Source organism: Phascolarctos cinereus, unplaced genomic scaffold, assembly GCF_003287225.1.
Source record: "Phascolarctos cinereus isolate Bilbo 61053 unplaced genomic scaffold, phaCin_HiC Scaffold_4;HRSCAF=312, whole genome shotgun sequence".
NCBI lineage: Eukaryota > Metazoa > Chordata > Mammalia > Diprotodontia > Phascolarctidae > Phascolarctos > Phascolarctos cinereus.
Window position 1 is genome coordinate 145,085,653 of NW_027555847.1, and position 72,089 is coordinate 145,157,741.

Consider the following 72,089-nt stretch of genomic DNA (forward strand, 5'->3'; position numbering starts at 1 on the left):
AGTAAAATGAATGGAACCAGGAGAACATTGTACACAGTAACAGCAATATTGTAGGATGATCAATTGTGAATGACTTCGCTATTCTCAGCAATACAATGATCCAAGACAACTCTCAATGACTTATAAAAATGCTATCCACCCCCAAAGAAAGAACTGATGGAGTCTGAACACAGATCAAAGCACACTTTTTTAAATTTTATTTTTCTTCCTTTACAATATGCAAATATGTTTTGCATGACTGCACACATATAACCTATATCAAATTGCGTGCCTTCTCAATGAGGGGGTTGGAGAAGGAGGGAGAGAATTTGGAACTCAAAAATTTGAAAACAAATGTTGATAATTGTTTTTACATGGAATTGGTGAAAAATCAAATGCTAAATAAAGAAATGAAAATACAAAAAAAAAGTGAAAAAGTATCTGAGGCCAACTTTGAACTCAGGAACGTGAGCCTTACTAACTTCAGGGCTGGTATTCTGTCCACCACACCATCTAGCTGCCCCAGTACTTAGAGTTACAAAATTCTAAAAAGCACACATCCTTAATAATCATAAACTCATAAAAGCCACAAACCAGATACTATGAAGGGAATCGTGGTGATCATAGCTTAGGAACCCCTATACTAATTTCTAAGTCAAAGATTAAGGGCCAAGTGGGACAATGTTCTATATTAACCAGATTAATAATAAAGAACATGGTTTGTGAGCAATAAGACCTGACCACAAAGGGCAGCTAGGTGGCCCAGTAGATAAAGCACAGGCCCTAGAGTCAGGAGGACCTGAGTTCAAATCCAGCCTCAGACACTTGACACTAGCTGTGTGACCCTGGGCAAGTCACTTAACCCCGTTGCCCAGCCAAAAAAAAAAAAAGACCTGACCATAAGCAGAATTTTGAAGCAAAATCTCTGATAAACACAGAGATAAGCAAACTAAGGCCTAAAAGGCAAGTGAAAAGATCATGTCTTAGGTCCCACAACTCTATCAAACACATTCTTCCTAGGAATTCATGATTATGATATCAAAACCAGTGGCCAAAAAACCAAATCCTACTTAGACAAGATGTTAATTTCCTATTTCTTCAATTCAGCAAATATTTCCTATATGCCAGGCACATAAGAAAGATATGGGGAGCACAGAAAAAAAATGAACCCTGAATCAATCTCTGCTCTCAAGAAGCTTGCATTTGCCGAGCCTGGTGATGCGTCCCTGCTACTGGAGGAGGCCTGGATTGGTTTAGGAGTTCTGAGCTGTAGTAGGGTTCAAGTGAATTGAGCATCCACATTAAGTCCAGCACAAATATATTGAGTCCCTGGGAGCAGAGAGCTACCAGGATTCCTAGCCAGATAGGCTCAAACTTGTCCAAGTTGGAAAAATGGAGGAGGTTAAAGCATCCATGCCAATCAGTACTAGGATTAGGCCCATGAGTGGCCATTGTACTTTAGCCTGGACAAGATAGGGAGACACAGTCTTTAAAAAAAATAATAATAATAAAATTGTAATCTACTGAAGAAAAACAATATCTACACAGATAAGTATACAAAATATAAACAGGATAAAAACAAAGTAATTTCACAAAAGGTGCATCTGGGGAGACCAAAGATGACTTCCTGGAGGAGGTAGCACATAAGCTGTGCTTTCAAGGAGGGTAAACATTCTAAAAGGTGGAGATAAGGAGAAAGAGCATTCTAGGCTTTGGGGGAGAGACAGAGAGAGAGAGAGAGAGAGAGAGAGAGAGAGAGAGAGAGAGAGAGAGAGAGAGAGAGAGAGAGAGACAGAGAGAGAGACAGAGAGACAGAGAGACAGAGACAGAGAGACAGAGAGTGAGAGACAGAGACAGAGACAGAGAGTGAGAGAGAGCACTACGTATGAGAACTATGTAAGCACTATGTAAGAAAACCAATTTGTCTGGATTATAGGATACATAAGGTCAGGAATGTACAATATTAGAAAGGTAGATTGGAGCCAAGTTGTGAAGACCTGCTACCAACAGGGACATCCTTCTCCCCTTACTCTTCCACCTTCACCCAGGATGCTTGACTGCTTACACAGCTGAGAAGAGAAGTCAACAGCTCTGGTCCTTTGGATGAAACCAAGGACTGACTTCCTGGCCTTATTATCCGCCCTTCCTCTGTCTGTGGCAGTCCCCAGCACTATTGGCTGACCTATTCATGTAAACTAAGGACCCTGGAAGCTCCACCTCTACACCCTTAGAGCTTCTGGTCTTTCCTCCCACCCTACAGACAAACTTTAAGTGTTATCTCACTCAATTAAAGTGGGAGACCTGGAGAACAAGGATTATTTCACTTTCTCTATTTGTCACCTGGTAAGTACTCTTTCATTGAGTGCTTTTGTATTCATTCATTTATAATGAGTTTATTGAATAAGTGAGTGGTAAAGTCCGACCTGCACTTTAGGAAAATGATTTTGGCGGCTGTCTAGGGGGTGGATTGGAGAAAGAAGAGACTTAATGCAGGGAGACCATTTGGAAGCCTATTGGAAATAGTCTAGGTGAGAGGTGATTGGGACCTGAATCAGAATGGTGGCAATGAAACAGGCTTGCAGGACAGGTTTACTTCTTTCGATGACAATCAATCTCCAAAGCTACCAGAGATAATCAGCCAACCTCAAGTCCAAATAAAAGAACTCCCCCAGGGTAGTCCAAGTGAAAATGAAGAAGCAGCTTCCTTTCCAGGTTGATGCGCAAACTCACCAAAAGATCTCTCGATAACTGAAAAACTCACAATGCGAGAAATTGGTCAAGATCACATCTTACTAGAAATGTAAAATTTATGCATAAAATGTAATTAATTCACTGCTTGCAATTATATTAATTGAGGATTCTTGTCTATCACAACTCGTAGAGCTAAGCGTCATGGGACCTATTACTGGTGCATAGATTGAGAACATCTAATTATACTTCCTGATATCTAATTATGCACCCCCCCCTTCACCTCCATGACTCACAATCTTTATCTTCATTCAAGGCTTAGCTCAGGTGTCACCTCCTCCACAGAGCCTTTCCCATCTACCCAGCTGTAAAAAGAATCCTTCTTAAACAGCTTTGTATCTACTTATTTGGGAAGACATTGTCTGCCCTTTTAGAATGTAAGGTCCCTGAATCCCAACACCAAGGATAGCACTTAGTACTTGCACTTAGTAGGTACTAAATAAATGTTTGTTTTAATTAATTGAATCAGATTAAATTATCTGCCACCAATTTTCACCTTGCCATTTAACATCAAAAACATGTCTTCTTGCATTGCCTAGAAATGTATCATGCCATCAAATGTAAAATAACTGGAGAAAACATGCTCTCTCTAATAAAAAAAACAATTCCAAATTCCAAAAAAAAAAAGCAAAGAAAAAGAAATTCTTTATTAAAATAACATGGTTTTTGTTTTCGCTTTCCTTTCTTCAACAAAAAACCCAGGGGAACAAGGTTGATTCTTTACAAATCTCCAGTCAACAGGGATCTGCTCTTGTTGCTCTTTTGGGGGGTAATAGTATGGCCCATTGTCCCAGCAGCTTTCAGTAATAGCCTTTCTCCTCCTTCAGGAATCTTTTCTCCTGGTCCATTTCCAAAGACCCTTAATCTCTTCTCATGGCTCACAAGGGCAGGCACTATTTGGATCCCTGAGCACCTGAAAGCAGGAAGCATCTTACAGACTTAGAATTCCCTCTATTTCTCTATTGCAAAATAAAAATAACAACAAAATCATGACTTCTCTCTGAGTGCCAAAAATACATTTGGCTATCAAATATAAAACAAATTGAAATAGCATCCATTATGCTAACGTTATCTCAAATAATGATCTTTACATATTTAAAATTTGCATATAGGACAGCACGTTATGAGTTCTGAATAACTAATATATTTAACATACAATTTTAATCTCAATGACAGTTCCAGAATTCTCATAATAATCTGAACAGTGGCCTAAGAGAACATCTCATTTTCATCTTTGATTCTGCTACTGACTAAGCTATTAAACTCTTTGCCATTCTCTATCATCATAAATGAAACACAAGTCAATTCAATTAACATTGGTATCAGTTGCCTGTTATGTGCAAGCTATTATGCTATGCAAATAAAGAGATGAAAGACAACCCATTTATTGCCTTCAAGTAGCTTACAATCTAAGGGGAGGATAAATATGTACATAAATAACTAGGAGATAAGGTAGATAATGAAAAGAGTAAAGCAGGGGTCTAGACAAAATAGTATTAGAAACTTGAGGAGAAAAAAATAGGATTTTCAGTGGAATGAAATCACAGAAGTTTCACAGGAAGAAATTGAACAGGAACTGGGCCCTGAAGAAAGAAAATTTCAGTATGTAGAGTTGTGGAAAGAATGTGTTTCAAACATGGAGAACAGTCTACACAAATTTATTTATTGAGTGTGGGCCAGGAGAGTAATGATAATAATAATCATAATGTTTAGTGGAAATGTCTTGGAGAGATTTCAGACATTCTGTAACTGGTTCTGGATTGCTGACCACATGGTGGACAGTAACTTGGGCTGCAGCTCTAGAACCTAGTTAGCCTTGGCCTCTTTTGTGGTTGGATTTCTGCTCTTGTTTGACTCTTTCACTAATGGTGTCCAGCAAAAGATAAAGGTAGAAGAGATGTCTTGGGCCTTACACATTACCCTAGGAATGTGGACTCTGGTCTTTTGCCTCAGAATGCTTTCTTTTGGGTAAAGGAAATGGAGGCAATGACTGTAAGTTTTAAAGGTCACCAGATTTGGCCTCTGGGAGTCCAAGAGTCTGGGAGTCCAACAGTGCTGATTTTTTGCAGACATCCCAGGATCAACACCCCAAGGGTAGAGATGACCTAGTCCAGTGGTAGCTGAGGTGAGGACTCATTTGATAGCAATGCTGCATTTGAACATAAATTTGGTGGGAGGCATGCTATGGAGAGAAACTGTGCTAAATCTGGGCCTTCTGCCTTCTCTCCCCAGAGATTGAAGTGGGATGGGGGACAACTATCACCTTGCCCTAGGTTTGTGGGGAAAAGTATATATTTTTGTTCTTGCTATGTCTTTCAAGTAAATATTACTTTGTAAAAGCTAATCAATGTTAGATGGTTAAATAGAGTGTTAGTAACTGACACTTAATGGTGGGGAAAACATCCTTAGAATGGGGGATCAAGTTGATGGCCTTAGAGAAAAAAAACAACCCAATTCCTAACGGTACTCCTAAGACCCTGAGGGGAAGATGTAGCAGCTTGGCTCTGAGAAAATGAGCCTAGAACATGCTAGCTACATAAGAAAGAGAGAAGAGTCCAGTTTGGCTAGATTGGTGAGTGTACAATGAAACTATAAGATAGGTTGTGAATGGCTTTAAATGATAAGCAGAAATGTTTACATTTTATCCTAAAGGCAAGTGGGAGGGGTGGGCTGGACAGCTAGTTGACACAGTGAATAGAGTGCTGGGCCTGGAGTCAGGAAGACTCATCTTCCTGAGTTCAGCCTCAGACTTACCAGCTGTGTGACCCTGGGCAAGTCACTTAACCCTGTTTGCCTCAGTTTCCTCATCTGTAAAATGAGTGCTGGAGAAGGGAATGGCAAACCACTCCACTATCTTTGCCAAGAAAACCCCAAATGAGTCCATGTGTTGGACACAGCTGCAAAATGACTCAACAACAACAATAAAAGGCAATAGGGAGTCACTGGCATTTTATTGCGTATGAGAGGTAATATGTTTGCATCTGTGCTAAAGGAAAATCACTTTATGCACAGATGATCTAGAGCAGGGAGATTTTCAGATAATGAGAATTGTTGAGGTGAAGAGGGTCTGAATTCCAGTAGCAGCTATGTGAATGGAGAAGAATCAATATAAAAGATATTGTGGGACAGCTAGGTGGTACAGTGGACACAGCACCAGCCCTGGCGTCAGAACGACCTGGGTTCAAATTTGACCTCAGACATTTACTAGCTGTGTGATTGTCAAAGAAGGAAGGAAGGAAGACAGAAAGAAAGACAGAAAGACAGATAGAAAGAAAGAAAGAGAGAGAGAGAGAGAGAGAGAGAGAGAGAGAGAGAGAGAGAGAAAGAAAGAAAGAAAGAAAGAAAGAAAGAAAGAAAGAAAGAAAGAAAGAAAGAAAGAAAGAAAGAAAGAAAGAAAGAAGAAGAAAGGAAGTTGTATAAATTGAAACCACAAGATTTGGCAAATGATTGGATATATGAGGTTGGGGAGAGTGAGGAGACAAGGTAATGCCAAGGTTATGAAATCTGGAGTACTAGAAGAAATGCAAAAAGAGAAGATGGCTAAGGAGAAGTAGAGAAGGGGAGTTAGGGAATTCACGCTGATGTCCTCATTCTTTTCAGTACAGTAGGAGGTGAGGTCATCTGCTGAGAGCAAGGGGGAAGTTGGAGGTTTGAAGAGAAAAAAAAATAATTTAGAACAGCCACTGTGGGAAATAGAGTGTTGGTAAGAGGTGAATAAAATGATTTCTGCAAAGAAGCAGGGGTTTGTTTAATTGAGATTAGACAACCTAAATTCACAATGAAGCTAGGTTATACATTTTCATAGTTTCCTCTAGTAGCATTTGGCAGCTAAGTAATAGGAGCAGAGCAGAAGGATGGTAGGAGTTACCCGTTAGCAAGAAAGGTCAAAAGTGGAGGAGGGGGAATTACTGAAGTGGCTAACATAGAGTCAAGACTTGTTAGGAAGAAACCTGAGGCCTGAATGGAGTTAATAGATGGCAGGAAAAGAACAAAATCAAGAAAACAAAGGTCCTGAAGAGGGTAAAGAAGAAGTAAGGGAATGAGGGCCTGAGGATCGGAGATTGTGATCACAGATGATATTTCCACAATTTAAGATCTCAGAGACGAAACAGTTTTGAGTGACATTGAGGTCTAAAATGATACCACTTGGTTAGAAAGCTTTCTAAAATACAATGAAGGTCAAATTGTAGGAGCTAAGGAATTTAAGAACTAAGATGAGGGGCATATAGAAGGCTTATCAACACAAAGAAAAGAAAAGCATTTTTAATGACTTATTGTATACCAAGCTCTGTGATAAGCACTGGGAATACAAATAAAAATGGAGCCAGCCTATGCCCTTGGAGAGGTGACCTTCTAATAAAGGGAAATATATAGAAGGTTGGTGTCTTGGGAAGCATGTTTTGGATTAATAAGTGACAGAGTTGGGAATGGAGTCATAGGGGATCCACACCTTTTCCAAAAGCAATTATAGGATTGTTTTACTAGAGGAGAAGAAAGAAGATGGCAGGGTAGATGGTAAGAAGATACATTGGGCTACAGAGCTTGTGTTCTCTCACCCACCAGTTAATCCCAGAGTAGGAGTTCAAAAATAGAGTAGATTAAGTCCCCCAAACCTGGTCTAGAAAGTTCTTCTTTCAAGGTGAGTGGCAAAAAGATGGTTAGTTTGGGTAGCTGGATTGGATGTAAAACATAGTCTGGCTAATTTTAAACCTGCTGGATAAAGTGGTTATCCTCCTAATACAGGCATTGATGTCTCTGAGGATATTGGCAAGGAAAGGGATGGAGAGGAAGACCTGTGAGACAGGTACCAGAATTATGAAGAAAAGTAAAAGAACTCCCAGGAGGTTGATTGATGATGGTGACAAGAATTAGGAGTGGGTACTACAGCCAGATGACAAATCTCAAAGTAGGAACATTTGTTAAATGATGACAGCAGAGCAAAAGTCTGGAAATCGCAATGGGGAATGTGGGATGAGAGTAGGAAAATGAGTGGCCGGTATGGAAAAGGTCTTTGGGAGTAGCATATTCAAGAGAAAGCCAGATTTTGATTAGAACCAGAAGATGGAATGATTTTAAGAGAAAAAGAACATGAGGTTGAAGGACAGTGTGTTAACAGTGGGATGGGGTTGTAAACAGCCCAAGAGAAGGGGTAGGTAGATGAGGATGAGGACTGAGGAGGAAGATGGGAAAGGTATGAGAGAACAAGGGATGTAGGGAATGAGGCTTATTATTATTTGGGGTGGGGAGGCTAGACAATGGGGTTAAGTGACCTGCCCAAGGTCACACAGCTAGTAAGTGTTATGTCTCTGAGGCCAGATTTGAACTTAGGTCCTCCTGAATCTAGGGCCGGTGCTCTATCCACTGCGCCATCTACCTGCCCCAATGAGGGTCATGATATATATGGGTAATAAAGATTAGAGGAAATGGCGAGCTGCAAATTGAGCCAGAAGTCCATATCAGCCATAGGGAAAGAAGAACATGGAGCAGGCAGAGTTGATGAGTAGAGAAGCATTTAGAGTCGGCTGTCCCAATGGTCCATTTAGAATTTTGAGATGATTGTATAAACTTACTGAAACTTCCTCAACTCTTGAATGAAGAGCAGTGGTATATTCCTTCTGACTCACTTGGCTAGCAAATAAATTATATAACATGCCAATATATAGTTGATGTTTTAAAAGATGTTTTCCTCTTCACTCACTCAGCTGACAACATTTATTGAGTGTCCACTGTCCAGAGCACAGTACTCAACTACCAAGCTCATAAGGCAGTTAACCACCTCATCCCTTCACTCAGGTTTTTCAAAGTAAAATCAGAGAAGAGGAACAAACTCAAATAAAAAAATTAAGATCTAAAACAAATCATGAAAATTAGTTTATAACTCACAGACACACAATTTGTAATCTTGGGGTGAGGGTATAAATATCACAAAATGTATTTAATATTTGAATCTAGACTTCTGAGGTATTTCTGAGACTTACCTGGCATTAAAAATATTATCAACTGTACCGACATATCAACAGTCGCTATTTAATAGGGTCTATCTTCCTCTCCCATTACTTTGAGGATAGTATGTTGAAAGGGTTACTGTCATGGATGGATATTGAAGTCTAACAGGCTGACAATAGGAGGACCAAAGGGGAAAAAGAGGGACTGAGTGTCATAATTACTGAGAATACCAAGAACATATCCCAGGAATTGATAGGTCACACACACCCACATTACTCACAATTCCTTGAATTTTTTTAAAAATTCCTATGACTTTGACCAGTGTTCTGTACTTTGTGCACAAGAAAGCTTATATAGAGCTTGAATGGGGGGACCAAAGTCAAATGAGATGAAGCTGGGAAGGAGGAAGTGATTCTTGCACATGATTCTTGAATTTATTTTGAAGATGGGGAAGAGGCAGTGAGAGTGATAGGAAGAGCATTTCAGATGAGGGAGTGGTATAAGTGAAAGATTGAAGATGTGAGTTGGCAGGTCAGAAGGAGGGCACAGTAAGGAGGTTCTCTTGACTGGAAGTGAGGAAGAGAAAAAAGAAATAGGGAAGTGGGAAATGGCCTATTCGAGGTCTAATACCACCAGAGAGTGATGACTGGATGCTGAGACATGACTGTTACATCAACTAAGGCCTAAAATGTTGGAGGGAGATGTATTTTGAGAGGGGAGAGAAGATGGTATATTGAAAGATTTTATCTTTTTTTATTTTTGAAGGTTGAGGAGAAGGTATCACTTGTGAATTATAAGCATGTGGACTCAACATTAGTCTCCAACAAAATTCTATGCTATGCTATATAAGGGATAGTTTTTGAGCACATAGAAAAGATTAATGACTCTAAACCATCATAGGTTCATTAAGAGCAAGTCATGCCAGGCTATCTTCATTTCCTTTTAAGACAATGGGAATATATCAGTTGATTAAGAGAATGTAAGGATTGCATTAGATATGATGTTTACATTATATATAAATATTACATGATACTGTTTATTACAATGAATATACTATTGGGAGATTTTACTAAAGTTCTTAATGGAATGTAACCCTAGAGTAGTGTGACCTTGGGCAGGTCAATTAACCTAATCTCTAATCTTCGTTCACTGGACCTGGGATAAGGAAGACTTGAGTTCAAATCTGGCCTCAGACCCTGGGCAAGTCATGTAACCTCTGTTTACCTCCATTTCTTCAACTGTAAAATGAGAATAGTAATAGCACTTACCTCCCTGGGTTGTGAGGCTCAAATGAGATAATATTTTAATATTTTTAAAATAATAGCACAGTACCTACCACATAGGTACTGTGTAAATGCTTATTCCTTTCTCTTCTCCCTGTAAAATCACAGAGTTCAACGACTCAGCTACTGGGGTCTCTACCAGCTCTATGATCTGTTATCTAGCTGCCTCATACCTATTACACTGAAATGCAGTTGTCAAAATATGTTTAAAAGTTCAAGGGGCCCCAGATTGAAAACCCCTGCTGCAGGGATAGTTAATGTGGTGGACTGCAAATTCAGGATCCAAAAATAAATTAGAAAGACTGGAACTGACTCCTCTCAGTACATTGTCATAGATATTGACAGTCACAAAACATTTCACCATAATTTAGAACAATTGAAACTCTTTGTTGAGTTGGGACTTGAATGGGAAAAAAACCATCTGACAGAGAAATGTCCATGGTACCTTGTCTAGTTTGTATGTCCTCACAAGATTGAAGGCATTTCTGTAAATATTTATAAGTTCCTATTGTGTTCCATTAATCATGCTAAGCACTGGGGACAAAAAGATAAAATAACATAGACCTTTCCCTCAAGTAATTTACAATCTACTAAGGAGGATAGAATATGTATACATGTGATATAAAGAAAATATATTTTATTTATTATACAAATACGCAGGATAGATAGTAGGTTGTGAATAGAGGCAAAGAAAGATGCAGACAAAATACTATAAGAAAATTTGAGGATAACCTTAAAGCAGGCCTGCACAACTTGTGGCCCACCAAAGGATTTTGGGCAGCCTGAGAAAAATGTAGAGGAAAACATCCTTTGTATGTAGAGGAAATCCTTTGGCAGGCCACAGGTTGTGTAGGCCTGCTTTAAAGGAAGGCCAAAGCTCCAAAATGCAATGGGTATCATCTCTGGTACCCATCCAATTGCAGAAGGAGTCTGCTGATATCCTTCTAAGAGAAGCTAGCAACTTTTTCTTGTAGATGTCTTCCATACAGTCCAACTCCCCATCTGACCAGCTGTCAGAACCGCATTTCCTTGGGCCCCGTGGAGACCTCTTCCCTATTTATTCCACTGACTCTTGGGCTATTACAAAATGACAAAACTATGCAGGCCTTCTCCCTCTGCTTCCATGGCCCACAGAAATATAAGAAATGGAAGTCACAGAGAAAGTACTCCCAAGAAGAGGAAGGTAAAAATAGAGATTTTGAGGTGGAAAAGAGGGCAATAGGGGAGCTTATGTTAGATGGTTTCCATCTTCTCAATAAAGTAAGAGTCTAGGTCATCTGGTTGAGAGAGAGAAGGATAAGAATAGAGCCAGGTACATGAAAAAGGGGGAAAAGATTTGAACAAGTTGCTTCAGGGAAAGGGAGGAGTTGTTGACATCACAAATGCAAGACAGCAGTTTGTCTGAAAAAGCTCTGGAGATTGGGGTGGGGGAGTTTGATGGAACATAAACTCAATGGGTCAACTTTATGATAGACCCCACCTGTGATTTCATTGGCATAGAGAACATCTAGGTAAGGAAACTCCCTCTACCATTGTAAGTCTCTACAACTTACAGGGAGTAGCCTAGGGCACTGAGAAGTTAAGGGTCAAACAATTAGGATATGTGGGACACAGAACTTAAAAACTCAGGATTTCCTAGCTTTGAGGCCCCCTCTCTAACTTATGTGAACTCTCCAACCATATGATATGTAATCCAAAAAAAATTAATTTAACCAAGACAGAATAAAATTCCACCAATTAAGAAGCATTTTAAATTTAATTTTTAAAAATTAAATTCAACAAGTAATAATTAAATCATTACTATGGACAAGGCATTGTGCTAAATATGGGTATACAAATATAAGAAAACAAGAGGGTCACTGCTCTCAAGGACCTTGTATTCTAACAAGGGAAGACAAAGTATAAAGGGGAAGAAGAAAGGCAACCACTTGAGTACCAGGCAGCCAGTGTGGAAGTAGAACAGGTGAGTTTGATGGTAGAGCAGGCACCTCTTGGTGAGCTAGAAGGGGAGGGTGAACTGCCTAACTGGGCCTTCTCATAATATGGTGGTTCTAGGCAGAGAATCACCAGTCATTGAGTTAGCCTCAGCATGAAGTTGTTACTAAGAAGTTAGACCACACCTTCTGAGTAGAGGTAGAACAGTCAAGAGGGTGAGCTGGAAGGGGAAGGTACACCTACCTTTCTAAGAGCTGAGTTCCTACTCATCTTTTGAAACCCAGTTAAATGTCATTGGCTCCAGGAAGCCATGCCAGATATCTTCAGTTGATAATGACCTTTCACCTGTATTTTGTGCCTCTATAATGCATTTATCTTATCCAGCATAGTACCGATGTTTCAGGGAGCAAGGAGCAATTTTCAGAAGCAACCTTTGCTCAGCCCAGCAAGATTCATCTGATGGCCATGCCATGTAGGGCTGTGAATTTGGTGGGACCAATGTGATAAAGGAATTGAGCCAAGTGTTGAACCTTATTCCCCCTGTCCCCAGACTAAGTTGATATGGTGGGGAGGGGAGTGTGTGGATTATGACCCCAAGTTGTTGGGAGAAATGTTTGTACATTTGTTCTTGCTATGTCTACAATGTAAATATCGCTCCTAAAAAGACAATGTTAAAGCTGTTAAATGGAACTGGGGTTCTAATCATCAGGCTCCTAAAAATGGAAGAAACACAGCAGGCAGAGACTCAAGTCTATGGCAATGGAGAAGCTGCCACCCCAGACCTCTGAGGTGCCTGAGAATCCTGAGGAAAATTGGAAGGGGCCTGGCACTGAGAGACAGGGCCCAGTCAACCCAACTATACTTCCCCATCTGCCTCCTAGGATTTTTATGAAAACTGTAAAGCGCTACGGAAAGATGAGCTGATATGATTATGCCAGTGCCACTTGTCTCATAAATTAGGAAACCATGACTATACATATGAGGCACTATAGCCATAAAATGGAGCTGTTAATGTTGGCACCTGATTTTATGAGCAGTAAGTCATCTTAAAAATAAAACCCTTTATTCCTAAAGGATGGTCTTGTCAGTGCAGTTTTGCTTATAATTCCAATGAAGATTTTAAACCAAATTTGTTTTATGTTAGTTGAAGTCAATACAGATTTTTACCAAAATAGGGTTTTGCTCTATATTTTAAACCACCCTAAAGTATACAGTTCCATTTATGAACACATAATTCTTCTCCAATTGACAGGTACAGAACCATAGTGATAAAGCAAACCAGCATGTTTTCTAATACTCCTAAGATTTGATTCCAGACTAGAAATAATGCATTTTTTTTCTGTACCAGAACTTTGAACCCATTTGAAAATGTATTATTAATTATATTTTCTTTCCTGTCCTTAATTATGAAATTCAATCACGGAAAGCTAGAAGCAACAATTCACAAAAAGATATAAAGGTTTAATCTGAAAATAACTATTGATGGGCACTGAGCCATCTTTATGCAGACATATTTCTCTTTTTATGCAATAGATATGTTCATTCATCATTCATTCATGGAGACAGCTGTCATATTGGATAGAATATTGGACCTTGGAGTTAGGAAGACCTAGGTTCAAATCTTACCACTGATACTTCCTACCTGTGTGACTTCAGTTGTTACTCAACCTCTGTATTCATCAGGGAACTCTTTAGGATGGATCTAAAATGGTATAAGGAATGAGTGTGAGCTGGATTTGTGTTGGTGATATACTGATAAAATCAATTCAGCTTGATTCTTCTTGACTTGATTCATTCTTGAATTCGTTCATTCAATAAACATTTATTGAGTACCTACTATGTCCAAGATACTTTGCTAAGCACCCAGAGGACCACAAAGAGGAATGATAAGACATGGTATCTATCCTTGTTTGATCATAGAATCAATCATAGAATTGTAGATCACAGATGAGACAAATAGAGGGCTAGGGAATTGAAGTATATTGTCCAAGGAATCATGGGTATTAATAGCAGGGCCATGATTCAAACTCAGATCTTCTAATTCCACCTTTGGTTTTCTTTTCACTACCACACTGTCTCTTCATATCCTCACAATGACATAACACCCCCTCCTTGCCTTACCCATCCCTCTTTCCTGGCAGGGTTAAATGGAGCAGTTGAAGTTAGGTACACATATTTGGCACACAAGCAAGAGGTTGTATCTGGTGAAGGGGGCTGGGAAAAGAACCATTCTATGGGATATAAAACAGAGAGAAAGGTATGTATGTAACAGGATGTAACAGGAAAGGGAGAATTGCCTGAAATTTGGCAAAAGTTAATAGAGACAGAGAGTGGCAAAATAGTGACTGGTGAGAAGCCAGTCTGCTACTTGGTAAGACTTTTCTCCCAAAAGACTTTAAACTCAAGGCCAGACAATTCTTTGGGCAGGAGCAATCACTGAATGCCTGAAAAGCAGGGCCAAGAGCAAAGATTTCAGTTTCCCCTGAAGGATGGAATTAGCACCTCATCCAAGTGTCCCACAGAGCTGAGCCCAAACCACCTCAAGAAGAAGAGAAAACCCTCAGGTACAGGTTATCTGGACCAGCCTCTCCCCAATCCCTACCCCATCACTTAGCAGTTGAAGAAATTGAGATCCAAAGAAATGACGTGATTTGCATGAGATCTCACAGGTAATACTGGGCAAAGCTGGAATTTGAACTCAGGTCCTTTGACTGCTAATTCAGCACTCTTTTTGGGGGGAGGGCTAGGCAATGGGGTTAAATGACTTGCGCAGGGTCACACAGCTGGTAAGTGTTGTGTGTCTGAGGCCAGATTTGAACTCAGGTCCTCCTGACTCCAGGGCTGGTGCTGTATCCACTGCACCACCTAGCTGCCCCAATTCAGCACTCTATACACTATTATCATGCTATTTCTCTGAGCCCTAAGGTTATAAGAGCTGATAAGAAAGCAGGATGGTTTCCTGGCCTGGAAAAGATTCTCAGGCTAAGAGGAAAGGCCCTCTCTGGTTTCTTTGATGTGTCTAGTTTGATGATACTATGACTGAAGAGAGACATCCAGTATTAGCTATAGCCCTGAGTAAGTCTCTTACCCTCTCAGTGACCCCAGGCCACTCTCTTAAGACTCAAAGTTGCAGAGCAGGTGCTGATCTATATTGGTCCAGGGAGTTTCCACACTGGGAATTCTATGCACTGATGAACTCACAGGATTATATGTATATATAATATGCTTTTGAGATAGAGCACTGGACCTGGAGTCAGAAAGACCTGAGTTCAAATGCAGCAGCCTTGAACACTTACTGGCAGTGTAGCCTCTTTCAGCCTCAGTTTCCCCAGCTATAAAACGGGAACAATAATAGTTCCTACTTTGCAAGATTGTTGTGAGGATCACAGAAATACCACTACTAGGTCTATATTCCAAAGGGAGCATAAAAAAGGGAAAAGAACCTACATATGCAAAAAATATTTATAGCAGTCCTCTTCTTTCTGGCAAAATACTTGGAAATTGAGGGGATGCCCATCAATTGGGGAAGGGCTGAACAAGCTGTGGTATATGAATATAATGGAATACTACTGCGCTATAAGAAATGGTGAGCAGGTAGACTTCAGAAAAACCTGGAAAGACTTGTATGAACTGATGCTGAGTGAAATGAGCAGAACCAAGAAAACATTGTACACAATATCAGCAACATTGTATGATGATCGGCTATGAATGACTCAGCAATGCAATGATCCAAGACAAGTACAAAGAACTCAGGAAGGAAGATGATAAAGATTAAGAACTGATCGACTCTGAACACAGATCAGAGCCTATTTTCACTTTATTCTTTTTTGTGTTTTTTAATCTGTTTCTTCTTTCACAGCTGTGAATAATAGGGAAATATGTTTTATATGATAGCATATGTATAACCTATATCAAATTGCCTACCATTTTCAGAAGTGGGAAAGAGAGGGAAGGAGGGAGAAAAATTTGGAACTCAAAATCTTGTAAAAATGAATGCTAAAAATTGTCTTGACATGTAATTTGGAAAAATACTATTAAAAAAAAGATTTTTGTGAGAATCAAATGAAATAATATTTGTAAATCTCTTCAGCATTTTGCAAAATTTAAATCAGTATATTAAAGTTAGTTATTACTATCATTATTATTATCTTTATTAATTGAAATTCAGTATGAGAAACAACATCCTTAATGATTGGGGGCACTGTAGCCAAAAGGCTGATTGGAGGACATACTCCAAATCTCTAGATTATATGAAGAATCTGGCCACCACACATAATGATAGAAGCAAAGGGCTGAATCACCATAGCTTCCACAGAGCCTGAGAAAAGCTCTGGAGCTGGAGCTGTTATCCCAGAATCCACTCTGGTATTGGGCAATGCTCAGTGGGAGTGGGGAACTTCTACTCTGTGCCAGGCATTGTGCCTGGAGACACAGAAACAAAAAACAGTCCTTATCTTTAAGGAAAATGGAAATAATCATCATGTACATTGATAAGCAAATATAAATATTCACAAAATAAATACAAAGCAGTTTTGGAGAGAAATGCTAACTGGGAGAAGCTAGGGATTTTATAAAAGTGACTTTGATGACGAATGTAAAAATGTGTTTAAAATGAATGTATATGTAGAGCCTATATCAGATTGCTTGCCATCTTGGGGTGGGGGAGAAGAGGAAGGGGAAGAAAATTTATAACTCAAAATCTTATGGAAGTGAATATTGAAAACTAAAAATAAATTAATTATTTAATTAATGAGCTGTGAGCTAAAAGGAAGCTAGGGATTTCAGGAGGCAGAGAAAAGGAGATACGATCTTCCGGACATTGAGGAAAGCATGTAAAGGTGGGAGATGGAATGTCATAGATAGGGAATATCAAATAGGCCAGTTTGGTAGGGAAATAGAGTGTATTTCCCATGCCTAGAATGTACTCCCTGCTCATCTCCACCTTAATAAATGTTTGAATGAATGAATGAATGAAAGCACAGATACTTTTTCTCTTTAACTTTTTATGGTCTTGGGTACATATCCTTACTGTATTTTTGTCGTATGTAGGGCAACTAGGTGGCACAGTGAATACAGCACCCAGCCTGGAGTTAGGAAGACCTGAGTTGAAATCTGACCTCAGACACTTACTAGCTGTGTGATTCTGGGCAAGTCACTTCACCCTGTTTGCCCCCATTTCCTCATCTATAAAATAAGCCAAAGAAGGAAATGGCAAATCACTTCAGTATCTTTGCCAAGAAAACCTCAAAATGAGGTCACACAGAGTCAGACACAACTGAAAATGAGTGAATAACAACAATAAACGTGTTCCAGCGTGGGGCTTCAAGCTTGGAGCTTGAAAGGATACTGGAGAACACCTACATGACAGTCAAAAATAAGTTAAAGTCAGATGTTCCCAAAAGGACAGATAGATGGATAACAAAATATAAGCCATAAACATGAGTTCTTAATAAGAATCCCCAATATTAAATCCAGCCTGACTTCTAAGAGTAGATGGTTTTAGGAGACTCAGTTACCATTTGGGTTATACTAATAAAATATTAATGTGACTATATTAACATTAATGTATTATAATAATAATATTACATTTTATGTAGAACTTGGAGATTTACAAAAAGCTTTGCGTACAGGTTATACATAACAAAATTTTATCAAATGAGTAATTTTAAGTGCACTAGAACTCCTCTTTAAAGGAATACCCTTGTGGCAGGACATTTTGGATAGTGGGGAATCTCTGCAACCTTAATCATCATTACCAAAATTGCTAGTTTTATAATTTGCTTTGGTTTTGTATTCCAGTTTACTTGAAGTGAGGTATACCCATATGCCTGAAAATGAACTCATGGATATCATTTATTATTTCCAGCTGGAAAACTAAATCAGGTAAGGACAGAAAGTTGATAAGTGATAGACATTTAACATAAGTTTAGTATCTTGGGGGACATTTAGAAAAGCAAACAGAATCCACAGTCATGCAAAATAAAAGTAGCAAAAAATCAGGGGCAGCTAGGTGGTATAGTGGATATAGAGCACCGGCCCTGGATTCAGGAGGACCTGAATTCAAATCCGGCCTCAGATACATAATACTTACTAGCTGTGTGACCCTGGGCAAGTCACTCAACCCCATTGCCTAGCCAAAAAAAAAAAAAGTAGCAAAAAAATCTAGAAAGATCATTCTAACACTTAACAAAACATGCAGTAAGAGGTAAGCTAATGAAAGAAAGTGTGTTGCATTATATCATAAGACAAAGGGGTTGAGAAATAATCTGGATGTGACAGTTGAATGATTAAAGGAGGTAAAAGAGTATTCCATGAATCTGTATATAAAGTGTGGAGCTTTATTTATGTAAATTTGTATTAAAATGAGCATGTATTGAATTCAGGAGAAAAACTGCTTTAAGTTAGAGTTCCGTCATATGCCAGCTTTCAGAGGGCAGGAGTAAGGTCTCCAAAGGCAAAGCTCTGAAACAGTTAAATGGTAAAAAAAATGAAACAAAACAAAAAACAAAACCAATATTTTCCCCAATTTATTTAAATATGAACTTGGGTTTTATATGGTCTAGTGGTCACCAACCATCCTGTTACATAACTTTTTGCTCTCTGTTCCTATTTCTGTCACCTGAGGGGAGGGAGGAGTTTATCTCTGGGAATTTGAATGAGCAAATATTGGCCTTTGTCCTGCTAAGTTTCAAGTACCATAATCATTCCAAATATAGGACACACTGAGAGCTTAAATGAGAGCTCCTTTAAAGGAGTTACACACTGAAAAATAAGCAATCTTGTAAATGTTTTATATTGACTCATGTATTTATATGTTGTATCCTCACTAGAATGTAAGCTCCTTTATAATAGGCCTTATTAATAACAAAAATAATTTTAAAATCTCATGATTCTATCAATAAATGTAGAAAAAGCTTTTAGCAAAATATGAAATCTTTTTATGTTAAAAAAAAAAAGAATAAAAAGACCATTCCTTAATATGGTAAGCAATATCTATCTAAAACCAAGAGAGTTATCTATGATGGAGAAGTAGTAGAGGGATTCCTAACAAGATCCGGGGCAAAGTAAGGATATATACTATTGTTTGCTATAATTCCAAAAAATGTCAGTTGTAACAATGAAACAAGAAAAAGAAATTGAAGGAATAAGCATAAGCAAAGAGAGTGAAATGATCACTTTTGAAGATATGTTTGTTTATTTAGAAAACTAAAGATTCAACTAAAATTAACTGAAAAAATAACTTCAATAAAGTATCATGATATAAACAAAACAATAGAAATCATTAGCTTATCTGAATATTACTAACAAAATGCAGAAGGAAGAGAGAGAAAAGAAATTCCTTTCAAAATAACTACAGAATGTATAAAATATCTTGGCCTTTACCCACCAAGACATATTCAGGAATTCTATGAATACAACTACAAAATATTTTTAAAGAAATTAAGACAGACATAAATAGAGAGGTATTAATTGCTCATGGCTAGTTCATGCCAATATAATAAGAATGATAGCAGTACCTAAATTAATTTACTGATTCAAGAGCATACCAAACTACCATAGGGTTTATAGAATTAGAGAAACTTTAAAGGACTAGAGAAAAAATAATGAAATTCATCCAAAGAAGCAAAAGGTAAAGAATCTCAATGGAAATGATGGGAGGGGTGGGAGTGGGAAAAGAGAGGAAGAAAACTGAGTACTACTAGATCTCGAACTATATTACAAAGCAATAATACCACATTGAAGTTGCTCAGTAGATTATGTTAAGTACATAAGACACAAAACTAATCATAAATAGTAGCATCATGTCTGATAAATCCAGAGTTCCAGTCACTAGAGTAAAGTACTCATTATTCAACAAAAATTGCTAGGAAAACTGGAAAACACTGACAGAAAATAGGTTTAGATTAAAATTTCACAGAATAGGCCATAAATTCCAAATGGATACATGACCCAGAATATAAAAGGTCATATAAACAAATTAGGGGAGCAGAGAAAGGTATACCTTTTATAACTATGGAGAGGGACAAATTATATGAACCAGTGAAGACTGGATTTACTGTTCTGGCCCCTGCCCGTCAGCATGCTTATATACCAAGGCTTATTAACCCAGGTACTGGGCATTACCCACTTCCCAGCCTTTTGCTGGATTAGCACAGTTAGAACTAAGAGCCCTAAGACTTGCCTTCATTCCTTCAATTTAGAAAATATTCTTATCTCACAGGTCCTGACTATACTTCTCTATGGATGACAGAGCAAACTCTATTGATACCAGCCAGTTCTTTATCTAGGGGTAGCTAGGTGACACAGTGGATAGAGTGCCAGGACTGGAGTAAGGAGGACTTACCTTCTTGAGGTCAAATCTAGCCTCAGATTCTTACTAGCTGTATGATCCTGAGCAAGTCACTTAACCCTGTTTGCCTCAATTTTCTCATGTGTAAAATGAGTCAAAGAAGGAAATGGCAAACCACTCCAGCATTTTTGCCAAGAAAACCCCAAATGGCATCAAGAAGAGTTGGATACAACTGAAAAACAACTGAAGAATGACAAAAATTCTTTATCTAAAACTTTATAAATTTGAGCTTTGAGGGGCTTTGGACCTTTGACCATAGTGTGATAGCCATTACACACTTCTACATCCAGAAGCCATTCCACCGTGTGCTACCCTTGGCAAAGTTCTAAGGGACAATGGGGATCATACGCTAAGATTTTTCCCTGTTAGTATATATTCTCATCCTTTCCTTCTGAGTAGTAATAAAAGTTTGTTAAGTGCTATCCCTGGGTGACTCTGTTTCTTTTTTTATTCAAACTCTCCTAGACTCCAAATTCATGACTAAATAAAAGAAAAAGAGGACAAATCAAAAGTATTGATTACATAAAATTGAAAAGATTTTGCAAAACAAAATCAATGAAGTTAAAATTAGAAGGGAAACAGTTAATTGGAAAAAACCTTTGTTGTAGGTTTCTCTGATGAAGGTCTAATATCTTAGCTATCAGGAATTGATACAAATGTATAAGAACAAGAGCCATTCCCCAACAAATAAATTTTCAAAGCGTATGAACAGACAGTTCTTCCAAAGAAAAAAATATCAACAACATATGAAGGAGGTAAGGGATAAGCACTGTTCCTGTACTTTCATTGGTATAGAAAATTTAGGTGAGAAAACTCTCTCTACCAATGCAATTCAACATCTTCTTGCAACTTGTCATGTTTGAGAGTTGTCTAGAGAGCAAAAGGATAAGTGACTTGCCCAGGGTCCTATAGCGAGTGTGTGTCAGAGGCAGGACTTAAACACAGGTCTTCTCGGTTTGTAAGACTGGTTTTCTATCTACTACGCTACAATGCATCTTTTTTTTTTGGCTAGGTAATGGGATTAAGTGACTTGCCCAGGGTCACACAGGTAGTTAAGTGTCAAGCGTCTGAGGCAAGATTTGAACTCCGGTCCTCCTGACTCCAGGGCAGGTGCTCTATCCACTGCACCACCTACCTGTCCTGGCTATAATCCATCTTGAGAACTGTTGGAGGTGGATTGCTTAGCTCATGCATGCACCAATGAAGAAGGCAAATAGCTGCAACTATTCATATGAATTGGAAGACCTATTGATCATTGATATTTCAAACAACTCTATGCAAGAACATTCAAAATCTCTAATAATTAAAAGTACAAATTTAAAAAGCAAAGATGTTCCACCTCATGTACTCAGATTGGCATAGATCACACACACACACACACAGATAATTATAATTGTTGGAGGTGATGTAGGAAGACAGGCACATGATGCACTTTTGGTAGAGTTATGAATGGATTCAGCCATTCTGGAAAGCAATTTGGAACTATAGCTAAATTTACCTCAAAGGTTACTAATCAATGCATTCTCCTTGACTCAGAAATACAACTACTCAGCATTTGCCCCAAGGAGATTAAAAAAAAAAAAAAGGAAAAAACCCAGGGGCACAAAAATATTTATAGCAAAATTATTTATTGTAGCAAAGAATTGGAAATAATATGGGTGCCCGTTATTTGGGAAATGATAGAACAAATTAAGGTAAATAAATGTAGCATAATATTATTGTCATAAGAAATGACAAATGATATGGAATCAGAGAGACTTGGGAGAACTTTAATGAATTGATCCACAGTGAAGTGAGCAGAACCAGAACAATCTATATAGTGACTAAACCATTGTAAGGGAAAACAATTGTCAATGGCTTAATAACTATGATCAATGAAATAATGAATCATGACTTCTTAAGAGTGAAAATGAAACATGCTTCTCACTTCTTGGCAGAGGGAAGATATATTAGAGTTACAGAATAAGACGTACGTTTTCAGACATGGGCAACGTACGGATTCATATTGCATGACTGTACATATTTGTTGCAAGGCAATGCTCTTTTTTTGTTGGAGAAGAGGAGGAGATTTTGCGAGGTGAGTAGGTGGGTAGTGATAGTGATAACAACAAAAAAAGAAGTGTCAAGGAAACATTTTAAAAATATACATAAGGGAGAAATGAGTTCAGAAGGGAACAAAACAAGCAAGGAAGTGTTGGAACTATCATGTTAAATTTAACATATACTTAAAAATCAAGTTATACATAACAGATTCATTGTTTCATATGCAATCATCTTTCTGTTCTAGAGATAAGAAAATGTGTGTATTTTTTATATATGTCAAATTCATAATAATTTTTAAAAATAATGTAAGTTTGGCCAGGCTTAGTGGCACATACCTATAATCCTTGCTGCTGGGGGAGGCTGAGGCAGATGGATTGCTTGAGTTTGGGAGTTCAGAGCTGTAGCAAGGCTAAAATCAATTGTATGTCCTTACTAAATCCAACACTAATATGGTGATACTCTTACCCCACCAGCAGAGGGATACCGCACTTCCTGGTAAAGGAGTGAATCAGTCCACATCAGAAAAACTGAGCAAGTTAAAGCTTCCAGACCGATACCCATTGGAATTCGGCCTGTGAGTAGCTGCTGCACGATCAGCCTGAAGAAGATTGGAAATCCAGTCTCAGAATGAGAGAGAGAGAGGTAGATAGATAGGTAGATAGAATGAGTATGTGCGTGTGTGTATGTATGTATGTATAGTAAAGAATGTAAGCTCCTTGTGGGTGGGGACTGTTTTTTATTAAGCACCAAACTATGTGCAAAGTCAATGGCTCATTCAGTTGAAAACTGAGCGCTACTTCACTAATTAACACTAGTTCATTAATTCACATTCTTTCCCCTTAAATATAATATAGACATGACCTAAACCAACAGTTGCCACATTAAAGATCCAATTTACAAAGAGATTATAAACCCAGACACTGACACCATATGTTATATTTCACCCCTTGAGACAAAACCAGACAGGGAAAAATTTTAAATGACAAAGTAAGCGTATAGGATTTTAATCTAGTGAGCCATCCAATTCTGTGTCTGAGTCAACCAAATTTCCTTTAAAAAAAAAAAAGTATAAGCACCATGTTTTCTAGTATGTTTAAGAGAAAGGCAAAGTTTATTCCAGGTTCTTCTGATATATAGCTGCAGCCATAAACAGAAACGCAATGATTGTATGTGACCATTTTTAGAATACACTATTTTCATGCATCATTCTTTATAGAAATCCCAAGGCAAACCAGTTTTGATTACAATTCATGGAGCTGGAAAGAAACTGAAAGATCAGAACGAGGATTCCATTGAATACATGAGGAAACTGAGGCCTGGAAAAAATAGAGTAATTTGGTTGAGATCACCTACCTAATAAATGGCCCAAATGGCTTTGAACCCATGTCTTCTCAATCCAAGTTCCATGGTGTTTTCCACTGTGCCATACTGTCTTAGTGACATCATTTCCTGTTATAAAGGACATTTATACATCATTGTCTTATTTTTTTCCTACAAAGCCAATGATTCCATGGGTTTAGGGAACCTCCAGTTCCAATATGATTTAGAGTCTTAGAGAGTTGTCTGGATCACTGGGAGGTTAACTCACAGGGTCTGTGCGCAAAGGCAGAAATTAACTGAACCCAGTCTTCCCAAAACCCATTCTTCTATTTATTAAACCACACATCTCACACCATCGTCACAACTTTCATTTATATAGCTCTGCAAGGTTTATGAAGCACTTAACATAGAATATCTTATTTGATCTGTACAACAACCCTGTAAGGCAGGTGTTTTTATTATCCCAATTTCAGAGATGAAGAAACTGAGTCAAGGAGGTTGTCATGAGCTAGAATCAGTCAGTCAATTAATAATAATTCATTAAGTGCCTGCTTTGTGCACTTTGCTGCATGCTGGTGACAGAAAGAAAAGCCAGAGACAGTCCCTGCTTCTAAGGACCTCCTAGTCTAATGGGAGAGACAGCATGGCATCAACCATGAACAAACAAGTTATATGCAAGATAAAATGTAAATAACAGAGGAAAATTAAGAGAGATCCAGAAAGGTTTTATGTAGAACTAGATGAGATTTTAGCAGGGATTTGAAGAAAGCCAGAAAAAAACAAGAGGTAGAAATTAGGGAAGAGACACTAAGTGGCACTAGAGTACCAGTCCTGGAGTCAGGAAGACCCATCTCCCTGAGTTCAAATCTTCAAACACTGTGTGACCTTCAGCTGTGTGACCCTAGATAAGTCATTTAACCACGTTTGCCTCTGTTTACTTCTCTGTAAAATGCTGGAAAAGGAAATGGTGAACCACTCTAGTATCTTTGCCAAGAAAACCCCAAATGGGGTCACGAAGAATGGGACATATCTGAAAAACAACTTAACAATGGCATTCCAGGCATGGGAGACATGTGGTGGGAGATGGAATGTCTTATTCAAGAAACAGCCAGGAGATCTGGAAGAAAACTTAAAGACCATCTAATGCAACCTCTTTACATTACAGAGGAGGACACCAAATGCCAGAGAGGTTAAGTGATGTCTAAGATCAAATTAGTGGCAGAGGAAAAATATAAATCAGAGTCCTCCAAACAAGACAGCTAGATAGCACAGTACATAGAGTTCTGGGCCTGCAGTCAGGAAGATCTAAGTTCAAATCCAGCCTCAGACACCTAGTAGCTGTGTGACCCCAGGTAAGTCACTTAATCAGTTTGCCTCAGTTTCTTCAACAGTAAAATAAAGATTATAATAGCACCAACATTAAAGGGTTTCGTGAGGATCAAATGAGATAATATTTGTAAAGCTCTTAGCGCAGTGCCTAGCACATAGTAGGTACCATAAAATGCTTATTCTCTTCCCTCTTACTCTCTACTCCAAATCCAGTGTGCTTTCCTTGTATTACATATAGCTAATAAGTGTCTGAGGTGGTATTCAAAGCAAGGTCAACCTGACTCCAGATCTAACACTCTATTTCACATGAGAAAAGCAGCAAAAGACTGCTAATTCTCCTTTAAAAGGCAAACTCTCTCTAAAATAGTTATGACGGCACTAGTTAGCTGGGATGATTCTGTTTTCCAAAGAGCTTTGGCTTCTGGCATGAATAATCTTCTGCAGAGGAAACTCCCAAGGCTCTGAGAAGTATGCACACACACACACACACACACACACACACACACCCCTTTATGGGAGTAAAAAACACGAGGGGAAGGGCAGGATTTCCCCCTCATCCAATGACTCACGGAAGAGCTTTCTACCTTTCTAAAACAACTCTAGCAAAAGGTCTCTGGGCTCTAAGCATCCACTCCTCATTCTCCAGTAGAATATAAGCTTCTTGAGGACTTGTTGTTTTGTTGTTCAGTCGTTTTTTAGTTGTGTCCAACTCCCCTTGACGCCATTTGGGGTTTTCTTGACCCTCCAGATACTGCAATAATAATTCATGTTTTCTCTATGCCACCCTTGGCTGAAACAGCCAATTTTAGGGGACTTTCTCCTCTCTGGTGGAGAATGATTATTCAAGGCCCTGCACATGAGAGGTGGGCAGAGTGGGAGAGTGGGAGAGAAGTGAGATTCAGTCTTTTCTGCCTTCCAGCTTTGAAAGAGAAGATGCACCATCCCAATCTCTTTTCAGGTCACTGAAGGTAAAGATAGACTCTGGGAAGAAGCCAACGTGTAATACTTCGATCATGCCCCTATTCCCAACTGTACCACATTAGAGACTTTGGGAAATTTCCCCTTAGGTGAGATTTGGGAGTCTCACTTGGTTGAACTGAGTTATCTCACTCCCAAAGGGAAAACCCATTCAATCAGCATTATTTGGTACAGATTTTCATAGATAGATAGATAGATAGATAGATAGATATAGAGATATACATACATATACTTTCTCTGATTTCTGTTTACTGTCAACTTGGAGAAAAGGTTTCTTTACTATTTGTTACATATGTTCATTATGGAATTGGCATTTGGTGGGAAGGAGTCAAGCTTTGGATTTACATCACTTAAAACACTTCTTCCCCATTAAGGAATAGCAATTGAGAGCTTAGCTTGAAGCTAAAAATTGCTTCCCCTAGATTTATAATATTTAAGGGAGCAAATAGATATGATTCTAGCCCAGTACTCTACTTTTTCTCTGAGGAGAGCAGAGTGGCCAGCCTCTGGCCTCAACCTGCTGACCTCTTCTTTATACCTCCAGGTCACTCCCTTTCTTTCTTCAGTGGGTTCTATACATGGCTCAACCTGCTGAAGTCTTCTAGAGAAGAACTGGGTGGAGGAGACACTAGAATGGTCTCTTCTAGCCTCCCTCCAAGCCACATTGAAACAAACTTATCTGAACACACATAGTCTACATGGGCAAAGCAACCCAGCACCCACCACATACCCTTTACATATAACTCTCTAAAGTTTACGAAACACTTTCTTCACAAAACCCCTGAGAGCAATACAAGTATACTTATTTGTATTTTATACATTAGAGGCAGTAGAGCAGAATAGATGGAATACAGGACTTGTATAATCCTGCTTTGGACATTTGCTAGCTATGGGACCTTGGGTGAGTCATTAAACCTTTATGTAACTCAAACTACTACCCTTGGGATTTAATCTACTAAGTCAAAGACCTAGATCGAAAGTTACCAGAGAAAGTTCTATAAATTGAGCAAGTCAAAATTCCTTTGCCTATTCCAGATTTACAAATATGGAAACTGAGGCAAAGGAAGCTTAAGTGACTTGCCCAGGGTGACATAAAAAATAAATTTCGGAGTTGGGATGACCTCAAGGTTTTTGACTGAGACCAGGGCTCTTTCCCTTTGTGCATAGATTCTCTCATTCTGGGCTTTGATCTGGTTTATAGTTTGACTCACTCTGTGAATTCATCAGCTCCCTCTGGCCTTGCATGGGAGACCAGTTCCCATTTTGGTCAGCTTGTTTGCCTTCTTGAGGACTCTGCTGATGCATCCCACTGGATTACTAATCTCTGTGGTCCCCTTGTCTTCCAAATAATGGAAGTGGAGAAACAATAGTCGATGCCAATGTTATATCCGATGCCACATGTAGTCTCTCTAACCTACCCTTTATGCCAAGGAAACCTTGGGCACCAAAAACTATTCATCACGTAAATACAAGTTTCCTCACATCATGGTTTACAATTATCACTGAATCTTCCATCTTATATGACTCACCATGTGGTCAGTCTAATGAGTTAGTTTGAGTAGCCCTAATAGAAAGATTCAGATGTAGGAGGATGGACAGGATTTCAATCTAGTAAAGGATGTAAGAGAGATTTTTTTTAAACACCCATTTCTTTTAAAGTAAAATGACTTCCAAATGTTAAGCCAGGGAACTGACCTGGTTATGAGAATGTAACTATTAATCTTTTAAAATTTATATCAAAAGATGCTTCTCACGGTATTAAAAGCTGCAAAGCTATAAACTACCAAGTCTGCCATCTAGGGGCAAAATTAGGTAAATGAAACTGGCTTGTTATCCCCTGTGGAAATACTGTAGAACGGCAAAATACAATCATAAAAGTTAAAGGGAAAGTCCTTTGAGATCATCTAATTCAAGTCTTCCAACCCTAGTCACCCACTTCGCAGATTAGAAAGCTGAGGTCCAGAGAAGTTAAGTGACTTGTCTTTCTTGAGCAGCCTCACTCTTCTCCCCTCCAGCCACTACTGCCTCATCAGCCCCTTAAATGGCCTTTTATATTTTATATATTTTTTATTTATATAAAATTTATTTTATTTTTATTTACTTATATAAAATTTATATTTTATAAATACTTATATATACATGTTGTTTCCCCTGATTAGAAGTGGGGTCTCCCCCCTCCCAGATCATCTGACTGTATGCTTCCCATCTCTTACTGCACTTGCCTCCAGTCTGCCTTGGGAAGAAATGATGCCCTCTGCTCCATGATGAACATTCCTCCACCTGGTCATGCCCTTCACTTCCCAGTTATTCTGAACCACTGTATGTCATCATCAAAATCCCCATTTCTCCCAATTCTTCATTCTTACCCCCCTCAACTCTCCTACCCCAAAGGTTAAACTAATACCACCCAGCCTTTCCACTGTGCCCTGTGGAATACCTTTTCCATGGGCAACAAACTTCCCTTCATCCTAATTTTTTTTCCCTCTCCCACTCCTTCCATCTACTAGCTATTACTGAAACTTGACTTCCTCTGCCTCCAACGACACAGCATCCCTGGCCACCCTTTCTAGTACTGAATGCACCTTCATTTATTCCCCTTAGTTCACTGATCAAAATGGGGGGGGGGTGGAATGCTCCATTGACACTTCTAGGTTTTTCCCTTACCTCCATCACTCACTAAGCTGTCCTCCTTTGAGGTTCATGCTGTTAGTATCCACCACCCAGTCAAAATCCTGGTAGCTGTTATCTATAGACCTCCAGGTCACTCCCTTTCCTTCTTCAATGGGTTCTGTACATGACTCAATTTTTCTCTCCTAAATTCCTACCATCATACTAGGGGACTTCAATATACATACTGACTTTCCCTCAAACACTTTAACCATTCATCACTTCCCATAACCTGATCATCCACTCTACCTTAGCCATAAACAAAGATGTCCATACCTTTGATCTTGCTGCTACCCACAAATATGCTACCTTCATGTTCAAGAATTCTAAAATCACCTTATTTGACCATAATCTATTGACTTCTCATGTCTTCCTCTGCCTTCCCTTACAAAAACCTGCTCTTATCCACACCATTATCTCTAATTCCTTGACCCCTCAATTCTCTCCCAGGTCATCTCCCCTGTACTAGTCACTCTCTCTTCCTTTCCTCATCTTGACCCTTTGGTGAAGCAGTTCAGCTCTATACTGTCCTCTCTTGAACCTCTAGCCCCCTTATTATTTCACCTATTATATCCTGCAAATGGATCACTCCTACCATTCACCACTTTCATTTCTACATATGTGATACTGAGTAAAGATAGAGAAAATCATGCAACTGTTCTGACTGGGTCCACTGCAAATTTATTTTACATGACCTCTGCAGAGCCCTCACTGCTGCTAAGCAATTCTACTATATCTTCCTTTTCAACTCATTATCCCATTCTCCATAGTGGCTCTTCCAAACCTTTTCATCCCTCCTCAAACCTTCCATGACACATACACACACACACACACACACACACACACACACACTCACATGCGCACAAACACACACTCACTCTCTCTCAGCTGAGAACTTTGCCTCAAATTTTACAGAAAAAAAATTGAGACTATTCACTGTGAGATCCCTTCTCTTTCTTATCTCCTAACACCCAGATGTCCTTTGGCACTATCTCCTCCTTCACTTATGACTCACATGAAGGACTAACCTTACTCCTCACTCAGGCTACCTCCTTTGCCTGCTTATATGACCCCATTCCATCTTGTCTCCTCCAACAGATTGCCCTCTATTATCCCTACTCTTTCACTTACTTTCAATCTTGTCTTGGTTCATTCCCTACTACCTACAAACATGCCCATGTCTCCCCCATCCTTAAAAACTCTCACTTGATCCTTCCATCCCTGCTATCATCCTACATCTCTTCTGCTCTTTGTAGCTAAACTTCTTGAAAAGGCTGTCCACAATAGGTGTCTCCACTTTCTCTCCTCTAGCTATCTTCTTAACCCCTTACAATTCAGCTTCTGACCTTATCATTCCACCAAAACTCCCCCCCCAACAAAGTTACCATTGAGGAGGCAGCTAGGTGGCACAGTGGATAGAGTACCAGCCCTGAAGTCAGGAGGACCTGAGTTCAAATCTGACATCAGATACTTGACACTTACTAGCTGTGTGACCCTGGGCAAGTCACTTAACCCCATTGCCTAGCAAAAAACAAACAAAAAAACAAAGTTACCAATGATCTCTAAGTTGCCAAATCTAATGGCCTTTTCTCAATCCTCATTCTCCTTGACCTCTTTGTAGCCTCTGACACTGTTGATCATGATCTCTTCCTTGATACTCTTCTCTTTACATTTTGGGGACACCATTCTCTGTTGGTTCTCGTCCAACTTATCTGACTATTCCTCTGTCTGCTTTGGTGGACCTTCTTCCCGATCATGCTCTCTAGGTGGTACAGCCACCAGAGATGTGAGACTGGAGGTCAGGAGAGAATTTGGAGTAGGACAGGTAGATCTGAGAATCATCAGCATAGAGCTGGTAATTAAATCCTTGAGATCTGATTTGATTGCTAAGTGAAATAATACAGAGGGAAAAGAGAAGAGTGCTCAGGACAGAGCCCTGAGGGACACCTACAGTTAGAGAGCATGATTTGTTTTTTGTTTTGGTTTTTGCTTTTTGATGAGGCAATTGAGGTTAAGTGACTTGCCCAGGGTCACACAGCTAATAAGTGTCAAGTGTCTGAGGCCAGATTTGAACTCAGTTTCTTCTTACTCCAGGGCCAAAGCTCTACCCTACTCACTATTTTTCACCTCTCACATCCAATCTGTTGCAAAGGTTTATCATTTCACTTTTGTAACATTTCTCAAATATATTCTCTGCTGTCCTCTGATACTCCCACTATTCTAATGCAGACCTTTATCGTATCACACCTGGATTATTGAAATAACCTCCTGGTAAGTCTGTCTGCTTTAAGTCTCTCCCCACTCCAATCTATCTTCCATTGAGCCACGAAAGGGATTCTCCTAAAGCATAGGTCCAACCTTGTCACCCCCCCCACTTAATAAACTCCAGTGGCTCCCTATTCCTCCAGGATCAAACACAAATACTCTGTTGGCATTCAAAGCCCTTCATGACCTACCCCCTTCCTATGTTTCCAGATTGCGTACACCTTACTCTCCAACTCCATTACAGAGATATTGGCCCTGGCTGTTCCACAAACAAGACACTTCATCTCTTGGCTCTGGGCATTTTTCCATGCCAGCAATGCTCTTACTCCTTGTCTCTTGACAATGAAGGACAAACACAACAGCAACCACAACCACTTTTCTGGAAAGGAGTGGAGCTAAATTCTCCCAGACCATGGCTATCTCCATTCATGGGGCTTGGCTATGGACCTAGCTTTCTTTTTTTTTTTTCACTGCACTTAATCTCTGCCCCTCTTCTTTCTTTCTGGAGTGCCTACTCCTAAACACTTATTTTCAAAATGGCCTGCTCTTTTTATGAAGTGACTCATTGCTTTCTGTCTAGTGCAAAGGTTCTAACAGATTTTAGGGTATTTGTGAATTAAGATGAAAATAAAGTCTTTATTTTCACTAGCCTCTGACTGAACTTTAGCCTTTCTTTTGATTTAAAAAAAAAAAGATCCACAGATTTCATCAGACTGCCGAAAGGTTCTGTAACACACAAAAAGGTTAAGAACCTCTGGTTTAGAGTGATAACCCAAATCTGTATGAACTCTTACTTCTGTGCAATTAGAAAACTTTACAAAATACAGATTATTAATGCTAGTTATTAATAAAATTATAACAGTTTAAGCCTACGGTTATAAAATAAATTCCCTAGAAATTTTTGCCCTACATGAAGATCCTCTTGTAAAAATTCTGTTTTCAAGTAGCCAAAGACTTTCCTTATTTCCTTATTCTCCATGGACCATTAAAGTCACAAAGCAAAAACAATTAAAATCAGCCTTATCTTTTATCTAGAGAAAGCCACATGTGAGGTACTAATAAAATAGTAGGAAGGTTAACAAAGGGAAAGTGAGATTTAGTGTTTAAACCTCCACCATCTCAGATGAAAAAGGGAAAGAAAGCAGAACTCCCAACTACTGAATTTTCATCCCAATAAAGTTTATTGATCATCAAACACTATCTCCTGCTCTGTCACAGCTCTTCCTTCTGCCAGAAGACACCATTCTGGTGGAGCCTGGGCGTGCTCAGTAGCCTTTTTCTCTGCTGCTATCATCTTCCTGTCTATCTTGTCTGGGCATCTGTAGATGACTATTGGTGTGTCTGCAAACATTACACACACACACACATACACATACACCATAGCCATTGTTACTATGCTCCTCTCAGAATTGAAACCAAACTCCCACCCTAGATACATTGGCTCAGCCCTCCCTCTGAAGTCCTGGTACTCATTTTCTACGTGCCTCTGGCACATACCTTAACTGATACTATTCTCTCCCTTTGAATCCTTTGTCCCATACTTCAACCTCCCCGCACCTATTTCTGTTCAGTCATGTCCAACTCTTCATGACCCCATTTGGAGTTTTCTTGGCAAATATACTGTAGTGCTTTACCATTTCCTTCTCTAGCACATTTAACAGATGAGAAAACTAAGGCAAACTGGGTTAGGTGACTTGTCCAGGGTCACACAGCTAGTAAGTATCTGAGGCCAAATTTGAACTCAGATCCTTCTGACTCTAGGACCAATGTTCTATCCACTGCACCACCTAGGTGCCCCACACAGTCCATACTTGTAAGGAGCTCACAGTTCAGTGGGGGGAGATAACATGTAAACAATTATGAAGAAACAATACATGTGCATAAATGATAAATTGAAAATAATCAACAAAGAAAAAAGCACTAGAATAAACTCAGAGAGTAGCTGCTATATCTCCTGTCATGGTTTTAGAGGACCCTGAGGAGTTAGGGAGTGTCTTTCATAAGCCCAACCAGCCTGTGTCCCTCAATGATTATCAATTTATATCAATTAGTCAGCCAGGCTTAATTAACTTTTAGAAAGAGGTATTTAGAAATGCTGGTATAGTTGGTATAAAACATCCCTCCCACATAAAATCCAAAAGAGAATGGGTTCAAGCTTAGGGATCCCATGCAGTAAAAGGGTAACTCACAATTCCTGTTTGCTGGAAGTCTTTTTCTCACCTTTGTGAGATATTCATGTTCTCCTTAGTTATCATGTAGCTTCTCTGTTGGGCTCATTATACAGCCTTGCAGTTGCCTTTCCTCAATGGGTCTGGTTTGTCTTAGGCTACTAATGCAGACACTGCATCAGCTGCTCCACAGACACTGTTAGGACTAGGAAGCTAGTGGTAAGAGAAGTCCAAAAGACCCAGACCCTCTGAAATTCACAAAGTCCTGATCTGGTTGGGGGTAAGGAACTGGGGGGAGACCAGAGATTATCTGGAAAATTTCCACCACTAAACCCCTAAACGTTCAGATCAGATCTGAATCAATTTAATATTTTATATTAAAAAACCTCATAAGGTATTACCAAATCTCTCAATCAACCAGAACAGACTTCCTGTCACACCTAGCTGAAATGCCTTTGTTGATTCAACAGAGATACCTAGGCCTTATTCACACCTAATTCACACCTCTGATTAATGTCTGGACCAAGTGCAGTGGGGTAATTGATTGATTCAAACACTTGCATGCTTACACTAGAATGAAGTTCCCTTTTAGTAGGCTGAGAGAAAGGGGTTTGTATGTTTCTTTGCTACCCTATCAGCATTAACTAGATCTTGGGAAGCAGAGAAGGTATAAAGAGAGGCATGAAATTTATAAAGACATTGGTCTCCTCTCTTCATATGACTGACACCTCATTAATAATGACCTCTGACATTTATATAGCACTTTAAATTTTGCAAAGCACTTTACATACCTTCTTTCATTGGAACCTCACAACTCTGAGGGAGGGAGGCAGTAAAGGTATTATGCACAGTGCTTTAAAGATGAGGAAATTGAGGTTCCCAAGGGTGAAACCATTGGCCCTTGATTACAGAACTAACAAGCATCAGACATAGGTATTCCTCACGAAGTCCAGTGTTCTTTCTTACACTGATATTTCAGCTCTTGGTGGCAGGGGTTTTCCCTGAAGATGGAATGATTTCCTTAGCTTCTGTAACATTGTTTTCACCTGGTTCTCTTCCACCTCTGCTTGTTCTCAGTCTCGTTTGCGGATCATTGACTATTTCCTTTATGAGCATTCTCCAAGACTCAAAGCGAGCTCCCACCAAATACCTCCTCACCATATGAACTGGGGAAGATGCTAACTATAAACTTTTCAAGTGTGATTTTGATTTACTGGCATCCAATCAGAGGATTTTATTCTAGAAATCTCCTTGTGCAGCCAAATTAAGATGGGGTCAAAAATGGAGATCCTAGCAGAATGAACTTCAGAGATCATTTAGTCCAAATGTCATTTTACAGATAAGGAACTGAGGCCCATAAAGATGAAGTGATTTGATCAAGGTCTTGCAGGTAGCTAGTAGCATAGAGGTAGAATCGGAGTCCAGATCCCCTCATTCTAAATCTATCCTTTTCACTCCCCCTCTCACCAATTTAACTTCTGTCAAAATGTTTGCCTCCTACTGGTCCTGTTGACCCAGTGCCTAATCTTCATTAGAAAATCAAGTTTTTATTTAGCTAATTGTGCTCAGCTTTCTGAAGAATATAAATGTTAAACTCTACTGCCTGAACTATAACCCATGTCAGGATTTTGTATACAGAACAAATATGATTTGATTATGATAACAGAAATACCAGGGCTGTTTCTTCATTAAACATTGGCTTTTGGTTAAATAATGGGGGCAAGCTGGGTTCACAATGACATCAATAACCACACGGACTTGTTTGTGGAAGGTCTTGTTTATGCATGTGTTTGTGGGAAGTCAGACCTTAAGTGCAATTTGGTGCCTTCTCTGAGCAGCCACCTCAAAGGCTTCTTTCTTCAGTAACTGGAAGAAAGAGAAGAATAAGAAAAACTGATCTCCTCATAACCTGCTGCCCCTGGCTTTTTCAGTCTTCTCACACCTTACACCCCACCATGTACTCTGTGATACAATGGCACTGGCCTCCTTTACTGCTCCTCACATACAAGACACCCCATCTCCCACCTCCAGCAATTTCCCTGGTTGTCCCCCCATGCCTGGACTGCCATTCCTCCTCATCTCTATCTTATGGCTTCCCAGGCTTCCCTCAAGTCCCAGCTAAAATCCCACCTTCTCTGATCTCCCTTAATTGTAGTGCTTTCCCTCTGTTGATTATTTCTAATTTATCTTATTTAAAAGGTTGTTTATATATATAGTTGTTTGCATGTTATCTCCTCTACTGGATTTTAAGCTCCTGTTTTTTGCCTTTCTTGTATCCCCAGTACCTAGCATGGTACCTGGCACGTAATAGGAACTTCATAAATTTGTATCGACTTACCGCATCTCAATTTTTCTATTAGCTTTCACGTAAAGATATCTCCAAAGAACCTAAATGCTTAATATCAATTTATAGAATTGAGTTGGAAGGAACCTCAGAGTGCGAATAATCTAATTCTCAGAATTCCAATCCTATCACCAACAAATTCAGACTTTCAGTAACAGAAAACTCACAGCCTTCTGAGATAGCTTATTTAACTTTCGAGACAGCTAGGTGGTGCAGTGGATAGCGTGCTGGGCCTGGAGTCAGGAAGATCTGAGTTCAAATTTGGCCTCAGACACTCAGCTATGTGACCCTGGGCAAGTCACTTAAACCCTATTTACCTCAGTTCCTTATCTGTAAAATGGGGGACACACGAGAGAAAGAAATAGCACCCTACTCTAGTGTCTTTGCCAAGAAAACCTCATGGATAAGTCTATGAGTCCATGAAGAATTGGATACAATTGGACAACAGATTTAACTTTTGGCCAGCTCTGATTAGTAAGAAGGTTTTCCTTATATCACATAGAATTCTGTCTGCCTACCACTTCCACCCATTCCTCCTAATTCCTCTCCCTGGGCCCAAGCACAAGAATTCTAACTCCTTTTCCATATAACAGCCCTATGAATACTTAAAGATACTTTTCATGTCCCCATTAAGTCTTCTTTCTGCTAAAGATCTACAATTTCTTTAAAAATTTTGTGGCCTGGCTTCAAATCTACTCATCACCAAAGTCACATTCCTGTAAACGTGTTTATGTGTGTGTGTGTGTGTGTGTGTGTGTATGTGTGTGTATATATATATACAAAATATATATATACACACAGACATATATATACACACAGACATATATATACATATATATACACATACACACATATGTATATATAAATGTAAACATATTCACTGTATTTTTTAAAAATTCATGTTTCATTTTACATACAAGCATTCAAATATGTGAAGGACCAGAGAGGTGGTAAAAGAAAATAACAGACAAGAACAACAAATAAAATCCTATCCTGTCAAAAAAAATCCAAACCAAAAAATTGGCAAAGCAACACAAAAAGCAAATAACGTGCAACCATAATCTCTTTACCAACTATTAAAAGAAACAAATAGAGGTGAACCCCATCAGATCCTGAAAGAGCAGCTTCAAAGTGATGTTGCTGCAGATAGAAGAGAGCAGAACAGAGTTCTGCGGGGGCTCCCATGCCAATTTGTATTTCCTGAGCCTAGGTAGAGGAAATGAAGACTCCACTACTTAGACAAGGACTGAACAGCATTTCCCAAAATGAAATTTGTCCTCTCTCTGCCTGGGTAACTTGAAGCATCTGTCACAAAATATGACAAAGATCCAGTCACATCCCTGAAGCTCCATACTCTAAAATTGACTTTGTTCAGCCACATACTGGCTCTATGGCCATCAACATGCCCTTTAACCTCTCAGTTCTCAAACATTTCTCTAAGGCTATAAATTACAGATGAGTCTCCAGTCTATATCAGTGGAGGGAGAGCTCATACTAGAAGTTCCATATAGCAATAAAATCACAAGTCTGGATCAAAATGATACAAAGACCATTTTCATTCACTGTCATTAAGTGGCATCAATGTCACCCATCATATTTGCTATAATTAATTTGTGTAATAGTTTGATAGTCTGTATTTCTTAAGTTATATTCAGTATACTGTTCTTTTGTTCTTGCATTTTTTTCACTCTAAATCTCTTCCTATGTCTTTCCATACTTTTTTAAACCAGAATTCAAGTTTGGCTAATGAATCTTAATTTTTATAAGTGTATTAATTTCTAAATACAACATGAAAGAGGCAGTTTTGCAGATGTACAATTAAGCATTACCACAGAAATTTTACAATGAAAGAAGAAATTTCTGATAGAAATTTTCTGATAGAAAATTCCTTTTATTACCAATAAATAGGGCCACCTGAGTGCATTTCCAGATTGGTTTCAGTTGGGGAGATCTGAATTGGTTGCTCAGAACATTGAATAGCTTTTGGACAAATTAGCAGCAATTGTGCAGCTGTGGGGTCCATACTTATTTTTCAATAATACTTATTCATTATGGAGAATAATCCATTACATTCCTCTGTCACAATGTACTTAGTCATTCTTTACTCATTGGATTCTTAGTTTGTTTGTAATTTTTGCTGCTTTCATCAGTAAACATTTCTTAATTGCTTGTCTCCATTATATATTCAATCTCTTGGTGACCTCATCAGGTCCCAAGTTATATCATCTGTACACAAATAACTCCCAAATCTATATATCCAACCCCAGTCTCTTTTCAAAGCTCCCATCCCACGTCACCAATTGCCTATTAGACATTTAAAACTGGCTGTCCTAGAGACATCTCAAACTTAACATATCCAAAACAGAATCCATCACCTTTCCTTTACCTGGAAACCAAGCACTCTTGCCTGTTTCCTTTGAAGGTACCATTATTCTTCTAGTCACCTATGTTTGTCATTTGTCTTTATTCTTGACTCCTTCCCTCACATCTAATCGGTTATCAAATCTTGCCATTTCTACTTCCATAACACTTCTTATATTCAACTTCTCTACAGTCACCATCTTAGATCTGGCCCTGGTCACCTCTTGCCTAGGTTACAGAAATGACCTCCTATTTGGTCTCCCTGCCTCAAGTTTGCTCCCACTTTAGTCCATCATCCATACTGTTATCAAAGTGATTTTCCTTAAGTCCAAATCTGACCATGTCATTTCCCTAATCAGTAAACTCCAGAAGCTCCTTATTGCCTCTAGGACAGCAGATGTTAACCTTTTTAATTATAGACCCCTTTAGCAGCCTGGTGATTCTATTCAGAATAATGTTTTAAAATTCATAAAAATAAAATACGCAAGATTATAATGGAAACCAATTTATTGAAATAGAGGCATCAAAATGTTATTTGGGGGGGGCTAGTCAATGGGTTAAGTAACTTGCCCAGGGTCACACAGCTAGTGAGTGTTATGTGTCTAAGGCCAGATTTGAACTCAGGTCCTTCTGACTCCAGGGCCAGTGCTCTATCCACTATGCCACCTAGCTGTCCTGAAAAATGTTATTTTTTTAAAGCAAGTTTACAGACCCCATGTTAAGAATCTTTGTTTTATTATGCCCAAAGGGCTACTAAACTGTGCATGCCCTTTGATCCAGCAATACCACTACTAGGTCTATATCCCAAAGACAACATTAAAAAGGGAAAAAGTCCCACATGTACAAAAATATTAATAGTAGCTCTTTTTGTGGTGGCAAAGAATTAGAAATTGAAGAGATGTCCATCAATTGAGGAATGGCTTAATAAGTTGTGGTATATGAATGTAATGGAATACTATTGTTCCATAAGAAATGGTGAGCAGACAGATTTCAGAAAAACCTGGAAAGACTTGTGAATTGATGCTGAAGTGAGCAGAACCAAGACAACACGGTATACAGTAACAGCAACATTGTATGATGACCAACTTTGTTAGACTTAGCTCTTCTCAGCAATACAATGATCTAAGACAATTCCAAAACATTCATGATGGAAAATGCTATCCACATCCAGATAAGGAGCTATGGCGTCTGAATGTAGATCGAAGCATACTATTTGCTCTTTTTGTTTTTTTCTTTCTCATGTTTTTTCCCTTTTGTTCTGATTCTTCTTTCACAACATGACTGATGTAGAAATATGTTTAATATGATTGTATATATATAGCCTATATCAGATTGTATGCCATCTCGGGGAGGGAGGGAGGGAGGTGGAAAAATTTAGAACTCAAAGTCTTATAAAAGCGAATGTTAAAAACTAAAAATAATTTTTTTTAATTAGAAATAAATTGAATTTAGGGGGGGGAAAGGATCCTTATTCTAAGATAAACCATAACTCCTCTGTTCAGTTTTTAAAGTCCTTCCTATCCAATAAAATCCAATCCAATCCAATAAACATTTATGAAGTGCCTACTTTATGCCAGGCACTGTGCTAAGCCTTAGCAATACTGTTGATAAAAAGAAAGACAGTCCCTGCCCTCAAGGAGCTTACTAAAGAAGGAGACAACACACAAAAGGAGGCAGGAAGGAGGGGTGGAAGGAACAGGACTCCAGGGATTAGCTGGCATGGGACATTAGTGGAGTGAATCTTCCTAGCCTCATTGCATATTCCTATCTTTCCTGTACTCTACATTCCTTCCAAATTGTTTTTTTTTCTATGCTCTTCAGACATAATTCTCCATCTTCCATCTCCTTGCCTTAGCATTGGCCAACCCCATGCCTGAAATGTACTCCTTCCTGACCTTCACTCAGAATCCCTCTCTTCCTTCAAGATGCATCTCAAGTACCACCTTTCACATGAAGCCTATAGTGATCCTCCCTCCCAAATTATCTTTATTTCACTCCTTTGAATTTAATCTCATTATAGCTAGCTACTGATTAGTGCTTTTAGATTTACAAAGCACTTTACAAATATCACATTTTATCTTCACAACAATGCTAGAAGGTAGGTGCTATTATTATCCTCATTTTATGTATGGAACAATTATATTTATTTTGTGTATACTCATGCATGTACTTCTTATTTTCCCCATTAGCCTGTAAGCTCCTTGAGAGCAGAGATTATTTTATACTTTGTATTTAGTACCTAGCAATAAGTTATTTAATAAAAATTAATTGATTATTTTGTGATATATTAAGATGATTATGTTATTATATTGCTCTAAGATTAATATAGTATTATGTACTATATTAAGATGGGAGGCAGCTAGGTGTTTTACAGTGGATAGAGCACTGGATCTAGAGTCAGGAAGACCTGAGTTCAAATCTGACCTCAGATACTTTTCCTATCTGTATGACCCTGTTCAAGTCACTTAACTCTGTTTGCCTCAGTTTCCTCATCTGTAAAATGAGCTGGACAAAGAAATGGCAAACTACTTCAGTATCTTTGCCAAGAAAATCCCATATGGGGTCAGAAAGAGTCAGACACAACTAATCAACTAAACAACAAGATAAATCTTAAAGGAAGTCAATGATCCTATGATCATTTCAGGAGGCTGGAAGGGAGAGCATTGCAAGCATGGGGGACAGCTAGTATGAAAGCTTGAAGACAGGAGATAGAGGAATGACAAGCAGACAAGTGCTACTTTGAATATTTTGTACAGATGGACATTTTCTCCCTATCAATAACCTCTTTAGGGTATAAACCTAGAAGTGGCATTTCTGCATCAAAGGATGCCAATATTTTCATAACATTCCATAATTCCATATTGCTTTCCAATTCCTAGCTCTGCCAACAGTTAATTAGCATACCCCAGATTCCTTTATTCCTTTTCCATGACTTGAGGGTGTGGGATATGGTTCTGGGATTGACATGATTGGACATGTCAAGCACCTGTTTAGGAATGCTGAAACTTTTTCTTTACTATTAAATAAGCTTTGTGGCTTCAGGAAGTTGATTGCCGGAGTAAGCTAAATAGGGAAGGTGAAAAATGAACTAAGAAAGTTCCCAGATGCAGACTGAGGACTCTAGTGCTATGGATTTTCCTGTTTATGATAGGAAACAATACTTTATACCAATCGCAAGGTTAGAATTTAGGACTTAGAAAGGTTTCTTTCTTGTCTGGCTTCAAAAAGGTGGGAGGCTCAATCATGCACACTAAAAAATATCTCATGCACAGACATCAGAGGGTATTTGTAAGACCACTGGGCTCCTGGATTGATCAAAGCATTTCCTTTATGGGCAAATTATACATTAAACTTCCTCACTGATTAGTCAATAAAGTGACATTCGATAAGGGATGTCCCTAAAGTTTTATTGTGGTTTTAAGTTTATTAAAAATGAATGATATCACTTAATAACGTGATACCCTGTAGAGGATGTCACTTTATTGTTACTTTAAAGCTTAAATTAAAATTTAAAGCTGTGCTAAGATTTTTGGGACACTTTCTGTAAGCTTATAGAAAGCAGTACACAAGTCAGTGGGAGTTTCTTGTACTACTACAATACAAACGTCACCAATTGCATACAACAGCATACTGCATTAGTGTCACACGAATGTAGATATGTGTATATATGTGTGTATGTGTATATATGTATATACATATATACATCCACAAAGGTACATGCTACACATATGTAAGATAAGAGTCACCCAGACTTCTCAACTGAATCAATTGGCAAATATGAATAAAGCTTGTCTATATCCATTGAATCAATCAATCAAAGGCATTTCAACCAGATAAGATAGGAAGTATATTAGGATTGGTTGAATTAACTCAGTCATGCCCTGGGGAACTGTATAAAATGACAAGTTAGTCAGAATTCCAGCATTCAACTGTATGGCAAGGTAGAAGAGAGAAACATCTAGCCAAGCCCTTCAGAAAGAATCACTTGGAGAGAAGGCAAGATAGATCAGAGGGGCTTTGTGAACTTCAGAGGGTTGGAGGATTTGAACACCTCATTAGCATCCTAGGATAGCCACAGTTGACAGTGGTATCTGCATCAGAAGCTGAGGACAAGCTAGACACATTAAGGAAAAGCATTCTAGACTGCACAAGGAGCTCAGCAGAGAGCCACAGCAGTACAACGCTTAGGGGAACGTAACGAGCACTCCAAAAGGGAAGAGAGAAGGACTTCCAGCAGTCAGAAGCTGTGAGTTACACCTATACCAAATTTGCTTTCTAGGGTTGATCCCACTTTCCCTGGGCTCTGTAAGTACTGGGAAGAGGTTACATCACAGAATTTTTGAGGGGAGGTTTTGTACCTACTATGCCACTTTAGTGAATACCTGATTCTAAAAGAAGTAAATCTGGTTCACTAATTGACTGATTGTTGTTGTCATTCACTCGTTTTGCATTTGCTCTGACACACCATGATCCTATTTAGGGTTTTCTTGGCAGAGATATTAGAATGGTGTTGCCGGCAATCATAGTGCACCGAAAGGAAGAGCGCGAAATAAACTTGAGACATGGGCCAGGCGGAGCAGCAGAACTGACTCAGTTTATTCATCTGAGGGTACAGAATGCATAGAGAAAATCTAGCCTAACTTCAAAGAGTCCTCCTCGTAAGATAATCCCCAAAACATCTGCTGAGGACGTGACAACATACATTTCCTCATTATCAGGGTTCCTAGATTGGGTTGTATTTTCCAAGGTTTTCCCAGGTGCCTTGGTGCCACCTGCATAGAGGAGTGAATGTGTAAATCTAAGGTTCAAAGAGTGAGAAGGAATGTCTCAGGAGCCTCCCTTGCAGGGGGAGATTTGAGCCCTGTGGGTTAAGCCTGGGCAAGAGTCAAACCCAGATTGGACTCTTAGAGCCGGCCCTCAACAGAATGGTTTGCCATTTCCTTCTCCAGCTTATTTTACAGATGAAGAAACTGAGGCAAATAGGGTTAAGTGACTTGCCCAGAATCACACAGCTGGTAAATGGCTGAGGCCAGATTTGAACTCAAAAAGATGAGTCTTCCTGTCTCTAGGCTCAGCCCTCACACTACACAGTACATCACCTAGCAAGAATAATTAATACAAACTGATAATTATTGGGGAAAATATGTTAGCTGTGGTTAATGAGCTGTAGTACTACAAAGATACCCCTTTGGGGCCACACCTAGAACCCTGAGGAGAAATGTAGCTGCTGAGAGTTACACCTGCCAGTGTAAGTCTAGACTAAGCATGAACCATTTGAATTTATTTGAGTACACACACACATACACACACCTCAGTAGGAATGACTTTCCTCAGTTAAACAACGAAGCTGTAACTCTGGACTAACAGTCTTCAAAAGATTCCAGCCAGAATTCCCATTCATGTCTGAAAGCAAGCCCCTAGCCTTTTCCTATTGTAGTGGGACAAATACTGGGCTCCAAGGCTTGATTTCAAGTCCCCGACTCTATCACTAATTCCATATGTGATCTTAGGCAAATCAGCCCCCTGGTCTTTACCACCCCGTCTTAATGCCCTTATATACTTAGAGGATTGGACAAGACAAACTCAAAAATCCCCTACACCTCTAGAATTCTTTAGGCTTCAGGTTCCTCATCTATAAAATGAAGGAATCAAACAAGATGGTGTCGGAGGTCCCTTCCAGCTCTTGATCAATGATCCTAAGATATTATAATACATTGGGGTGTTATATACATTATAACTATGACAAATAGATCAAATAAGAATGATATAAATATAGTATTTGGTGAATTATGGCTTGGTTAAGCATTCCTAAGTTATATTCCAATCATTCATTATCTCATGGAGATAAATGACCATGTGCAGTTTTATTACTATAGCTTATTACATTCAGTTATCAAATCATCTTTACATAAGAAAATCAATTTAACCCTCAAAGATTATATAATCTTCAAATAAAAATTAAAAATTAAATTATCATATTAGGCTTAGTATAGACCACTCTTGAATATAGGTTACGTCATTAAAATATGATCTCTTTGAAAGGATAAAAAATATAGAGAGATATGCACTTTAAAAAATTAAACAAAGTCATCATATGTAAAATTACTGAGAGAAGCCAAAGAAAGATGAACTTGAAAATATGAAGAGTTTCTAAAATCTTGAATATTATTAAACTCAGTCCCATTTATTCCCCCCCTCAAAAAATGCAAAGTAATTATAATACTCAGTCACTTAAGTACTCAAAACAACTCATATTCCTTTTTTTCTAGTGAGCCTCAACTTTTCAGGGATCTATATAGTTTTCCAGTTTTGCTATAACTTATGAGACCCCTCTTGAAAGGAGAAAAAACTTGGCTTGACAGTCAAATAACCACCCCCTAGAGTTAGTTCCACCCCCTTGGGGACCTCTATAACACTCTTTAGCAGTGCTATCAAACTCCGGAATGGAGGCCAATAACCATACATGAGGATCCCTAAGGCCAGCATATTGACATAAAGCCAGCTATTTGCTCACTAGTGTTGTGGGCCACCATGGAGCCTGCTGCTGGGTATTTGACAACCCTGGGGTTGAGGTACACACCTCAACAACAGGAAAGCATTCAGGTGCTTAAGAGTTTAACCCTTCCTTTTGTACCTATACAATGAAAATAAGTCAGAGTACCCATGAGGAGTAAGGTCCAGGTTTGCTATACCACATCCTGGTTCTCTCTTGCTTACCTGCTCCCTCACCTGTCTGGTCCACATATTAAGCATTAGCCAGAAATTCCTCTTCTCCAGCCAAGAATTCTTCTGCCTGACCAGGAACCTCTGATGCTTCACCATTGTTGTTCCATTGAGACTGGTTCCAATTCTTAGATCTCCCGGTGTGACTGGGGGAGTTCTCAGCACTTTACTGTTGCCTCTGTTGGTCACCATTTCTAGTTCCCTGTGATTCAACAGAATGTATGTTTACACACTAGGGCCCCTGGAGAGGCCCAAGGTTCACTTAGAGATCAAATCTGAACTTGTGTGCAACCATGTGCTCATATCTCTCTAGCTGGGTTTCCTCTCCATCTCTCTTGCCTCCTTTTAAAGGCTAGATCAAAGAGTTTAACTCAGTTATTCACTAGCTATGGGATGTTATATGGTGAAATGAGAGCCTTTGAACTTCATCACCTTTCCAAAGAGATAATTCAGGGGCCAGAGCAAAAGCCTTATCTCTTAAAAAAAAAAAAAGTTCACCTCTTAATAAGGAATTAATCTAACCAAGGCAATCTTACCTTCTTAAGGAGATTGTAGAGGGATTTAGGAGAACCTTATCAGCCTCCTCCCCGGAATCCCTGTACATTTTCTTTAGGAAAAGAATTTCTAAATTCAGCAAATAGATTTGACGCTACTTCATGTAATGTGTGGGCAGTTAGGTGATGAGTGGATGGAGCGTCGGGCCCAGAGTCAGAAAGACTTTTCTTTGTGAGTTCATATCCAGCCTCAGACACTGTGTGACCCTGCCTCAGTTTCCTCATATGTAAAATGGGCTGGAGGAGGAAATGGCAAACCATTCCAGTGTCTTTGCCAAGAAAATCCCAAATGGGGTCACAAAGAATCAGGCACAACTCAACAGTGACTCAACAACAACATGTAATCTGTACCAACTGGCTTCCCTTGTGCTTTAAATTAGAGCATCGGTCTCTACAAATTAATGACAATGCTTGGGTCTTCCAAATTTGCTGCATTTTAATTAAACTTACACACGCATTGGTGTAAGGCTCAAACCATCAACAGGGCAAAAAAAAGAACCCAGAACAGCAGAGGAAAGCACACCAAAAGTATCCAGAAAAAAGATTATGCCATCTCAACTGAGTGACTTTTCAGTACTCCCTAAGTACGGCTTTATTTTGTTTGCAGGCTTCTGTAAAGTAATGAAAAAGAGCATTGTACTTAGAGTCAGAAATTCTGGGTTTGAGTATCAGCTCTATCACTAATTAGTCATGTGACTTTGCATCCTCTCTGGGCTGGGTCAAGCCAATTGGGTTTTCTCTGTTGTCCTTGGACAGCTAACAGCAGGAACTACTAAATGACATAAGCCACAAAACAAGGGGGTGGCCCTGGATAATCTAAGCTTCATTCTCTATGGGGTGTTTTACTCTTGAGACAGTATCAGAAGTTGGAGCAATGGAAAGGGACGCTATATTGATGCAATATTGTTCTGTAACTGATCTAGGAGTATGCCACTAAAATGTTTAACAACCAGCTCTGGGGGGGGGAGGAGCTAGACACACTTTTAAGTTTAACCTGCATTATTAATATTTTCTTCATCACTTTCTTAAGTCTAGTCTACAAAATAACAAATGATTTGTGTTGTTTGCTCACTTCTGAAGTACAAATGCACTCACTAAAGATTTAACTATTGGCTCTCTTAAAGACCTGAGTCCAGCACACCACTGAATTGATCCCAGACAGTATGTCAAAAACCAGTTGATGTTTTTCAAGGCGTTTCACTCTGTGGCCATAAACACACTACTTTATGATTTTGGACATTTGGTCAAGAGAGAACATTTGAGCTAGTAAGGAACAGATTTTACTGGCCCCACACAATAACAAATGTCTAGAAGAAGTGTGAGACTAGTTTCCAATGTGTTCAGAGGAAAGTATTACCATGTTGTGCTGCATACTTGAACAGTATAAGCACCAGCAGGCCATTGGAGCCTGTGCAAATAGATTTTTTTTTCTCTACAGGAAAATATGAAAAATATAAGCAATGTCCTACTGATGACTTACCATTTCACATAGTACATGCAAGCATACCCAACCAGGAATCAAAAAGCTTATCCAGTAACTAAGGTGTTGTGAGACAAGTAATTATCTGTTATGGAAGTAGGTGCTTAATAAATACCTCTTGATTTGATTTAACTTAGATGAGGCTTCCCTGCCAGGATCCACTCTGACCAAGGTTGAAACTTTCAAAGAAAACTATTTACATTGGTGTTGACTTAGAAAGAAATAAAGAAGTCTAAAATTATACCTTACCTTACCTTACTACCCTGAGGGAAATCCACAGCCCAGGTGTTTCAGTCTCACATTGCTGAGCATGCTGGGAATCTTAATTCCTACAAATAAGGTTCAGTGGAGTAAGCATGTGGCATTTCTAGTTCAATACTACCAGGCTTTCTCAAAGCATTTAGTCTTTGAGATACTGCTAGGAATAACACACTGGCCTTTACACCATACCTGCTGATATTTCAAGGAAGGCAGCAATTGCATTTTGATTTGGAGTCTCAGAAGATGCAGGGAGAGGGGGGCAGCTAGGTGGTGCAGTGGATAAAGCACCGGCCCTGAAGTCAGGAGGACCTGTGTTCAAATCTGGCCTCAGACCAAACACTTAACACTTACTAGCTGTGTGACCCTGGGCAAGTCACTTAACCACAATTGCATAAAAAGGAAAAAAAAAAGACTTGGGGCAGCTAGATGGCACAGTGTATAGCACCGGCCCTGAAGTCAGGAGGACCTGAGTTCAAATCTGGCCTCAGACACATAATGCTCACTAGCTGTGTGACCCTGGGCAAGTCACTTACCCCAATTGCCTAACCAACAAAACAAAACAAAACAAAAAGATGCAGGGAGAAAGGGGACGTGACATAGAGATTCACAGTGAGCACATCGCTTGGTTGAGAAATCAGCTGAAAGAGGTTTACCATTTGCTGGCCAAAGCTCAGAAAAATTCTGATGGAATCAAGCGAGAGGATACTCAAGTTCATTGTCAAGAGCTTCAGCAAAGTGATAGATTTCAACTAAGAAATCTTGGTTGCAGAAGGCCACATAGAGAGTGGACCACTGGAAATCCATCCCATACCAAGTGGTTGAAAGATGAGGCAATTTGCCAGATAGCCTTATAGAATGAGCAGGGTCCCTAAAAAGACTCTATAAAATAGGTAGATCACATTTACCTGTGGGCTGTTGGAGAGCTGGTCAGACTCTTTCATGAGCAGGAGGAAAGGGATGATAGAGAGTTAGCCAAGAGGATTCTAAGTAAAAGAACCCTCTCACCAGTTGATGGGAAAATGTCAGAGTTAGGTAATAGCTAAGACAGCTCAGATGAAGGAACTGGGTGCTGGGTATTGATACTTGCTAGAGAATCAGAGAAATCAACCCAAGGAACCTCTGTTCAAATAGATGAGAAAACTGATCTCAGAGGCAGCCCCTCTCTTGGCTAATCATCAGGTTGTGGAGGCACTCAGGGAACATAAGGCACCCATAGATCCTGGCATCAGTGACAGCCAGCCTGAGCTATTCATGAACTTCATGATTCTGGGTACTTCTGTAGCACTTGGGGTGTCTTTTCTCTAATGCTATTGATTTAAGCCCCAAATCCGGTGTGTTCTCCCTGTTGGTAACTGCCACTGCTTCATTTAGCCAATTAATATCAATTAGCTTTTATAAAGGTACTTATTTTAAAAACCTAATGTGAGTAAAACTCAAACATTGTCCTTGTTGACCTTGGGACACAGGCTCACCTATACTATCTCAATCCCTAGAGAAAGTGCTCTCAGACTATAGTATCTACCTAGCCTACATCTCACCAAGTTCACTTCCAGATGCTCCTTAGCCACTGGATGAGTCTGTGTCTCCACTGCCATTAGGCTGGGTCCTGAAAGTGGTTCCATTGGATTGTAAACTCCCTGAGGGTTTGAGGAGTGTTTTTTGCCTCTTTTTACATCCCCAACACTCAGTGCTATGACTGGCACATAGGAGGCACTTAATAAATGTTTATTGATTGTTGATTCCTCAGGGCATTGTCCCAGAATTTTCAGAGTCCTTACTAGCTACTGTCCAAATAAACCAGCAGAGGTTACCAACAGGTAAGCTGAAGTTTATTTATCCACTTACAGTATGACGATGCCACCAATAAGTGATGGATATGAGCATCCTGCAATTCTGCAGATATCTCTCACACACACACACACACACACACACACACACACACACACACACACACACAATGTTCTCTTCTCCTGACCTAGAAAGAGTGACAGAAGTGTCTCTTATGGAAGAAGTTTTGAATAAGATGGGATTAAGTCAGAGAGGCAGAAAAAGGTATTTATTAGGCGCTTCAGTTGTTACAAAGGAAAGAATGTGGCTTTTAGCCACTTCAAACCAGATCAGTCAGTTAATTAGCATTTGGTAAGCTCTACTAAAGTGCTTTATTAAATGGGATAAAGAGAAGAGAGTGAGTTCCTGGTAGGAGAGAGGTATTAAAGGAGACAACATTTGGCCTTAAGATGTTCTGAAATCCATGCTGAAACATAGCAAAAAAAAATAACTCAAAAAAACCCAACAAAGACAGAACAAAATGGAGTCAATTATGTTTCCCCCACCTCCCCAAAAAAATCCGCTTTTAACAGTATCATTGCTAAACTGATTGACTGCTAAATCCATCATGGATTCCACACTCAGGTTTCCTGGTGGCTCATTCTCTATACTTTTCATAAAATAGTCACTATCTCCAACCTGCTTCACTTCAAACAAGAAAGAATACTTTCAAAGAGGCAAAGAGCAGAGGCTCATACTCCCAGACTGCATATGGACCTTAGAAAAGGAGCACCTGAGACCCCTCACTTTCAGCACTATCTCTCGCTTGAATGCATCCAGGCAGAAAGGTGTCAGACCGAAAGGGCCTGGGCCTGGGCTAACTAGTGTCTTTAGAATGTGTCCTTTTTCCAGCTATGCAATGGTACTCAAGCGAACTGCATGGAATTCTAGTGTGAATGTCACCTGCGCATTGTACTACACCATTAGATGTTGGCTGTCAAAATATCTTGCTTAAGATACTTTTAAGATTTCCTTGTACACTCCATATAATGTGCTGGAAATGCAAATTATTTATTCAACTATGGAGCTTTGTTGCTGACAGATGTGCATAATACAGGCAAGAATATGGGCGGGGGCAGGGACGGTACTTTTTTTCAGGTTTATTTGTAACTAAACTGAAGGGGATCTCAGGAAAGTCTAACCTTAACTTACTTACGTAATGACCTTATTATTCCACAGAAACTGCTCTTTCCCAAGTTACTAACAATCTTTTAGTTGTGAAATCCAATAGCCTTTTCTCAATCCTCATTCTCCTTGACCTTTCTGCAGCCTTTGACACTGCTGATCGCTCTCTCCTCCTTGACACTCACTTTTCTCTGGGTGTTTGAGACACTACTCTTTCTTGGTTCTCCTCCTACCTATGTGACTGCTCTTTCTCTGTGTCCTTTGCTGGATTCTCTTCCAGATCATGACCTCTAACTGTAGGTGTCCCTCAGGGTTCTGTCCTGGAATGTTCTCTCTCTCCTCAGCTCTTCCTACTGGCTTCCTTTAAGTCTCAACTAAAATCCCATCTGTTACTAGAAGCTTTACCCTACCCTTCTTAATTCTAGTGCCTTCCCTCTGTAAATATTTCCTATTTATCCTGTATGTTGCTTGTTTTGTGTGTATCTGTTTGCACATTGTCTCCGCCTTAGATCCTAAGCCCCTTGAGGGCAGGGACTGTCTTTTGCCTCCTTTTGAACACTTTAGCACAGTGCCTGGAACATAGTAGGAGTTTAATAAATGTTTATTGATTGATCGAATTTTTACTAAGTCATCTGTTCATACATTAGGGTAATAAAAAAAAATCTAATCTTAGCCTGGGAGCACAATAAAGCTCTATCAGCCTGCCCTTGTCACAGAGAGGTTCTAGCAACTATACCCTAGTGGCTAACAGCCACCTCAAAAACAGAGAAGCAATGTGTCCTAGTTTTAGTGGGGTGAGGATTGAGGGAGAAAGAACATCCTATTGAAACTTTTCTTACTATGCTATTTTATTCAGTGCCTTTGCTTTGAACCAATTGTGTCTTCTGGCTAACTAAGAAGAATATAAACACATGGTTGAAATGTTGTGAATTGTGTGGACCCACAGAGTACTTGGTACAAGGATAACTGTTCTGCGAAGCCTGGTATAAGAGAGGGGATATGCCAAATGCTACATGTAACAGGAATGCTTAGACTAGTTGACATCTACAGTAGCCAGAATCGATCTTTCTCTTCTGGTATTCTGTGATCTGAGGTAAGGGCCATTAATTATTAAGTCATCATTCCCTTCTACCCAAAGAACAATCCATAAGAATACGAGTTTAAAAAAAAAAATATGTTGCCTCAAGATCTAAAGGATGCTAGGGAGATTTACTTTGAGAAAGAAATATCTTGCCAAGTTTCTCCTCCCTCTGATGGCCCTTACACATGAGTGGTGAGACAGATGGTAATTTTCCCACTATCCCCCTGCTTTTCATCCCTCCCAGAGTCCCATAGCATCCTCCCACCCCGCTCCACCACTTTCACCCCACCATCTTCACTGGACTTGGCAGGCACTCAGTCCTGGGAACAAGCTCTAACTTTTCCCAGTGCCACCTCCAGATCACTGCCCTCACCTAACACAAGCTTGGACCGGGATCCAGGCTCACTGGGGACTCTAAGCTAGGGGTGCCAACTTTCTCCCACATCTAGACTAATTAAAAGCTCACTACCAGCACTTGGTTTTTTGGAGGAAGAGCACATCAGGACCCCAGAACAAAAAGGCTGAGGAGGTGGCAAACAAAACTGAATCATCTTCACTTGACCTTTTAGTATCACTTCTACCATTCCATCTCTAGGACTCATCCTTGCTCTGTTGCAAAGTTTGGAAATTATATTGCGCCATGAGATTCACCAGCCCTGCTTACTTTCCCACTTTAACACTAGCCTCTGAAGCCCTGGGGTTATCTGTCTCCAAGTGAGAAAAATAGCCCCAGGCCTAGGATGAAGAAGTGAATTTACTTTGAGGAAAAAGAATCCTAGATCACAGACTTAGTGCTAGAAAGTAGCTCAGAGGTTGAATCCAACCCTTTCATTTTATGGATGAGGAAACTGAGGCCCAAAGATGTTAAGTGACTTGACCAGAGTGCCATAGCCAGGAAGTCTCTTAAATGGGATTCAAACCCATGTCTTCCTGACTCTATGTCTTGGTACTCTATCCACTAATAGACTATGTTGCTCCCCTACCCCAATTCCCAAAGGACATCTCCAATGAGATCACTGTGTCTTAAGATATCAGAGTGTACAAGTTGGAGTAGGGCTATCTACCCTACCTTTCCCTTGCAGATGGGTACATAGGATTTGAGGAAAGAAGTTATTACTGATTCTGTGCCTGCTAGGAAGGTTTAAATGGCATCTGTTGGACTAAGGAACTAAGAAATTCAATGCCTTCCTCAAATTTTATCCAAGCCAGACTTGGAGGGGATCAGGAGTTATATCCTATATAGTCATATTAGGAGGCAGCATGGTATAGTAGCAATAGCACTGGATCTGGAATGCAAGAGCCTGTGTTTCAACACTGCCTCTGTTTCCTACGTATGTGACCTTGAGCAAATCACGACCTGCCTGGGCCTCAGTTTCCTCATCAGTAAAATGAGGGGATTGGACTAGACAACTTAAAAGGTTTCCTCCAACTCTAAAACTATGACCAGAGGAACCAATTCCGTAATGTATGAAGGTCTTGCATAATCTTAGGTAGGTCATTTCACTCACCTTTGTAAGCCTCAGTTTCCTCATCAGTAGAATGAGGGGATTGGACTGAGAAGGTTCCCTCTGACTCTAAATCTATGACCCTATACTAGAGGAACCAATTCCGTAATTTATGAAGGTGCTGCACAATCTCGGGCAGGTCATTTCCCTAACCTTTTAAGCTCCAGTTTCTACACACTGGATCTGGCTTGTTTCTAAGGTCTGTTCTGACTCTAATTTTCTTCAAGTCTCTTCTGAAACATATTTAAGTGGAGTTTCAGAAAAGAGGACATGGAGGCTGTAACACCAAACGGCTTCAGGAGGACATTGTAAGGTCTTTATTAGCGGAGTCTGATTGTTTATTAACCACCCTGGGGCATTCTAATCATAAATGTGTCCGAGGGCAGCATGACATGATGGGAATACAGCCCCATCTCTGGTGCAGACTTATTTTATACCTAAATTTAATGTGCGTGCATAATGGAAAGATAGATGACATAGTTTATTATTCATCATGAATCTAGAGAAAGTTGACTAAAAATGTCACTTTTGGAAAATACAAGCTACGGCTACAAAGTAACCAGACTGACTCATTAACACCCGACCAAAGGCCAGTCCCATCACTTTCTAGTCTTAGGCCTTTTTGGCTCCAGGTGCTTTGGATGCTGGATGACAAGAGGTTTCACTAGATCCAGCAGACTTGCATTGTCCTGATTCATGCTAAATTATTATCTATGCAGCCTTTATTGCTGGGGAGTGTGCGGAAGTACTAGACCAACTAGAACATTGCAAAATATCAGCTATTCCTGTACCCCAAGTTCCAGATCTACATTAAAATGCTCATTCTTCATTAAGGAGGAATGAGTAGACAGATATTAACAACAACAATAGGAACAACAATAATAGTTAGCGTTCATATGCGCCTTAAGGTTTGCAAAGCACTTTACAAATACCTCATTTTATCATGACAACAAACCTGGGAGATAGATGCTATTATTATCTCCATTTTAGAGATAAGGCAACTGAGGATGAGTGATTTGCCAGTATGTATCTGAGGCTGGATTTGACCTCTGGCCTTCCTGATTCCAGGTCTAAAGCTCCATTCACTAAGCCACGTAATGGCCTTTTGGGATTGTGGATGGGAATAATAAAAGTTTGGAAGAATTCCCTTTCATATTGGATTGTCCTTCTGCCCTTTTGATGCCCGGAATCAGATTAGCTCTGAAAGCCTGGTCTCCTTGGCCGCAGTCTTTCCCCTCTCCAGTCCATCCTTCACACAACTGACAACTGGATTTTTTCGAATAAAAAAAATCTGACCATGTGGATTTCCTCCCCAAATATTGTCAGGGACTTCCTGTTGCCTGTGAGATCAAATATAAATGCCTACTTCTTAATGACCTGGAAAAAAGGCAAAGATAGCATGCTTATTTATGGCAGATGGTACAAAAACTATGAGAAGTAGCTAATATACCAAATAACAGAATCAGGATGCAAAAAGGATCTTGACAGGCTAGAGCATTTCGTCAAATCTAATTTTAAAAAATTGGGGGGCAGCTAGGTGGCTCAGTGGACAGAGTACTAGCCTGGAGTCAGGAAGACCTGGTTCAAATCGGGCCTCAGATACTAACTGTGCAACCCTGAGCAAGTCATTTAACCCTGTTTGCCTCAGTTTCCTTGTCTGTAAAATGAACTGGAGAAGGAAGTGGCAAACCACTGCAGTATCTTTGCCAAGATAACCCCAAATGGGGTCACCGAGAGCCAGACATGACTGAAAACCAACTGTGCTGAACTGAATTAGAAAATTTACTAGGGATAAATGGAAGTAGAGGCAGCTAGTGGTAGAGCACTGGGTCTGGAGTCAGGAAAACCAGAATTCAAATCTGACCTCAGACATTTAATTAGCTGTGTTATCCTGGGCAAGTCACTTAACCTTGTTTGTCTCAATTTTCTTTACTATAAAATGGGGATAACTTGTAAAGCACTTAACACAATTCTTGGTACATAGTAAATGCTACATAAATGCTTATTCTCTTCCCTTCTCCCTCTAAGGTCTTACGCTTGAATTAAAAAAAAAATCAACCTTGTAAGTATGAAATAGGGGAGGCTTGGCTAGAAGGTAGTTTGTCTGGAAAAAAAGATTTGAGTGTTTTAATAGAAGTAAAGTCCTACATACATTAGATATGATAATTTTTAAAAAGTTAATATAATCTTAGGCTCAGTTAAGAGAAGCAAAGTGTCCTGGACCTAGAAGATGATGGTTTTGCCATACTCTGGTTTAATCAGATCACATCTGACACGATGTGTTCAGTTCTGCAAGGCACGTTTTCAGGGAGAACATTGGTAAGCTAGAGGGTGACCAGAGGAGGAAAACCAAAATGATAAAAGAGGAGGAAAAATAAAACAAAAACTCTTCACCACATCAAATGAGAATTGGTTGAAGGATGGGCATCTTTAGCCTAGAAAGGAAAAGATTAAAGGACACAATAGCTGTATTCAAGTATTCAGAGGGCCATCATATGGAAGAAGGTTTAGTTATGTTCTCCTTGGCTCCAGATGGGGACAGCTAGTGCTAAAGGGTAGAATTTAGAAAGAGGCTGATTTCAGCTTGATGTAGGTGTGGAGGTAGAGCAGACTGGCAAGTGAGCTAGAAGTGAAAGGAGTAGCATGTCTGGGGCTTCTCATCACATGGTAATTCCAGACTCACCAGTCATTGAGCCTCAGAGTAGAAGGAATAACAGCATTTCTGAGCTCCAGCTTCCTGGCTGGGGAGGGCAGAAGGGAAGAGATTTCCTATTCAGCATAATCCTGGAATCTAGCATTTTAGCCAGAGAAAGGAGATTTCTGAGATAGCTGCCAGCCTTTGGTTTTGGCTTGTGAACAGCCCCACATTTGAAGATCCAAAGTTGTGATCTTTCTATAAAAGGAATTTTCTAACAAATATACTTTCTGAAGAGAAAAAAGGATAACCCTTGTGAACCTTGCAATTGCAGTGGCTAAGCTACTAATTTCATAACATGTAGGACAAAAGACCTTGACCTTACTGTCAACTAATATATGAGTTATCGGACAGCACAAGTCTAATGAGAAGAGCGCCTGTCCAACAGTCCCAAAATATATTTTCTTTCTGAGGGAACTGATGTCCTCAAAGAACCTCTGTGGAATATAAAAAATGGAACTCTCTAAAGGAGACCTGTGTTTGCTCACAGGATTCTGTGAGTTCTTTGTATCTTACACAGCTTCTACTGGGCCAAAGAAAAGGTGTCATGTTTCTGATAACATTGTTATCTTGAGTGCTTGTATAGGATGTAGGAACCTGTTAGCTACATTTGTGAAGACCTAGATATGAGCTGTCTTTGGTAATTTTCCTAGCATAAACTCTGGATTAAGGAATAATGAAACAGAGTGATCTACCTTCCTTCCCTCCCCCAGGATCGAACCCAGTCCATGTGCGCCCATGAGTTGGGGGAGCCAAGCCACAATATCATTTGCATATTTACTTGTATATAGATTTTCCCTATTAGATTTAAGCCCCTTGAGGTAAAGGATAATGTCATATTAATCTTTGTCTTTTTCTGGGCATCTAATAGTTCAGCATGCATAGTGCTTGAAAATTTTATGAAGGAAAGAGGAGAAACTGACCAGTTGTGTTTGGATCTTAAGATAGAGGGATGAAAGAAAAGAATAAGTATCAGATTCTAGTAGCTAAGCACTCTTTTTAGGATGTAGTTTCATTTCATTGTACTCTCCTTCCAGTCAAAACTAAGTGAAGAATTGAGGCAAATAGCCTGATAATTTAGGTCACAAGAAACAAAATGCTATGAGAATGAAGCAGGGTTATAGATTAATTACCACGTATAAAAGACGGTGTGGTACAGTAGAAAGGGCACTGAGGTGAGACTCAGGGAAAAACCCGAATTTTTCATGCCAGTTCTGATATTCATTAGTTGTATGACCTTAGGAAAGTAATCTAAACTCACTGAGCCTCAGTATCCTTATCTGTAAAACAGTAATAATAATGTTTGCAATGCATATGTCACAAGGTTGTTGTGAGAAAAGTGTTTTGCAAGCTTTGCAGAGTTAGACAAATAACAGCCATGTGCTAGCCAGGATGAAACAAGGTTCACTAAAAAGAATACTGGAGGGGCAGCTGGGTGGCACAGTGGATAGAGTGCTAGGCCTTGTGTCACGAAGACCTGAGTTCAAATGTGACCTCAGACATTTAGTAGCTGTGAGACCCTGAGTAAGTTCCTTAATCTCATTTGCCTCAGTTTCCTCATCTGTAAAATGAGCTGGACGAGGAAATGGCTAAACCACTCCAGTATCTTTGCCAAGAAAACCCCAAATGGGGTCACAACTGAACAACCAAAAGTCCCAGGACTTAGATAGGCCTGAGGAGAAAGAGAGCCAGACTACTTTTCTCCTGGGGTAGAATCTTTATCTAGGTTACAAGTTATTTCCACACATCTCTCTGGGTTCTGTGGCCCGTGGCCAGTATCCAAATGCCTTTCAGCACTCGGAGATCATCCAGATGGGAAACCTCAGAGGAAAATCCTGGGTGATCCAGGGTAAGGGAGATGAGATACAATGGCAGGCATGCAATGCCCTTACTTCCTCTGAGGGATGTGTCAGGTAGAAGATCTATGTTGCCAGGGCAGGCCTCTTTCACATGACATGTAAAAGAGAGATCTTGGCATCTCATGACTTGTGGTAATTTAAGTATCCCAGAGCCCTCTCTGTCATGTGTCTGAGCCACACTCCAACTGGAAGGAGTCACTCTGCAACTTCAGTTCCCCCTCATCCTTTCAACCTGAGTTATTTTCTCTTGTCACCAAATTAGTGGAGAAGTATCACAGTCCTCGGCTGAACACCTGCTGCATTAGCTGTGGCTGCATTTCATAATAAAATGAAGTAATCCATTTCTATAGATAGGTTACATCAAACTTTAAACTCAGCCCTTTAGACCTTCCACAGAGTAACAGAAACTGAGTCTTACAGGGAACCATTGAGTCTAGACTTTACATGTCTGCTGGGCCTACTGTGATTTGGTTGCTGGAGAAAAGTAGAATAAAGGTCACTAAATTCACCAGCATACTCAGACCCCTTTAAGCCTTTTTTACAAGGTGATTTGCTATAGAGCATGAGCAGGATAGGAAAGGAAGCCTCTTGTCAGAGGTCATCCCAGATCCTTTCAGTCTTGCTCCTAGGATGATTCCAAGGGATCCAGGCTGGACATAAAGAGATATGGTGGGTGTGAAATGGGATTTTTCTGACCATAACTCAAATAAAAGCTTAAATTGACAATATATGAGATGCTTCAGAAAAATGACAAAACTTGTCAAAAGAGAAATTTAATGACTGAAAACTTCTCTGGCTGGCTGTGCCCTGGATCTGAATCACAAAGAGCTGAAACAGCCCTTGTGATTATAATCTAAAGAGGTTATACTGCTGCTGAAGATCAGCATACGGCAACAGATGTTGGTTGAGGCATTAGCAAAAAGCAACTCAGTGGAGATGCCAGCAAAGAAGAACTTAGCAGAGACACCCCCCTCCCTCAGTGAAGAAAACAGATCACAGCCACATGACATCACCAAAAGACATTTGCAGCTCTGCAGGGAAGAAAGCAGTAGAGCTATAGGCAGAGAGGTGTCCCATATAGATCAATGACCCAGGAGTAGGAGTTATTTTGGTCATGTGTATTCCCTTTATGGGCTCACTGATATATATTCTCCATGTGTCCCCTAATGTATTGGTGGTGTGATAACCTGGGGGACACTGTACCCCTGTGTGAATGGGGAAATTTTGTGCCACAGAACAGAACCTAAATTAATAGTGATCCATGACTTGAAGCTTGGAATACCTGGGTTTACAGCCTCACACCAATACTTGCTAGAGGTGAGACCATAGTATTTTGCTATGCTATTTAATTTAATGTTGTATGCTTTGGAACAATATCCACTGGTTAGTCTAGTCAAATACTGGAGGGTTCTCATGTGACACTGACCCTAAGTATGTTTTGAATCTGGAATAGTTTTTTGGGGTAATCCACACTAATGGGAGCCCCAGGTATATTTCAATCCAACAAACATATAATAAGTGCCTATGATATGTAAAGTGAGAGGCAATATAATGGGTCAAAAGCTAGCCTGAGAGTCAGGAGGACCTCAGTTCAAATCCTGCCTCTGACATATATTAGCTGTATGATCGTGAGCCAGCCTCTTAACCTCTTAGTACTCCAAAGTAACTATCTAAAACTATACATTACAGATTTGTTGACCTGTGTCAATGGAGGGGGTTTCCGTACTGGGATTTGCCTATGCCGATGAAATCACATGCTTGGACTGAGAAAAAAAAAATAATACATAAAGCTTTGGACTGAGTTCTAAAGATACCAAGATTTTTTTTTTAAAGGAAGGCTGTCTTATCAAAGACCTTACATTCTCCTTAGGGAATATAACGTCTACAAATAAGCAAATGCAAGGTAATTTGAGAAAAGAGAGAACATTAACAACTTGGAGAACAGGGACGCCAGAACAAATACCTCCTATACATCATCTACCATCCATCCAGCTACCATGTGAGGACCACCAGTGATAGAGAACCCACCACTTCTCGATCACACGTTTCACTTTGAGACAATTCTGATGCTTAGTAAGTTCTTCCTTATGTCAAATTGATATGTGCCTCTATACATTTCCCAATGATAAATGATATTATACAAATGCAAAATGCTGAAGTAAGGTAGAAAAAAATATATATTTTCTAAGTATGTGAACTTCATAAGAAAGTCCTTTTTTAAACAAAATAGTTAAACTGTAAAAATCTAGGATTGTTTATTTTTTATTATCTCCTTTGGGGATATTAAATTGGGTCAACATTTATTACATCCTTCCTGCTAGCAGCTCCTTAGAAATAATTTATTTATTTAGTTTCTATTCAGATAGAATATTCATACAGATAGATATTCATATAGGTAAAGAATAAAATACAAGTCTAGCTCTGTATTTATATAATTTATTTTAACCGTGTTTTTCTATTTTGATTAATGCATCACATATTATCTGGGTTCACTATTTAAGAGCTAGGTCTACTACATCTTCCCTGGGATAGCCTGAAGAGTTGGGGATTCTCTAATTCTGCTAGCTAGAGTCATCAACACTGTTAATTGCCAGTGAATTATAGCACCACAGTTCTATTTCTTAATATCAATGAGTTTTTATACAGGGATATTTACCTTGAACATACAGCAGTAATAAAAATACAGACATTTCTCCCCAACACCTGAAGGGGCACACTGTTACCTTGGTCTCTGCAAAAAATGGGCTAAAATTTAGCACAGTTTTTACATAGTATTGGTGCCGCCGGCACGCAATAGCACCAATACTAGATAAATCCTCATCTTAGTTACCATTAGGTTGTTTCCCAAAAGTCACTCCCTGCTCTTTGGAGCAATCAGTGCTAGGCTAGTTTCAAAACCCAGCCTGGATTCAGACTCTCAGCATCCTAGACCATGGGTGATTCCTGGAGGTTTGCTCTCCTGACCTGTCAAAACCCATAAGGTTGGAGCACTCAGATCAATTTCCTTCATGAAAAAGCAAATGTCAAGGCAAAAGACAGAGGTCTGTTTTCATGAGGCCACATGTTGGCCTCCAAAGGGAGAAGGTCCAAGGCCTCTACACTTGCAGTATTATCTCTCCTTGGATACCATCAGTAAAGAGGTCAAGCCAAGAACAGAACTCCACCAAGAGAGAACAGCCAACAAGATGGTCGAGGCTCTGCTTTCTAGTGCCTTTTAAAGGCACCCTGAGTTCTGGCTACACAGCCAACCGAAAAGTCTTCTCCTAACCATGTTACAGAATGTCTACACATGCTCCACCATCTGCCCAAGGCAGTTCCATTATATTTCATCACAACTCTCCCATAAGCATGTTCCCCAGACTCTTCCACAGGGGGAGTCTCTATCAGCCAAGCACACTAATGCATTCTGTACATGTGCCAGTCTTAGAAAAGTAGAAAGGAGGAAAAAAGAAACAAATTCTCTGTGACCAACAATTCAATTTAAGCAAGGAATACACAGTCTCAAAAAGTCATACTCAAAATTCTATAAATGAAATCATGCCAAGTTAGAATCTATGTGACCCAAAGAGGGTGGGTTTTATAATATGGGTAATCCACTAGGTAACAACATTCAGGATCCAGGACAGGGAAGAGATTGGTTATAAATGTGAGGTAGGTGAAGTCGGTGGTGAAGGGGTAGGGGGAGGAGGGACAAAGAGCTAATAGTATAGAATAGTATCACATCTATTCCTCTTTTTCATGCCCACTTTCCCCTTGGACTATTAAAAAAAAAATCTTACCTGACCTCCCCTAGATTCAGTATCTCTACCTTTCAGGCCATCCTTTACAAAGTTACCAGATCAATCAATAAACATTTGTTAAGTAACTTTTACAGGTCAAGCACTTGTATATCTTAATATACAGTTCTTACCATGTTATTCCCCTACTCAAAAACTTTCAATGGTGATTTCATTGCCTATTGAATTAAGCCCAAATTCATTATCTGGTCGTTCAGGCCTCTCCCCCACAGGGCTACTCTATGTACCTTCCTCACTTAATTTTTCCATTACTCCATTACATATACCCTATGGTCCAGGCAAATGATAACATTTTCTAAACTCCATAAGCAGTTTGAACTGTGCCACTTTCATGCCTTTTTTCACACTGTTCCTTCCAGGTAAGAAATCCTTTCTCCCATCTCCACGTGTTGAGATCTTCACATGATTCAAAGTCTAACTCAAATGTCACGTCTTCCATGAAAATGCACACAATCATTTTGGCACAGGGTGATCAGAGAATCATAGTTGTCGAGGACCTCAGAGGTCATCTGCACCAATTCCCAATCCAGGGTATGGTGCAGTAGAAATAACAGAGAACCTAAGCTCAAGTACCAGATCTGCTATGTCCTATGTATGTGACCTTGGGCAAATCACTTAACTTGTCTTAGCCTCAGTTTCTTTATCCATAAAATTAAGGAATTGGATGATGTAACCTTCAAAGGTCTCTGTCAGCTCTGGATTCATGATTCTATGAAATACTAGACCCCTGACATATAGTTATTCAGGCCCAACTTAAGTACCTCCAGTGATGAGGAACTCACCACTACCAAAGTAATCCATTGCATTTTTAGATAGTTGCGAGGAAGCATTTTCCTTATGTTGAACTTGAAAACAGCCTGAATGAGAGAAAAGAAATTATTAAGTGCTTATTATGTTCTAGGCACTGTGGTGGGCACTAGCTTTACAAAAACAAAAGTGAAATAGTTCCTGCCTTCAAGGAACTTTCACTCTAACGGGGGATAAAACACATATGGGGGAATGGGAACCAGGGAAAGGAGCTCTGGTCTAAGAGAATCACTGGGATTGTAAGTGGAGTCACAAGACAAACGAATGTCACATCCTTTCCAAGAACAATAAACTGATTGATCGCTGTTCCCTTAGCAAGAGTAAGAGGTAGAAAGTGTGGGAAATACCGGTAGGTGGGATATATGAATACAGTAGGGCAGATGATAAATTTCACATGATGGATAGGCCTTGGTGCCCTGGTGGATGGAATGATTTGATGATTTTATTCTGTGTTTCACACAGGTCATATACATTTTGAACTTTCTACTAGCAAAAACAAAAAAAACACAAAAAAACCCCCAAAAACTCCCAATGAACAAAAATGGATCAGAAACTAGCATAAATGAGCATCATATAAATCATTTTAGAAGTATAAAGAAAAACCTGCATCTCTGGAACTTTCAGCAGGGGAGAGGAGGGCTTCGGTTCTAATAACATCATACAAAGGTCCATCATAAAACATAGAGGTAATTCTTGGAAACTTTCCTATGAAGAAAAACACAGATCTCTAAGATTCTGACTGCTCTTCCTCCTTGTGAAGGACAGATTTAGCTCAGCTTGAGGAGGAAAAGCTGTGCAAGAGAGGAGGAGGGCTAACAGCTTACTTCTTGGCTGCCAACGTGGAAGCATTAAATGTTCACAGCCAAAAGTAAAGCTGTTGTTTTTCTGGTCCAAATATTCAGCTAGAAATAAAGTTCTAAGCAACTATAATGATGTCTCTGACTTTCTTCTTTTAATAAAAATAAAACAGTAAGTTAAATTATATTTATCACTAAAGCAAAGGTTATTGAAACAAATTGTCTCCATGGGATTGAAGAGTGATTTATGGCAAAGCATACCTATTTTTCTAGATGTATCAGGGTTGAGGACCAATCTCATGTCACATGTTTATAAGAGGAAATGCATAATATAATCTCCAAGTTTAAAGCTTAGATTTTTCCAGGAAGGTAGCAGAAAATACTGAATTGGGCACCAGGAGGCTTGGGCCCTAGTTTTGGTTCTAACTAGCTATGTAACCTAGATAAGTCATTCGCCTCTGGACTTTGGCTTCCAAATTGAACATTCTATGCCAAGCCAATAGAGATAAGTTACAAGAAGAGCTTGCAAGGTTGTGTGTGAGCAGCAATGTGACAGATGAGTTTCACTGTGGGTAAGTGCAAAGTAATACACTTGGGGAAATATAATCCAAACTGTGTTTACAAGGTGATGGAATTAGAGCTCTCAGTTACCACCCAGAAAAGGGACCTGGGAGTCTCATAGGATACTTCTTGTGACCAAATGGCCAGCTTTAAAATGGGTCATTCTCAAGGATGCTGAATATTTTTTTTAAATCATACTATGTTCATTAGAAAAAAATTATATTGTCTTTGTACCTTTGGAATCCTGAACTCAATTTTGGCCTGTACCTAAAGAAAGAAATCTAGAGAATTGTAGCAGTTTCAAAGAGCAACAAAAGTAATCCAGAGTTGTGGAGCTGCATTATCAGAAAACAAAGATTAGCAGTCCAGGCTGAAGAGAGGCATATGCTTGGAGAATTATGCTCAGAGGCATAGTTCTTTGTACATAAAAAGAAGCACAATTAACTGTCGTCAAACATTTGAAGGGCTCCCAAATGGAAGATTGGTTAGACTTTTTCATAGTATAGTAAAAAGATCCTGGATTTTGAGTCCAGACATCGTTCAAATTTTAGCTTTGGCATTTACTGACCGTGTGACCTTGAACAAATCACTTCCACTTTCTAGGCCTCAATTTTCTCATCTACAAAATGATGAGGTTGGACTAAATCACTCCTAAGGGTCCTCCTAGCTCTAATATTCTGTGAATCTCTTCAGATTAGTCCCTAAGGACAGAACTTGGACCAGAGAGTGAAAACTACAGGGAGGTAGATTTCAGATCAACATAATGACAAATGTTTAGTGGAATGGGCTCCTTTGTGAGGTAGCAAGTTCCCTATCACTGGAGGTCTTTAAGAAGAGGTTGGATGGTTGATTATTAGGATATTGTGAAGGCACTTTATGTTGCAGCAGGGGTTGGAGTAAATATGTTCTAGGATCTCTTTGTTAATTCTCTCACTGTAGGAATATGGGAGCAAAGACAAGGCAGGTTATTATATGTACTTTCATCTTCATCCAAGACATTAATAAGAGTATTGGATAGGACCATGAACAAAGGCCTGTGGCCTTTAGAGACTTCCATTAGAGACTTCCATTCCTGTTGACATCAATATCCTATCAATATGGTTGCTCCATCATCTATAAATACGATTTTATTCCACTATCATCCAGTGTAAAAAAATAGTGGAGCAACAAGGTATAGCAGAAAAAGCACTGGACCTGAAATCAAGAAACCTCAGTTTGAATTTCAACTCTGACACTGAATAGCTGGGTGACCATGAATAAATTGCTTTCCCTCTCTGAGCCTATTTCCTCCTCTGTGAAATAAAAATGATAACACAATTGATGTTATATTTATGAATGTATATATTTGTATAGTATGAGTTAAATGTGTATGCATATATACATGTGGGTATACATATATGTGTGTGTATACATACATGCACACACTCACATACATGCACACATTTGCCAACCTTAAAGCCCTAAATAGATATTATTCAGTATATCATGAAAGACTGGTTAAAATGAAACACTACACCTATAGGATTTCCCCAATCTTACAGCTTGGTAAGACTATTGAGACAGAAAATGAAGTTAGTTTGGAATAAGTTTTTTCACCAACATAAATTATTCCAGTGAAGAAGAAAAGAGCTGTTTCAAGAGGAAAATGTGGCTGTACAAGGTACATCCACTCAGATTTTGGAGTAGTGCATGAATCATATATATATATATATATATATATATATATATATATATGCAAAAAAATATTATGTTATATATATGATATATATATATAATATTATATATATGTATATATACATATATATATATGCAAAAAAATATTATGTTATATATATGATATATATATAATATATAATTCATCCGCTACTCCAAAATACATCCACTACTCGAAAACATATATATGTTTATGTGTATACACTTGTATATATGTGTATATGTAGATATATGTATGCATATGTAAATATATGTGTGTATGTTTACATACATATATATAATACATAGCACAAAATATAGACTATATAGAAGCAAAAAGTAACTGATCTAAGTATAAGGACAAGTAACTGGTACCATTCTGCACAGAAAGCTAAAATGTAGAACAATCTAAGGTTTGCAATGAATATTAAGGATAACTTTTTAAAAAAGATCTTTTTGGGGCAGCTAGGTGGCACAGTGGATACAGCACAGGCCCTGAAGTCAGGAGTACCTGAGTTCAAATCAGGCCTCAGACCAAACACTTGACACTTACTAGCTGTGTGACCCTGAGCAAGTCACTTAACCCCAATTGCCTAAAAAGGAAAAAAAAACCCTAAAAAAAGATATTTTTAAGATATTTAGGGTAAAAAAAAGATTAAAGAAAGAATAATACCATTTGTTGGGATGGATGGGATAATTAGAATGGAAGGGGGCAGCTCTGTTTTTGCTTCTTTTCCTACACCAAGCAAAATTATTTTCAGCCCAGGACCGGGTGGTTGTTGCTAAGAACACAGCTCTGAATGACCTTGTAACTCAGCATCATCACTGTGAAACACTTTGGTATATGTGTGTATGATGTAACCTTCAACCGATTGCAGTACATCCTACCACCTGTGATTTTTCTCAGGGTCAGGCACAAACAGAAGAGAAGAACACAAATACGTGGAATGTCACCCAGGTAACCAACTGCACCAACCTTCGCTGCTCTGCCATGAAAAGATCTCATCTGGTTCTCTCATTCACCCTCCTGTGAACCATCAGCTCTATGGTGTAACCGTCAATTGAGGAAACATTGATCGAGAACTCTGACTTAGTTTTGTTTTTATGGACTGACTCTATCTGCAGTGTCCTGGAGCTAGTTCAGCCTGGCTTCGGAGTACCAATTGTTAAATTTTCAAGTTGAGCATGTATACCTTGAAAATCAATAAATGCTACAAATCATGGCTCAATTTATTGTTTCATTGATTGTCTAGGCTCAAGAAAGTGATGGAGAAAATGTTAACAATGAAGATTCAACTTAAAAATGTGTCACGGGGGCAGCTAGGTGGCACAGTGGATAGAGCTTAGGAATTGGAGTCAGGAGGACCTGAGTTCAAATCTGGCCTCAGACATTTGACACTTACTAGCTGTGTGACCCTGAGCAAGTCACTTAACCCCGATTGCCTCATCAAAATAAATAAATAAAATAAAATAAAATCACATAAATAATCAATATTTCTGTATCTTACCAACAAAATCTGGCAGCAAGAGATACAAAGAGAAATTCCATTTAAAATAATTGTAGACAGTATAAAATACTTGGGAGTCTACCTGCCAAGACCAACCCAGAAATAAAATAAACATAATTATAAAACACTTTTCACACAAACAAAGTCAGGTCTAAACAACTGGAAAAATACCAGTTGTACATGGACAAGCTGAATTAATATAATAAAAAAAAAGTGTGTCATGTATACATTTTTTTCTTTCAGAGAGTCAGCACATCATGTTATAGATGATATAATGGGGAGAAATGCTGGTGTTCTCATCAGAATTACTAGCAATAGCTGCTACCTTCATGCCCCACAAATCAATTGTTCTACCTTCTTAAATTGTGGTAATATTATAAACTGATGAACTTGACTTTAATTCCTGACAAAATTCAAGAATGTGTTTTTAAAGAAAAGGTCTGTGAGAAGTTAGAAAAGGGAAGTAGCGATCACTGCAAGAAATGATTAAGATAAGTTATGCCAAAAAAATCTCATTTCCTTTTTTTTTTTTGTTTCTAGATTGGAACAGCTGGGAAATGCCATTAGCTGAGTATCTCTGGATTCTAGAAAGGTATTTGACGAAGTTCTCATGATATCTTTGTTGACAAGATGGTAAGATATTGGCTAGATGATATTACAGTTAGGTGAATTCAATATTGGTTGAATAACTAGAACAAAGAATTGTGAGGCATGGATAGATATCAAATTTGAGAGGTCTCTATGAAATATTACAGGGCTTTGTCCTTGCCCCCTGGTATTTAATATTTTTATCATTAAAGAAGTAGATAAAAACATAAATAGCATACATATCAAAGCTGTGGATGACATGAATTGGGATGGAATAGATAACACACTGGTCAAAAGTGATATCCAAATCAATTGACTAGAACAATGGACCACATCTAAAAGATTAAATGGGTCAAAGACAAATGTACAGTCCTATAATTGGGATAAAAAAATCATTTGCAGGAGTATATAGTGAGAGAGGTGTGGCTAGATAACAATTCATGTAAAAAAAAAAAAGACCAGGGTTATTAAGAGACTGAAAGGTCAATATGAGTCAATAGTGTGACATGACACCCCCCCCAAAAAAACATGATGATTTTATGCTATATGAATGAATAAATGAATACTTATTAGGCACTTACTGTGTGCAAAGCACTGGGTTGGGTTAAGCACTCATGACAGCAGAAAAATGTGACAGTCCCTGTTCCCAAGAAACTCACATTCTAATAGGTGGAGACAACACATATAGGAGGATTCAGCAGCAAGGCAGATGGAAATGTTCTTGGGGTTCATTGGCAGGGCAAATAGCAACATTCTAGTGTTCCAGATGCAAGGAAGAGAAGGCTGACGTACAAATATATATTCTTTACTATTTCTTTGATTGATAAGATCACATTTATTTCTGATGTTGAACCTCCTCGTTTCTTTGGTGGTGAGAAATTTCTTTTCCGGGTCTTCAAGAGCTGAGGTGGCAGGGGATGAAGCACCAGCAGAGACAGTTACCTGACCGATATCCATAGGGGTTGTTCTGCTGGACAATGTAGGCAGAGGTCAGTCTGGGAGCAGGGCCAGTGCCCAAGGGGTTCCTGCTTCTCCCAGGGATCTTGGTTCTAGACCACTTCCATAGAGGTCGTGGTGGTGGTTACGATAACTCACTAGTACCTAGTGTTCTGGTACCTAGAACAAATAGTAGTTTAGCTTTGTCATACTGTGCCCTGGTTGAACTATATCTGGAAAATTTGTTTCAATATGTGGGGGCTTATTTTAAGGTATGTATATATTGACAAATTGGACGCACATAGAGGACAGCCAGGTTGATGAGGGAACTAGAAACCATACCATATGAAGATCAACACATCATTCTGTCTTCATAGCCCCAGCACCTAGTACAATATCTTATATTTAGTCATATTTGACTATTTCATTTATCATTGTTCATATTATTTTAAATATATATTATATATGTATACATATTTGTATATATAAATATATGTGTGTATATAAATGTAAACATATGTGTATACACACACACGAATATATACATAGATACTGTAGATATATAAAATAGCTATGTGTGTATACATATGTGTGTATATATTCATATATGGATATATATATATATGTATATACACATGTATGCCTGTATCTATAAAAGGAAGGGGCTGCCACAGAAGGTCGTATTAAGAAGCTCCCCATCTCTGCAGGTCCTCAGGTAGAAGTTAAATGATCACTTATCAGGAATGTTGAAGAACTAATGACTGCTTCAGGTTTGGAACAAACTAGAAGACCTTTGAGCCCTTTCTAACTCTGAGATTCCATGATCCTATTGAATCTATTCCTTACTTTTTTTTGTTTTGTTTTGTTTTGTTCTTAGGCAATTGGGGTTAAGTGACTTGCCCAGGGTCACACAGCTAGTAAGTGTCAAGTGTTTGGTCTGAGGCTAGATTTGAACTCAGGTCCTCCTGACTTCAGGGCCGGTGCTCTATCCACTGCGCCACCTAGCTGCCCCTCTTACTTTCCCCAAGTGCTTACAAATCATATCCTTAATAAGCTTTTCTCAGGAAACGATTTCAATCTTGTGGTATTTTGCTCTGTAGTGGCTGGAATCTGCCAGCTTTATAACTTTTAAAAACTGGGACAACTCTTACTAGTCTTCTGATACTTCTCTTGTTCTCTATAATTCCTTAACAGACACAAATAATAATCTGATATTCCCATTTGCAAGTTCTTTCAACACTCTAACGTGTAACTTATCCGGGCCTGGGTACCTGAACTGATTTAAAGTTGCTGTCTGATATCTTACTATCTCCTGATCTATAGTGGTCTTTGGTATGACTTCCAGATTGAAGGTCATTCTTCTTGACCAAGGAAATGAGAACATGTAGGCATTGAGCATTTTCACTTTCAATCTATCGTGTATTAATATTGCTTCATCAGATTAGTTTTGCTGAACTTCCACTCCCCTCTCCTTTTTTTATTCCTCACAAATAAATGTTAAGTAAATGATTTTTCTTTCGGTCATTTTAAGTAGTGACTCCTTAGGAGGGAAAGGATACATTCAGAAATGTAAATTTTAAAGTAAAACTATATTAATCAATCAATCATTTATTATCTTTCTAACATTTATTAAGAGCGTACTGTGTGCCACACATTATGCTAAGCTATTTTAAAAGGCAAACAAACATTATGCCATATGCCCCAAGTGGTAGGCCTTTCCTTTCCTTATTCTTGCTCCAAACAAAGGCAAAAAGTCCATTTTAGTCTTTAGTTTTTGGAGGAAGCTTCAACTTATCAAGGCTTTAGCTACTCTGTGTTATGTTTACAAGATCATGTCACTCTTTTGTGTTTATCCTGATCTATGTGTTTCTCTTGTCCATATTTTGTACATAACCTTCTAAAATCTGAGCTCATCATTTTACCGTTTAGTCATCCTTGATAACATCACAGTTATCAAAAGGCAGCAAGTTATTTTCTAGCCATTTAGAATAGGCATTATGTGACAACCATACTTACAACTAACTCCCCTTAGCTCTGGTCAAAACAAGTAGGCCCCAAAGAGTCTTCTTGAATGGATAGAGCAGATAATTTTCTGTTGCTTAATAGGGTAGCACCACCTTGATTTAAAACAGCCTTGTCCCTCAGAAAAGAGTCATATCCAGTCAACTTTTAGATCTGGCAGAGCTTAGAATTCAGAAAGTACAATGTTGCTTTAAATTCCCAAGAGAACAGAGTCTCACAGGCTTATATACTAGGAATAAGAATCATGACCCATACCATATGATCTAACCATACTAGAAGTAGTGGGAAGGGCATAAATGATCCCGATTTTCTAAACGGCCTTTCTTTTTCTCTCTTCTCTCTCCTTCCTCTTAGGCAGAGAAAGAGAAGGCTCTTCTTTCTCTTCCTTGGGAGTAAAGCACCATTCCTCTTCCTCTTTCTATCTTCCTGGTAGGCAGATGAGTGGAAAACTTTGTAATTCCCCTCTCTCCTTCTGGGCAGAGGACTTGTGCTCCCCTTGGCTCCTCCCCCCTTCTCTGGTAACTGCATGGGAAGTCCCTTTGGGTCAGACAGATATTGGTAATTCTTATCTATACTGTTTTAAGAGATGCTTGTGGGTCTTCTATTTTTAGAGTTATAATTAAGTGTTTTATTATAACCTTAAAAAGTAATTTTGATAGGTTGGTATATTTTTACAGAGCTAAAAAAAATGACCTGACAAATGCTGTGTTCATTAGTCCCCATTTGATACTGCCCTCCCTCTGACTTACCTGCCCTTCACTCATAATCATATGAAGTGAAGTTCAGTCCATCAAGCATCCTTGTGTGGTTTGTCCTTCCTTCCAGAAGAGGACCATGACATCAGGAAGATGATGCCATGACTTGCAAATGAATTGGATTTAAGCGAGGGAGGGCTGTGCAAAGTCCCCAGCCTCACTTTCCCCTCCAGAGCCATCTGGGTCCAGTGGCCAGATATCAATCAGGATGACTGGAGATGACCCAGCATCAAGCAAGCACCCTGTTGTCAGAACCTTAAAGGAAGGCCCTTCTTAACAGTTTTGAGGGGCTACAGTCCTGTCAGTCACAGAGACCAGCCCCTGTGTAGTCACAAATGTTTTTTTAGAAGCCTCCTCCTTTTCTTCTTTGTTCAGCACATTGTGATTATCTTGACAGATTTTTTTTTAGAATCTTCATCCCTCTTTAACAAATTTAATATGCATTTATTGAATTTTTACTACATGTGGGTGAAAGAATAAATCATAGAAACAATAACTATGTAAAAATAATGATAATAATGAAACAACATACAACAATTTCTGGGATGCAACTAAAGCAATCCTCAAAGGAAAAGCCATATCCTTACAAACACATATTAACAAAACAGAAAAGGAGAGGATTGATGAACTAAATGTAGATTTTTTAAAATTAGAAAACCAACAAATAAACAAACCTAAAATTAACACAAAAGAGGAATTAATAAAAAATTAGAGGGGAAATAGATAAACTGGAAGGAAAAACCCCTTAGAAACAGTAAGTAAAAGTAAAAGCTGGTTCTTGGAAAAAACTAATAAAATCGATAAACCTTTAACTAATCAAATTAAAAATAAGAGAGTAGAAAATCAAATTAATTTAATAGCAAATAAGCAAAGTAAAATTGCAACAGAACCAGATGAAATAAAAAAGGAATCAAAACATTATATAGCTATATGCTAACAAAACTGAGTACACAAAAGAAATAGAGAAATACCTTCAAAAATATAAAATGTTCAGACTGTGAGAAGACCGGATAGAGATTTTAAATAACCTGATCTGAGAAAAGGAAATAGCTGTAGAGAAACTACTAAAGTGGGGGGGAAAACCTTGGTCCTGATGGATTCATAGGAGAAGTCTATCAAACTTTTAAAGACCAATTATACTCATACTTCATAAATTTTTCTCAAAAATTGAGAAAGTACTCTCCCAGAATCCTTTTATGAGACAAATACAGTCCTAATACCTAAAACAAAGAAAGATAAAATACAGAAGGAAAACTATAGGCCAATATCTTTAATGAATATTGACTCAAAAATTTTAAACAAAATTTTAAAATTTTGTCTGTAATCAAACAGACTGTCTGTCAAACAGACTACAGCAATTTATCTGAGAAATCATTCATTATGACCAAGTGGGGATTTATACCAGGATAGTTCAACATTAGAAAAATGATCAACCTAATTAATCATATTAAAAAATAAAACATGTAAAACCACATTATTTTCTCAATAGATACAGAAAAAGCCTTTGAATACAACAGTTTTTTAATGCTAAAAACCTTACAAATTATGGGCATAGAGGGATCTTTTTTAAATATATATTTTGAAAAAAAAAAGGCTCTATCCAAGACCAAAAGCAAGCATTGTATGCAATGGGGATGCACTAGAACCTTTCCCAAGAAATACTGGTGTGAAGCAAGGATGTCTACTCTTCCCACTATGATATGATGTAGCTCTGGAAATGCTAGCAACAGCAATAAGAGAAAGAAATTAAAGGTAGGGAATCGGCAAAAACATTAATTGAGACAATCAAGAACTTCAGCA